The sequence below is a fragment of the Mixophyes fleayi genome, chromosome 4, assembly GCF_038048845.1.
Source record: "Mixophyes fleayi isolate aMixFle1 chromosome 4, aMixFle1.hap1, whole genome shotgun sequence".
Lineage (NCBI taxonomy): Eukaryota > Metazoa > Chordata > Amphibia > Anura > Limnodynastidae > Mixophyes > Mixophyes fleayi.
The window spans coordinates 40,316,990-40,389,078 of NC_134405.1; the positions used below are offsets into that span (position 1 = coordinate 40,316,990).

General features: G+C 43.0%; 1 protein-coding gene across 2 annotated transcripts; it reads left to right on the plus strand.

Moving 5' to 3' along the window:
• Positions 1 to 27,789: 27,789 nt before the first annotated feature.
• Positions 27,790 to 53,511, plus strand: LOC142151261 (TLC domain-containing protein 4-like). Of its 2 annotated transcripts, none has more exons than XM_075206708.1 (7): positions 27,790 to 27,936; positions 31,719 to 32,347; positions 33,185 to 33,274; positions 41,326 to 41,384; positions 44,667 to 44,761; positions 47,166 to 47,239; positions 48,058 to 53,511. In XM_075206708.1, exons 2-7 carry the CDS (start codon positions 32,175 to 32,177, stop codon positions 48,341 to 48,343), a joined length of 777 nt encoding a protein of 258 aa, XP_075062809.1. In that variant the 5' UTR covers positions 27,790 to 27,936; positions 31,719 to 32,174; the 3' UTR covers positions 48,344 to 53,511. The 2 variants fall into 2 exon arrangements, with proteins under 2 accessions (XP_075062809.1, XP_075062810.1); XM_075206709.1 differs by lacking the exon at positions 27,790 to 27,936 and adding an exon at positions 30,767 to 31,155.
• Positions 53,512 to 72,089: the final 18,578 nt, after the last annotated feature.

Here is a 72,089-nt window from a genome sequence, read left to right on the forward strand (position 1 = left end):
GTGACTGTTTAGCTGATTCCTATCCGCCGCCTCTGTGCGCTTCAGTCTTCAGCCCTTGTCTACTCTCCCGTGTTTCCTTGAGTCTGCCTCCACTATTGCTACCCGCTATTCTCCGTGATCAACAGTGCCTGTTCAACTCTGCTCTCCCGTGTCCCATCGTTACTGCACCTGCTGGTTGCTATTGGCTACCTCCGTGTTCCCGCAGAGACCCGCTGCTGCTACTCCTCAGCACTACTCATCCATCTACTGCTGATCCGCTCTCCACGCTTTCCTGTGTTCCCTGCTGGTCTACCTACCCGTGCGCTGCACCTACTAGACCACCGCTTCACCCATCCAGGGACTTCGCATCCTGCCGGCCTCCTGCCGTTCAGGGATCTCTGCACTTCTGTCTGACTGCCTTCTCCTGAACCACGGTATGCATACTTCCCATTGACTGTGCTGTGTATTGCATACCTTGCTGGACTGTGTTGGTTCTCCTCTGGAGTGTACTATCCGCTGAGTCTATTGCCATCATTGACTGTGTTATCTCATGCTGGATTACTTCAAGAGACTTTCTATATTGGCAGTGTTGTTCAGTCATTTATACATTTATATTGTGCATATTACTGTGGATCAAAGTCAAGGTGCCCGTGTATATATTGTGTTGCAGTCTCTCCCCGTGCACCTCCTCACATATATATTCAGTGGTACAACTTGCTAGTGGCAGACCACTGACCCCTGTTTCCAGTTTCACCTGCTCCAGTATCCTCTCACATAGCAGTGGTACAACTTGCTAACGCAGACCACTGACTCCCCGGATACCTCCACTTGGATTCCATTCCTTCACTCGGACAGCGGTACAACTTGCTATCCGCAGACCGCTGACTCTCATCACCTCCTCGTTTCTGTTGGACATTCCTCCTCACTATAGCAGTGGTACAACTTGCTACCGCAGACCACTGACTACCTTCACGTGTCCTTTGTCCATACAGTTCCTCGTGTATTACTACCTCCATATTGCCAGTGCTGCTAGTCATAGACTTTCCTGAGCATCTCATCATCTGCTATTTCCTGTTCCGTGATCACCCTGCTACCAGAGTACCATATTACCACCTATACTGCTCTGGTAAGCCTATCACCTGGTGATCCCTGGGTAAAGACTCCTAGTGCCCGTGACATCGGCGCTGCGTCTCTCCTTCCTCTCTTCTCCATTCACACCGACTGCCGGGCGTGACGTCATCAAGTCACGCCCGTCAGTCAGTGAGGAGCGCCAGACATCACTAGAAGAAAGAAGAGAAGACAGAAGAGAAGAGAAGAAAAGAAAGAAGGTAAGTAAAGAAGTGGAGAGGCAAGGGGAGGGAAACAGAAATGGACAGTGCTATAAAGAAGAGGTAGTAAAAAAACAGGGGGGAGAGGCAGAGAGTAAAAAAAAAAAAAAAAAAGGGAGAGAAGCACTAATTAAAAAAAAGGAAGAGAAACACGAATTAAAATAAAAAGGGGAGAGAAACACCAATTAAAATAAAAAGGGGAGAGAAACACTAATTAAAATAAAAAGGGGAGAGAAGCACTAATTAAAAAAAAGAAAGAAACACTAAAAAAAAGGGGAGAGAAACACTAATTAAAATAAAAAGGTGAGAGAAACACTAATTAAAATAAAAAGGGGAGAGAAGCACTAATTAAAAAAAAGGGGAGAGAAGCACTAATTTTTTTTAAAAAAGGGGAGAGAAGCACTAATTAATTGGTGCTATTTTGTTTGTAGGGTGATGGTGGGGCAATTTAATAGTGGGGATTATTAATTTAAGATGGGGTGGTTTGGGGGCTATTGAATATGGGGGTGAGTTTGGGGAGAATGAGGTCTATTTATTAAATGTGACTATGAGTTATTTAATGGCAGTAATGATTGCGGGAAATAGGTATTGCTGTTTGCAGGAAGGGAATAGGTTTATTTATTAAATGTGAATACTATTATTTTAATGTTGGGGCTGGAGGAAGGCTTAATTATTAATCGTGGGTGCTATTGATTTAACACCGGGGCTGGCTGTAATTTTCTAAATGTAGCCATTTTTTTTCCCCCAAATAGGTCCTTCAACATTCCAGGATCCGGACAAGCCGCAACTAAAGAAAGCAGCAGTCACAGGTGGTGAAAGTGAGAAGAACAGGTAGGAGAGAGCAGCAGAGTGTGTGAAATGTTGTGATTCTAGTAGGGACAATGTCAATTTTTGGTGAGTGTTGTGCCCAATTTAAGGTGCAGGCCAAGACTAAACTGTTTGTGTACACACTACATTCTTTGTATACTACACTGTGGTGCTAGATGTCTTAAAAGTCAGGAGTGCAGGGACATATGTGACGCTCTGTTGAATTCAGGACCTAGTGATTTTGATGCTAGCCACGCCCCAACGGTGCATTGCCACGCCCCCAAATGTGTGACCACACCCTGAAAATTTTTGCACCGCTGCTAGCCTAGCCACACCCCAACAGCGCATTGCCACACCCCTGAATGTATGACCACATGACAGAAAGTTTTGTCGGCGGCTGAAAAAATTTGGGGGCTTACTCGACTATGAGGAGGGGGGCCCCATGAATTTGTTGTACCCGGGCCCTGGATTCCTCTTGGCAGCCCTGAGTTTGTACCTAGCTAAGGCAGTTCTGGCACCTGGTTTGCCCATATACATGTACCTGTAGTGATAGTTTATTTCACTGTTTAATCTGCACGGTATACACGGTATATATGTCTTGCTGGGACATGCCTGACCTACATCTGATTAATGTGGGACGGGATCTACCTGAGAATTCTTGCACCCATGTACATGACTTTGCCTGAGGGGATCACACATTACTGCAGAGCTATCAGGTGTCCCTGCTACTTCAGGAAGATCCTTTACCTCTAGCAGGTTAATGGAACCTAGAATCTGATGCGATCTGCCTGACCCGTGACTGCTGCATGTCTGCCTCATATGAGGGATCTGACTCTTTGAAGTTTCACTCTTCCGTCTCTGAACCATGACCTCAAGTAATCCAAATATTGAACAGTAAACAACACAAGCTCCAGGTGATAGCTCTCAGTGTTGAGTATCCTTACTCAGCAATGTGTTAAAGGGGAAAAACTCACTTTCTCTATACAGGGTAATTACTGCAACAAATACTTTCCTCTGTTACTGATTTTGATATTACTGTTTGCACAGAGCCTTGCAAAGGGATCATGTCTCACCTGGTGATATCTGTTGCTCTGTTTATTCAACTCGCTCGGCTAAGGCTAAATCACTATTTTTTAATTAATGATAACATATAATAGTAATATAAGTTTGGAGCAGCTGGAAAGGCAACAACTAGTACTGAGCCGAGGCGGACCAGGCAACTCTTCTTGTCCGACAATTGACAATCTTAGTGAGATTTGGCCTAATCACACGTGCTGTCAAAACATCTGACTATTTGGCACTTAGGACAGTCCCTCGTTTATCCCCAAATTCATCTATCACTCTTTTTCTGAATTGCCCTTCTGTTGAAACTGATGTTCACATCTGTGTGGAAAAGTTACTTCACAGGCTCCCAAATGCAAAAAAATTATCATCAAGAGTAAAATATTAACTTTTGTATATTTGTGAGTTGCAGGATTCTGTAGCTGTGTACAGTAACATCCCTGCCAACATTCCTAATTTGGACAAAATAGCCAAGAAAATGCCTCGATCACAGACAGGTCTGCTCAAAACATGCCTACTTAGGATAAGGCCATGTCCCTTTTGACAACTGAAAGCCTGAACCAGCCGGGGAACTGCCAGCCGGTATGTAATAAGAGGTGTTTTATTCCACTCTGTGTGCAAAAGTCTAGCCGCACATTGCCCTGACCCTGACATGTGGTTGGCCAATTCAGTGCTCTGTCCATATGGATGAATAACTGCGTAGCTCAAGTGTGGCCAAAATAAGAGTGCATAAAGTGTGCTTGTGTACACTAATCTTTGGTGTCCCTCGTTGGTGATGCACGGAATCCAGGATTCGGTTTGTGATTCAGTCTTCGGCTAAATCCTGTTTAAGCGGTGGAGGGAGAGCATTTACGGGGCGTTTACTGGTTAGACGGGAGCTCCAGAGCCTTTATCTCCCTGCAAAATGACTTGAATTGACATGTTTTTGGAGGTGGCAGAGATTGGGCTTCAGCCTATACTGTCAATAGTGTGTTTATTGCTTCTTCCAGATGTATTTAACATGGGAGAACGCATTTACAGACACAATTCTAGCAATGTAGTAAAATTGGTCAATACAATAGTGAAACAGGGGTATTGCAGTGACACTTCATTCTATTCTCTGCAGCATCACATTTTTTCTGGTTCATTGATAGATAGCCCCAGAGGCTGTGTTCTCTGGCCTGATTCAGCATTGATTGTGATAACAAATTAAGCTATTAATAGAAGCATTGATAAGACACTTTACCTAAACTCCTGCAAGCTGGCGATAGAAGTCCCCCCCCATTTACTTCCCATGTTAGAAGAACATTAAGGGTTCCTTGCATGGGTTCACATTGTTCCAGAAATATATATCTCAAAATTTAATTGTCCAGGCTTCATTGCCTGTAGAATTATGCAGAGTGTATACACTGGATAGACCAATGGCTTTATTTTATTGGACAGTTCCAGCCAATAGGAAGATGTAGATGGTCTCTGACCATTAAGAGATTGGGAACAGCTTGGGAAGAGCTTGACACCACTTTTGTCCTTGTAACCAAGGGGACTGCTTCCCAGAGACTGTCCCCCAAAATATTAGTAGAAGTTACGCAGCCCTGGTTCCTTCATATTTAAATTTATACATATGCCTTAATCTGCCGCTTCTGGGGGTAAATTTATCAACCTGCGGGTTAGAAAAAGTGGAGATGTTGCCTATAGCCACCAATCATTCTAGCTGTCATTTTGAAGAATGTACAAAATAAATGATAACTAGAATCTGATTAGTTGCTATAGGCAACACCTCCACTTTTTCAAACCCACAGCTTGATAAATTGACCCCTTGGTGTCAATCTCCAGTGCCAAGGATGCAGATATCTATGGGCAGTGGTCCAGCTGCATGAAAGTTTTCCGGGAATTCCACACCTGGAATTGTTAATACTGTTATTTTCTGACCTGTATGGAGGCGTATCAGGTCCCATCAGATGGACAACCTGCAAAGCCGTCTTAAAGTAACCCAATGACAACACACAGTAGAGGCAAACGTTTTGTAGGTTGAACCTTTCATGAGAATGGAACCTATCACTTCACTAGAAACTGATGACACCACTGAGGCATGAGGTCACTAGATTCTAGAACATTGATAGGATGAATATTGGATTGGGCCTAATTCTGCTAACTGTATGATATGTCCCAACCCGCCGTCCAGGATATAAGATCCCAAATCTCTAGTCCACAACTGAATACTGCCATGAAGTTCTGGTACTGGGTTATGAATGCTAGATGTATGCCTGTCATATCTGTCTTACAAAGTATGTATAGAGGGCCCAGTATCGTGTTCTTTGGTTCTAGCTCTATTCAACCTAACAGTTCCAGCCGAAAACCAGGGCTCTTTCAGGGTGTGGAGGAGTATGTGTGTATGTTGGGGGGGGGGGGGGGGGGGGGAAATGGCAGGACCAATCAGAAGCTGCAATCATGGACATTGCGGCTTCTGATTGGCTCTCCAGCTCACATCCCTTCTGCAGCTATTTTACAGTACATGAATAATGTTTATTTAATATATGCTAAATAACTTGCTCTGCGTGCTGGATGTAATTAAAGTCTTATTTAGTTGTTTATTTTATTTTTCTTATGTGAAAAGTAACCTCTACTTTCTCAGCCTAAACCACAACTCAAATCCTTTCTGCTGCAGAACTCCTGGGGTTAAAACTGGCCTCAATAATGTGGTTTTGGACATAATCCAAGGACACTTAAGCATTTGAACATGTCGGGCCAGGTAATGTGTAATACAAGGTACACAGGATAGAGTCCAGGCTGAAGGACGCCACTTGAAGGCCAGAGTCCTTTCTTGCTTCATTATCAGACTAATACCGAGGGGTGAAATGTGATACTGAGATAGCGCATTATCACCGAGATATTTCTGAGTAAGAATGTTAATGTTGTATATTCACAGGTCAGATAAGATGATATTAATGAAGCGGAAATGTATCAAGTATTAAATTCTACTCATTTGCTAAATGTAACACAAATCTGTGGGCATAATGCTGCATTCTCCAACGTAATCTGAACACTAGTCATTATACTCTATACAGACATAGGACACTACACCCCAACATGACCTGATCAATGGGCATGATCATAATACAATTCTATTACATTCTATACAGATATAGGACACTGCATCCCCAACATGACCTGACCAATGGGCATGATCATAATACAATTCTATTACATTCTATACAGACATAGGACACTACATCCCCAACATGACCTGACCAATGGGCATGATCATAATACAATTCTATTACATTCTACACAGATATAGGACACTACATCCCCAACATGACCTGACCACTGGACATGATCATACTACAATTCTATTACACTGTATACAGACATAGGACACTACACCTCCAACATGACCTGACCACTGGACATGATCATAATACACTTCTATTACACTCTATACAGACATAGGACACTGCATCCCCAACATGACCTGACCAATGGGCATGATCATAATACAATTCTATTACATTCTATACAGATATAGGACACTACATCCCCAACATGACCTGACCACTGGACATGATCATACTACAATTCTATTACACTGTATACAGACATAGGACACTACACCTCCAACATGACCTGACCACTGGACATGATCATAATACACTTCTATTAAACTCTATACAGACATAGGACACTACATCCCCCAACATGACATGACCACTGAATATGATCATACTACATGTCACGGGCACTAGGAGTCTTTACCCAGGAATCACCAGATGGTAGGCTTACCAGAGCAATGTAGATGGTAATAGGGTACTCTGGTAGCTGGGTGATCACGGAACATGAAATGATGGCCGATGAGATGCTCAGGAAAGTCTATGACTAGCAACACTGGTAATAATGAGGTAATGATACACAAGGAACTGTATGGACAAGGACACGTGAAGGTAGTCAGTGGTCTGCGATAGCAAGTTGTACCACTGCTATAGTGAGGAGGAATGTCCAACAGAAACAAGGAGGTGATGAGAGTCAGCGGTCTGCGGGTAGCAAGTTGTACCGCTGTCTGAGTGAAGGAATGGAATCCAAGTGGAGGTATCCAGGTAGTCAGTGGTCTGCGGTAGCAAGTTGTACCACTGCTATGTGAGAGGATAATGGAACAGGTGATACCGGAAACAGGGATCAGTGGTCTGACATCAGCAAGTTGTACCACTGCATATATATGTGAGGAGGTGCACGGGGGAAGGCTGCAACACAGGATATACACAGGCACCTTATACACGATCCACAGTAATATGCACAATATAGGTATATATATATGTAAATGACTGATCAGGTCTGCAATCTAGAAAGTCTCTTGAAGTAGTCCAGCACAATGATAACACAGTCAATGATGGCAATAGACTCAGCGGATAGCAGACTCCAGAGAGAACCAAACACAGTCCAGCAAGATATGCAATACACAGCACAGTCAATGAGAAGTATGCATACCGTGGTTCAGCAGTAGCAGTCAGATGGGATTGCAGCGGTACCTGAGCGGCTGGAGGCCGACTGGATAGGAAGTCCCTGGATAGGAGAAGCAGCGGTCTAGCAGGTGCAGCGCACAGGTGAGTAGACCGACAGGGACACGAATCCACAGGAGTCAGCAACACGTGGAACTGGACTCATAGGAAACCCAGGAGAATGGAGATGATCCAGCAGAGGGTAGTAGAAGAGATACAAATCCAATGCTGACAGGAGGGTAGAGGCCAGTGGAACACGTGAAGGCGTGGAGAGTGGATCAGCAGGAGATGGACGATAGCGCTGACCACAGCGGCAGGACTCAGCGGCACACGGAGGTAACCAGTAGCAACCACAGGAACCAACAGCGATGGGAAACAGGAGTGCAGCGCAGGGCAGGAGCTGTAGATCACGAAGTGTAGCAGATGGTAATGAAAAGCGGCAGTCTCGAGGAAGTCACAGCAAAGATGAGATGAGAGTGTAGTGCACGGAGGCAGCGGATAGTAATCAGCTGGCAGTCACGATGTTGAACACAGGCGAGTTGCAAGCAGGAGACTGTAGTGCACAGAGGCAGCGGATAGTAGTCAGCTGGCAGTCACGATGTTGAACACAGGCGAGTTGCAAGCAGGAGACTGTAGTGCACAGAGGCAGCGGATAGTAGTCAGCTGGCAGTCACGATGTTGAACACAGGCGAGTTGCAAGCAGGAGACTGTAGTGCACAGAGGCAGCGGATAGTAGTCAGCTGGCAGTCACGATGTTGAACACAGGCGAGTTGCAAGCAGGAGACTGTAGTGCACGGAGGCAGCGGATAGAAATCAGCAAACAGACTTGATGAGAAGCAGGTGAGTGAGGTAAAAGCTGGAGTGCACGGAGGCAGCGGATAGCAATGAGCAAACAGTCACATTGATATAAAATAACGTTGAAGTGGTGTAGAAGACTGTAGTGCACGGAGGCAGCGGATAGGAATCAGCAAACAGTCATGATGATACAGTTGATGGTAGAAGTGGTATGGAACCACAGTAGTAGAAGTGGTTTGGAAACCACAGGAATCAGCAGCACTGAATACACAAGTAATACAGGAACACCTTCAGAGACTCATGAGGAATGAGACTCCAAGATCAGGCAACGTGGTGGTGACCACAGGTGCTTAATATAGGGAGGTTGCCTGATCTGCCAATTAAGTTAAAGGGGTATACACTGAAGTATAGAAAAGGGCTGCGCATGCGCAGACCCTCAGGATGGTGGACGGCCACGGTTCCTAAATGTCCGGGAAGAGGCACTCACGGTCCGGTGAGTGACAGTACCCCCCCTTTTAAAGGTGGGCACAGAACGCCTGGAACCGGGCTTGTCCGGATTTTTGGAGTAAAACTTCTTCAAAAGGGCAGGAGCATTAAGATCTTCAGCTTTGATCCAAGAGCGCTCCTCAGGACCAAAGCCCTTCCAATGAACGAGGAAGTGGAGGACTCCTCGCGAAATTTTTGCATCTAGTACCTCGGTAATCTCAAAATCCTCCTCCTGATGGACTTGAACTGGCTGCGGAGCTGAGGGAGGAGTTGAAAAACGGTTGATAATAAGAGGTTTGAGCAAAGATACATGGAAGGCATTAGAAATCCGAAGACTCTTAGGAAGAAGGAGTTTCACACATACTGGATTGATAACTTGAATGATCCTATATGGACCAATAAAACGAGGGGCGAATTTCATGGATGGAACCTTCAAACGAATATTTTTTGTGGATAACCAGACACGATCTCCAATTTTTAGTGGTGGAATAGCCCGCCTCTTCTTATCAGCGAAAGATTTATATTTGACAGATGTCTTCTTTAAACAGGTTCTAACCTGAGACCAGATATTTTTAAAGGTCTGACAAACAGTCTCCACCGCAGGAACTTGGGTGGGCGGGAGGGCAGGAAATTCCGGAAAAGACGGATGGTGACCGTAGACCACAAAGAATGGAGTTTTGGATGATGACTCATGGTACATGTTGTTATGGGCGAACTCAGCCCAAGGGAGTAACTCTACCCAGTTGTCTTGATTGGCTGATGAAAATATCCTTATAAAAGTCTCAAGATCTTGATTGACACGTTCGGTTTGTCCATTGGATTGTGGATGGTAAGAAGATGAGAGTGCTAATCGTATGCCCAAGGTTTTACAAAGGGCTCGCCAGAATCTGGACACGAATTGTACTCCTCTATCAGACACAATCTCAGATGGACATCCATGGATACGGAAGATCTCTTTAATGAAATGTTCAGCCAGGATAGACGAGGAAGGCAAACCAGACAGAGGGATGAAATGAGCCATCTTCGAAAATCTGTCCACTACCACCCAAATAGTGTTATGGTTCTTACTAGGTGGTAAGTCAGTAACGAAATCCATACTAATATGGGTCCATGGTTTGGACGGAATGGGTAGTGGTCGCAGCAACCCTGCTGGGGTTCTGCGGGAGGATTTGAATTGCGAACATAATTCACAGGAAGCAATGAACTCTTTGACGTCTCTCCTCATTGAAGGCCACCAGTAACTTCGAGAGAGGATCTCAAAAGTCTTGTGTTCACCGGCGTGTCCAGAAAAACGAGAGGCATGGAACCACGAAAGGATTTTCCTCCTTAGAGTAGGAGGCACGAGGGTCTTCCCAAATGGTAGCGTTTTGGTGGATGAAGCAGCCAGTGAGATACATTTGGGGTCTAGAATGGTATGGTTGGAAACCTCTTCTATATCAGAGGACGTAGCAAAGGCTCTAGATAAGGCATCAGCTTTTTTGTTCTTGGCAGCTGGTTTGAAGGTAATTATTAATTCAAAACGGGAAAAGAAAAGAGACCATCTTGCTTGACGAGGGTTCAAGCATTGGGCAGACTGGAGATATGACAAGTTCTTATGATCCGTGAAGATCGTCACCGGATGGCGAGCTCCCTCCAACAAGTATCTCCATTCCTCTAATGCGGCTTTGATAGCCAGTAATTCCTTGTCTCCGATGGTATAATTCTTCTCTGCGGGTAGGAGACCCCGAGAATAGAAGGCACAAGGGTGGAATTTTTGCTGTTCCGAGCGTTGGGAGAGAATAGCTCCTAAGCCCACATTAGAGGCATCTACTTCTAGGAAAAAAGGGAGTGTCACATCAGGCTGACGAAGGATTGGAGCCGAAGAGAAGGACTCTTTTAATGTTTGAAAGGCTTGAATAGCCTCAGTAGACCATTGCTTAGGATTAGCCCCTTTACGAGTCAGGGCCACAATAGGAGATGCAATGGAAGAAAAGTCTTGAATGAAGCGTCTATAGTAATTGGCAAAACCTAAAAAACGCTGGATGGCACGAAGAGTAGTTGGCTGGGGCCAATGTAGTACAGCATTTACTTTGTCAGGATCCATCTTCAGACCAACTCCGGAAACAATATACCCCAAGAATGGAATCTGGGGTAATTCGAATGAACATTTTTCTAATTTACAGAACAATGAATTTTTCCGTAGCCTGGAGAGGACTTCTGCCACATGTTGGTGGTGAGAAGGCAGGTCCTGTGAAAAAATCAATATGTCGTCCAGGTAGACGACGACACATACATATAATAAGTCCCGAAAAATCTCATTGATGAAGCCCTGAAAAACAGCGGGGGCATTACATAGCCCGAAAGGCATTACCAGATATTCGTAATGCCCGTCTCTGGTGTTAAACGCCGTCTTCCATTCGTCACCGGAACGGATTCTGATTAAATTGTAAGCACCACGAAGATCCAACTTAGTAAAAATACGGGCTCCCTTGATGCGGTCAAATAGCTCAGTGATCAACGGAATGGGATACCGGTTCTTGATAGTAATGGCATTGAGTCCACGAAAATCTATACAAGGGCGTAATGATCCATCCTTCTTTTTGACAAAGAAGAACCCAGCTCCAGCGGGCGAGGTGGAAGGTCGAATGAACCCACGCTGGAGGTTCTCCCGTATATATTCAGATGTAGCTTGAGTTTCAGGTAACGAGAGTGGATAGACCCGGCCTCTGGGAGGAGTCTTGCCAGGAAGAAGATCAATCGGACAATCCCAAGAACGATGAGGAGGAAGACGTTCAGACTGAGCTTTATCAAAAACATCGGTAAATGAAGCATATTGAGGAGGGAGTCCCGGTGAAATAGCTGAGATGGAAGCTTGCTGTACCTTGAGAGGAATGACTTGGGAAAGGCAATGATGGTGACATTCAGGCCCCCAAGACGTGACTTGAGGGGTGCGCCAGTCAATCTGGGGAGAGTGACACTGAAGCCATGGAAGGCCTAGGACAATCGGACTTGTCGTAACAGGAAGAATTAAAAACGATATCTCTTCATGATGCAGAGCACCAATCTGAAGGGTTACTGGAGACGTACTCTGGGTGATGAGACCGTTGATGAGACGTGATCCATCGATAGCCGTCACAGTAATGGGAGTTTTTAAGGTAATCATTGGTAGAGACCATTGATTAACTAACGATTTGGAAATAAAATTTCCTGCTGCTCCGGAATCAATCAATGCCTGTGACTCAAAGGTCTTGGTAGCAAAGGAAATAGTCACATCAAAAGCGCAGACTTTAGATTTCATAGACGATGGAGAGGACTCCAGGGACCCTAACTTCACCTCTCCAGAACTAGTTAGGGCCTGGCATTTCCCGATCTCTTAGGGCAGGAGCTGAGGACATGAGTGGAATCAGCACAATAGATACAGAGTCTATTCTTGACTCTTCGTTTCCTCTCCTCAGAAGATAACTTGGAACGTCCAATCTCCATGGGAATCACAGCGGGTGACACTGGACGAAATTGAGGGTTAGAGCGAAAAGGTGCTTTAGCAGAAGTCGTTTTCTCAGCCTCTCTTTCACGAAATCTCATATCAACACGATGGCATAGAGAGATCAAATCTTCAAGTGACGAAGGAAGCTCTTGGGTAGTCAGTGCATCTTTAATTTTATCGGAAAGCCCCTGCCAGAAGGCGGCAACTAGGGCTTCAGTGTTCCACTGAAGTTCAGAGGCTAAGATCCTAAATTGAATGACGTACTGGCCTACAGTATGAGATCCTTGTCGCAGACGGAGGATGCTGGAAGCAGCGGAGGTCACACGACCTGGTTCATCGAACACACTTCGGAATGTAGAAATGAATTTGGCACTATCTTGTAATATTGGATCGTTCCTCTCCCACAGAGGGGAGGCCCAAGCCAGGGCTTGTCCTGAAAACAAAGAGATAAGATAGGCCACTCTGGAACGATGGGTAGAAAAATTTTGAGGTTGGAGCTCAAAATGGACTGAACATTGGTTAAGGAAACCCCTACAAGTTTTGGGGTCTCCATCGTACTTTGACGGAGTAGGCAGGTGAAGCGTGGAAGCTATAGACACCTGGGATGGCAATGGGGAAACGGAGGAAAGCACAGGAGCTTCAGTAGTAGCTGTCACAGTCTGTCCAGATGTTCCTTGGGAGGTTAATGACTGATAACACTGAAGTAACAGCTGTTGGCGGGCATCCTGTTGCTCCACACGGCTAACCAGATGTTGCAGCATCTCTTTGGCGGTAGGTTCCACATCTGGGTCTGTCATGGCCTGATCTTACTGTCACGGGCACTAGGAGTCTTTACCCAGGAATCACCAGATGGTAGGCTTACCAGAGCAATGTAGATGGTAATAGGGTACTCTGGTAGCTGGGTGATCACGGAACATGAAATGATGGCCGATGAGATGCTCAGGAAAGTCTATGACTAGCAACACTGGTAATAATGAGGTAATGATACACAAGGAACTGTATGGACAAGGACACGTGAAGGTAGTCAGTGGTCTGCGATAGCAAGTTGTACCACTGCTATAGTGAGGAGGAATGTCCAACAGAAACAAGGAGGTGATGAGAGTCAGCGGTCTGCGGGTAGCAAGTTGTACCGCTGTCTGAGTGAAGGAATGGAATCCAAGTGGAGGTATCCAGGTAGTCAGTGGTCTGCGGTAGCAAGTTGTACCACTGCTATGTGAGAGGATAATGGAACAGGTGATACCGGAAACAGGGATCAGTGGTCTGACATCAGCAAGTTGTACCACTGCATATATATGTGAGGAGGTGCACGGGGGAAGGCTGCAACACAGGATATACACAGGCACCTTATACACGATCCACAGTAATATGCACAATATAGGTATATATATATGTAAATGACTGATCAGGTCTGCAATCTAGAAAGTCTCTTGAAGTAGTCCAGCACAATGATAACACAGTCAATGATGGCAATAGACTCAGCGGATAGCAGACTCCAGAGAGAACCAAACACAGTCCAGCAAGATATGCAATACACAGCACAGTCAATGAGAAGTATGCATACCGTGGTTCAGCAGTAGCAGTCAGATGGGATTGCAGCGGTACCTGAGCGGCTGGAGGCCGACTGGATAGGAAGTCCCTGGATAGGAGAAGCAGCGGTCTAGCAGGTGCAGCGCACAGGTGAGTAGACCGACAGGGACACGAATCCACAGGAGTCAGCAACACGTGGAACTGGACTCATAGGAAACCCAGGAGAATGGAGATGATCCAGCAGAGGGTAGTAGAAGAGATACAAATCCAATGCTGACAGGAGGGTAGAGGCCAGTGGAACACGTGAAGGCGTGGAGAGTGGATCAGCAGGAGATGGACGATAGCGCTGACCACAGCGGCAGGACTCAGCGGCACACGGAGGTAACCAGTAGCAACCACAGGAACCAACAGCGATGGGAAACAGGAGTGCAGCGCAGGGCAGGAGCTGTAGATCACGAAGTGTAGCAGATGGTAATGAAAAGCGGCAGTCTCGAGGAAGTCACAGCAAAGATGAGATGAGAGTGTAGTGCACGGAGGCAGCGGATAGTAATCAGCTGGCAGTCACGATGTTGAACACAGGCGAGTTGCAAGCAGGAGACTGTAGTGCACAGAGGCAGCGGATAGTAGTCAGCTGGCAGTCACGATGTTGAACACAGGCGAGTTGCAAGCAGGAGACTGTAGTGCACAGAGGCAGCGGATAGTAGTCAGCTGGCAGTCACGATGTTGAACACAGGCGAGTTGCAAGCAGGAGACTGTAGTGCACAGAGGCAGCGGATAGTAGTCAGCTGGCAGTCACGATGTTGAACACAGGCGAGTTGCAAGCAGGAGACTGTAGTGCACGGAGGCAGTGCCGTAACTAGCCATTTTAGTGCCCTGGGCGAGACAGGGAATCGGCGCCCCCCATCTAAGTGGGAGTGTCAATTGTCGGGTGGGTGTGGTCAACCTACTGTGGGGGCGTGGCTAGCACTTTACAAGTTCTAGACCGCACTGAAACCCCCTCCCTCTCCATTATTCTTGGTCTGGCTTTGTAAGGATCTTTATGTAATAAGCCTCCATAGAATCAAAGTACTTTAAATGCAGCTATCACATGCTAGCTGTATAAAAAAATTAATTGGTTATTGAAATAAAACTCACTGAAACAAATTAAAACATAAATGTAATGGTACCATCTGTATCACACTGCCCCTTCATCCCACTGTGCTCTCCATAACAGTTTCTCCTTTATCACACCGTGCCATGGAGCCATCTCTATCATTGTGCCCCCTTGTCACCATCACACTAAATATAATATATATATATATATATATATATATATATATATATATATATATATATATATATCACAAAACAAATGGGAGGGGGCGCCAAATAGTATAATACTGTATATAAAAATACAGAAAGGTATACCAAAAGTCAGAATCTTAACCCCTAAATAGGTATAGACACTCAGGTAATAATAGTGGATCAACAGGAAGAAGGAAATGAGTAACCACTCTAGAACACCAGCGCCGTGCCAATATAATATGCGTACCAGATAAAAGATCTTTAAAGCTTATCTGTAGGTATAACCGGTATCTTCACCAATCAAGTTGAGCCTTATTACCCCATGGGAATCGCAGATGCTTCATACAATCAGTAGTATTCAGGATAATGGAGAGGAAGAAACTCACATAGTGTAATGCTGTATAGCAATACATTTATTACATAAATAATGTGGATGTGCACGTACATAAAAAATATATATATATATATACACACACATGTACACACACACATACAATATAAAGAGCCTCCTAGTGTCCGCCATACCTTACAGAGAGCATTCCTGTGACCGCCATACCTTACAGAGAGCATTCCTGTGACCTCCATACTATACAGAGAGCATTCCTGTGACCGCCATACTATACAGAGAGCATTCCTGTGACCTCCATACTATACAGAGAGCATTCCTGTGACCTCCATACTATACAGAGAGCATTCCTGTGACCTCCATACTATACAGAGAGCATTCCTGTGACCTCCATACTATACAGAGAGCATTCCTATGACCGTCATACTATACAGAGAGCATTCCTATGACCGTCATACTATACAGAGAGCATTCCTATGACCGCCATACCTTACAGAGAGCATTCCAATGACCACCATACAATACAGAGAGCATTCCTATGACCGCCATACTATACAGAGAGCATTCCTATGACAGCCATACTATACAGAGAGCATTCCTATGACCACCATACTATACAGAGAGCATTCTTGTGACTGCAATACAGATAAATACCTCACCTGAAATTAATAGACCCCACCATTAAATTAAAAAGCCCCATCAATAAATTAAATTGACCCACCAGCACCTCACAAATAAACTAGTACCCATTAAATAATTAGCCCCCACCTAAACGTCACCATTAAATTAATAGCCTAACTCCCACCCATGTACTAAGACACCCAACCTCCCTACCCTCATATCACACATTATATTAATACATACCCCCCTTCCCTCACACATTATGGCAGCATACCACCCCATCCCTCATAAAGCATAGCAGCATCCCCCCCTCCATAATAGCAAGATGCAGCACACATTCCTCCCCTCCCTAATAGCAGCACACATTCCCCCCCTCCCTAATAGCAGCATACATCCCCTCCCCCCTCCATAATTGCAGCTTACATTCCCCCCCTGCCTCCCTCCATAATTTCAGCTTACATTCCCCCCCCCTTGCCTCCATCCATAATTGCAGCTTACTTTCCCCCTCCCCTTGCCTCCATCCATAATTGCAGCTTACATTCCCCCCCCCCTGCCTCCATCCATAATTGCAGCTTACATCCCCCCCTCCCCTCCATAATTGCAGCTTACATCCCCTCCATAATTGAAGCTTACATCCCCCTTCCCCTGCTTTGAAACTTACCTCCTGTCCAGCCGTCGCTGCCTGGCTCCTCTCTGCTTCTCTGCTCCTCTGCTGCCTAGCAACGTCATGACATCAGACGCTGAGGCAGAGGGCAGAGTTCAGAAGGGGGTGGAGCCGGGTGCCGGCCGCCATCTTGGATGCGCCGGGCGGCCGGCAGTCTGAATCTGAGGTCTGTTTAATTTTTTTTTTTTCTTTTCACTCCTCACACAGAAGTCGGTGCGGGCGGCCACTGCGCCCCCTTGGGACTGCGCCCGGGGCGGTGGCACCGCCCGCACCGGCCTCGTTACGGCTCTGCACGGAGGCAGCGGATAGAAATCAGCAAACAGACTTGATGAGAAGCAGGTGAGTGAGGTAAAAGCTGGAGTGCACGGAGGCAGCGGATAGCAATGAGCAAACAGTCACATTGATATAAAATAACGTTGAAGTGGTGTAGAAGACTGTAGTGCACGGAGGCAGCGGATAGGAATCAGCAAACAGTCATGATGATACAGTTGATGGTAGAAGTGGTATGGAACCACAGTAGTAGAAGTGGTTTGGAAACCACAGGAATCAGCAGCACTGAATACACAAGTAATACAGGAACACCTTCAGAGACTCATGAGGAATGAGACTCCAAGATCAGGCAACGTGGTGGTGACCACAGGTGCTTAATATAGGGAGGTTGCCTGATCTGCCAATTAAGTTAAAGGGGTATACACTGAAGTATAGAAAAGGGCTGCGCATGCGCAGACCCTCAGGATGGTGGACGGCCACGGTTCCTAAATGTCCGGGAAGAGGCACTCACGGTCCGGTGAGTGACACTACAATTCTATTACACTGTATACAGACATAGGACACTACACCTCCAACATGACCTGACCACTGGACATGATCATAATACAATTCTATTACACTCTATACAGACATAGGACACTACATCCCCCAACATGACCTGACCACTGGACATGATCATACTACAATTCTATTACACTGTATACAGACATAGGACACTACACCTCCAACATGACCTGACCACTGGACATGATCATAATACACTTCTATTACACTCTATACAGACATAGGACACTACATCCCCAACATGACCTGATCACTGGACATGATCATAATACAATTCTATTACACTGTATACAGACATAGGTCACTACACCTCCAACATGACCTGACCACTGGACATGATCATAATACAATTCTATTACACTGTATACAGACATAGGACACTACACCTCCAACATGACCTGACCACTGGACATGATCATAATACACTTCTATTACACTCTATACAGACATAGGACACTACACCTCCAACATGACCTGACCACTGGACATGACCATAATACACTTCTATTACACTCTATACAGATATCGGACACTACACCCCCAACATGACCTGACCAATGGGCATGATCATAATACAATTCTATTACACTGTATACAGACATAGGAAACTACATCCCCAACATGACCTGACCACTGGACATGATCATAATACAATTTTTTTTTATTGAAAATTTTTCTTTATTTTGTATAAAGATACAAAAACATATGATACATTACATTCAAGTGTACTGCGTTGCAGCGCAGCTGAAAGCACAATACACTGTGAAACATAATCATTCATACATTTTAGTCTGATACATGACTTGTCACAAGATATGACATCCTACACTATACATCATGTACTGCATTAACCATGCAAAACAACATAACAGTTTCAAACAAGCAAACCCACCTCTACAGACAAGCTCTTAATATTCCTCAACCAGCATCTTAATCTCCCTAGGTTACCCTATTACCACCCTCTACGCAGCTAACACGAGAAACAACCCTCTGACCAACATAGCTGTGTGACTGATCACACAGGCCACTCAATACTTTTCAGTTTTGCATTCTAGCTGGTCCAATGTGCAATATGATGTAGCACATGCCCTTGTGTTTCAAACTCCCATTGTTCCATAGATTGTAAGCTTGTGAGCAGGGCCCTCTTACCTCTCTGTCTGTATATATTACCCAATATTGTTTTATTAATGTTTGTTCCCAATTGTAAAGCGCTACGGAATTTGCTGGCGCTATATAAATAAATGTTAAAGATGATGATGATGATGAAGATGTGTATGTGGGGAAAGTGGGGGGGGGGGGGGGGATCACAAGCCTGAAGCTTTTATGAGGACAGACACAAATATCGGGAAGGGTGCATAAATTAAGGCAAGACATTCAAGAAAACTTCAAACAGTGATGGGGGAATGGGTAGGAGGGGGAGGGGAGGGGGAGACACAAGCCCAAAGCTTTATTGAATAAACAGACACATGGGGGAGAAGGAGAAGAGGGAGACAACAGTCAATCATCTTCCTCAGGACTCTCTATGGTGTTATAGTATCTTAGCAGGCTGTGGATCAGCCTGCGACAGTCCTGGATGGTCATCTTCTCCCTTTTCAAGATGAGGCGATTCCTGGCAAGCCTTATAGCGTGCTTAAACAGTTCATATGCGCCAGGACTCCTGGATTGCCCCAATAGTGTGGGTCCTAGGAAATAATCCATAAAATACCGAATGGTATGAAAGGCAAGTCCTGGGCACACTGGGCTTAATTCATTAAGGATCTTAACTTAAAAAACTTCTTATTTCAGTCTCCTGGACAAAACCATGTTACAATGCAAGGGGTGCAAATTAGTATTCTGTTTTGCACATAAGTTAAATACTGGCTGTTTTTTCATGTAGCACACAAATACTTGATAGCTTATTTGTGCACTGAAATTTAAAGTTGATATTTGTGTGCTACATGAAAAAACGGACAGTCGTTAACTTATGTGCAAAACAGAATACTAATTTGCACCCCTTGCATTGTAACATGGTTTTGTGCAGGAGACTGAAATAAGAAGTTTCTTAAGTTAAGATCCTTAATGAATCAGGCACAAAGTCCTTAAGTTAGTGCTCCAAGGCATCCAACAGTCAACATCAAACGGTGCTGTTTCCCTTCTGGAAACAGCACAGGAGGGGCAGTGAACATATCTGCACAGGTTTCGGGAGTGCATGAATGTCCTAAGAGGCAAACCCCACTAGACAGCCATCCATGCAATGACTTTATGTCTATATTAGTCAGCCTCTTAGAGGCCACATTCTCCCACACGTTTTGCTGTAGCAGCAGGGAGCACTGGAACAGACTCCGCAGAAGGGGCAGTGAACATATCTGCACAGGTTCCGGGATTGCATGAATATCCTGAGAGGCAGACCCCCCTGGATAGCCATCCATGCAATATCTTTATGTCTATTAGTCAGCCTCTTACAGGCCACATTCTCCCACACGTTTTACTGTAGCAGCAGGGAGCCCTGGAACAGACTCCATAATGTCTTTAGCTCTGATGAGCTTGTGGATCATAACCTCAAAAAATGTCTTTGCTTGTTCGTGCCTAGCTCAGTGGAATGTATATGTGAGACAGGGTTCTATCGCTTTGTGCAGGATGTTAGCAAAATCAGGGTGTTTTTTCTACAATTTGCCTACTGTCTAAAGATTATTTACATACAGCAAAAGCACGATGGAAGTGCTCTTTTGTGATGTCATATGCTGATTTTTGCTGAAGTGTGTTTAATTTTCAGGCAGCGTGCATGGAATTGTGAGAAATGCCAACAGGCTCTCCAGACGTACACAAATTTAAGCAGATTGCAGGCGTTCCTTGCTAAGAGGAGCTTAGTCACACGAATATCAAGATTGCTTCTGCCGGGACAGGATTATTTAAATGGGTGTAGAGGATACATTTATACGAGCGTTCCCTGCCTGCAAGAGGGCACACAGCTTCATGCCATTCCTGAAGTCCCATAAACTAGGTCTTGAACATAAAATTAACTGTTGAGGTTGAATGGCTGGACCTCAGGGTATGGCCATTGTACTATAATAAGTGTAATAATAGTTTGGTTCAGATCAGTTGATATTGCCCGCATCCGACCTTTCCTCTCTCAGGATGCCACCAAAACTATCATCCATGCACTCATTATCTCCCGCCTGGACTACTGCAACCTCCTCCTCTCCGGCCTCCCCCTCTCCCATCTCGCCCCCCTCCGCTCTATTCTTAACGCGGCTGCTAGACTCATCTTCCTATCTCGCCGCTCCTCCTCCGCATCCCCTCTCTGCCTCGCCCTACACTGCTCCCCATACCCTACAGAATCCTTTTCAAACTCCTCACCACAACGTACAAGGCTCTTTCTCAGTCCACTGCCCCCTATATCACTGACCTCCTCTCCATTCACACTCCTGCCCGCTCTCTGCGCTCGGCCAATGACCGTCGCCTCTCCTCCACTCTGATTACCTCTTCCCACTCCAGAATCCAAGACTTCTCCCGCGCTGCCCCCCTTCACTGGAATGACCTGCCTCGCTCCATCCGTCTCTCTCCCACTCTTAGCTCCTTCAAACGGGCACTAAAAACCCACCTGTTCCTCAAAGCCTACCCACCTTCCACCTAACCCTGCCTCCCCTCCTTTATACGCCAACTCACTCCCTCTGTACTTGTGTTTTGTCCACCCTCCCTTAGGATGTAAGCTCATTGAGCAGGGCCCTCCTCCCTCTTGTGTCCTTACCAGCTCTTCTGCTCCATCTCTACCGCATCAGCCTGCTTAGAGCTCCTGAAGTGTCAGTATTTTTTGTTTACTGTTCAGTAATCTAATACCCTGTACTGTCTACTGTTTGTGCATTGTACGGCGCTACGGAACTCTTGTGGCGCCTAACAAATAAAGGATAATAATAATAATATATCTTTATAGTCCCAAGTTCATATCAGAAGTTTTATTTCTCAATCCCTAGAGATAGTCTACATTATTTATTAAACAGTGGAGCTGATAAATGATTGAACCTTGAATACAACTTGACATTTATAGATGTAATTTGGTTGACGGCCACACGCTGTCACAACCTGAGTCTTACCACACTCCCTCCTTATCATTGAACGCATTGCTGTATTCCATAAAACAGATTACTATTGTGATGTCACCATAATAACTCCCAAGGTTTAGGGGAACCGAGGGGGTGCATTGGGTCCTCACGGCATGTCGGTCAATACGAACCTTATATCTGCTGACTTGCATTGTCTTATAGGTTATTTGTACGCTATTTTCCTGCGCTTTAAAGCACTCTGTCCTCTCTGTTTTCTCTGTTTGACAAAACATTATTAGTGACAATATTGTTTTATAGAATATAATAAAAAAGATATAACGTTTTAAAAAGTGTAAAATAATTCATGTCACCTTTACCTTCCTTCAACCCCTTACCCACCACAATGTCGCACATAAGGGTCGATATTCTACGATTACGGTACACGCTGCTTAAAAGTAACTGGAAACAATTTGGGAACTATATTTTTATTTTTGTCTTATCCGCTATGTAGGTATATTGAGCACTTCTACTTGTTAATTTGAGTGCATTCATCATCATCATCATCATTTATTTATATAGCGCTAGCAGATTCCGTAGCGCTTTACAATTGGGAACAAACAGTAATAAAACAATACTGGGTGATACATACAGAGAGGTAAGAGGGCCCTGCTCGCAAGCTTAAATGGGACAATGGTTTGAAACACAAGGACACGTGCTACATCATATTGTATATTTGTCCAGCTGCAAAGGTTACAAAGTATTTAGTGGGCTGTGTGATCAGTCACACAATTATGTTGGTCAGAGGGTTGTTGTCTTGTGTTAGCTGTGTAGAGGGTGGTAATAGGGAAATCTAGGGAGATTAAGATGGTGATTGAGGAATATTATAAGCTTGTCTGAAGAGGTGGGTTTCAGAGAACGCTTGAAGGTTTGAAGACTAGAGGAACGTCTTGTGGTGCGAGGGAGGGAATTCCACAAAGTGGGTGCAGCCCGAAAAGTCCTGTAACCGAAAATGGGAGGAAGTTGTGAGAGTGGAAGAGAGACGCAGAACGGAGCTTGCGGGGTGGGATTTATGGTCTTGTTGTCAACAGAAATAGAAATGTCAGGCAGGAAGCTTCTACTTGGGTGGGAATATTATTAATTCAGTTTTTGAAAGATTGAGTTTGAGTTGGCGAGAAGACATCCAAGATGAAATGGCAGAAAGACAGTCAGTAACGCGAGACAACACAGATGTCGAGAGATCAGGAGAGGATAGATAGATTTGTGTATCATCCGCATAGAGATGATACTGAAATCCAAAGGAGCTTATTAGTTTTCCAAGAGAAGTGGTGTAGATAGAGAATAACAGAGGACCCAGGACTGAGCCTTGTGGTTCTCCAACTGATAAAGGAAGTGGAGTGGAGGTTGTTCCAGAGAAATTAACACTGAAAGAGCGATTAGATAGGTAGGATGAGATCCAGGATAGGACAGTGTGTTGAAGATCTAGGGATTGTAGCGTCAGTATGAGGAGAGTGTGGTCAACAGTGTCGAATGCAGCAGAGAGATCCAGGAGAATTAGAAGAGAGTAATCACCTTTAGTTTTATCTGTGATCAGATCATTCACAACTTTGGTCAGTGCAGTCTCTGTGGAGTGTTGATAGCGAAAGCCTGACTGAAGAGGATCCAATATGCTGTTTGCAGAAAGGAAATGTGTGAGGCGAGTGTAGGCAATTCACTGGAGAAGTTTGGAGGGGCATGGGAGCTGAGAGATGGGGCAGTAATTTGAGAGAGAGTTTTGGTCAGAATTTTGTTTTTTTAGAATAGGAGAAATCACTGCATGCTTGTATAGTGATGGAAAGAGACCAGTAGAGAGAGATAGTGGCCATCCTGATGAGTAGCGGATTCAATCCACTGGGAGAGGACAAGTAATGATGGTAGAGAGAGTAGTTTGGAAGCAGCATTGGAACGTGGATTAGAAATAGGGATATTAAAATCACCCATGATGATGGTGGGGATGTCAGAGGATAAGAAGTGAGGGAGCCATGCAGAGAAGTGTTCAAGAAATTGTTGGTGTGGACCAGGGGGGCGATAGATCACAGCAACACGCATAGGGAATGGGTTAAAAATCCTAACAGCATGTACTTCAAAAGATGTGAACGTGAGTGATAGGACATTTGGTAGAACTGTGAATGTGCACTGTGGGGAGAGAAGTAGTCCAACCCCCCCTCCTTGTCTGCCTTCAGGTCTGGAGGTGTGGGTGAGATGGAGGACGCCATGTGAAAGGGCTGCAGGTGAGGCAGTGTCTGATTGCGTGAGCCATGTTTCTGTTATTGCTAGAAGGTTGAGGTTGTTTGAGAGGAAGAGATCATGTACGGAGGTAAGTTTGTTACAAACAGAGCATGCATTCCAAAGGGCACATTTAAAGGACTTTGGAAGAGAGGGGAGACAGGTGATGTGTTTGAGGTTTGCTGGATTTCTTTAGCGTTCAGATATATGTGTGTGGGAGAAGTGAGGGGGACCTGGATTAGGTGATATATCACCAGCTAGTAGAAGCAGGGAGGAAGAAAGGTAGGAAAGATGATTGTAAGATGTGTGTCCTTTTAGTTTCTGGTGACAGGGTGAGGCTGTTATAACTATTAAATTTAAATAGGAAAACAGTCCATGAGTGTTAACTAGAGGTGAGTGAAGTAATGAAGGGGCAATGTGGACAGAGGTGTGTGTTGCAGGATGGGTGAGGGATGATATAGTCCTAAAGATAATGCCATGAGGAAAAAGCAAGAAAAATTATTTGGCAAACATTGGTATTTAGTAGGAAAATAGCAACAAATACAGGTATTAAAAATAATTACCTAGTTGTAATGTCCTGTGCAATCAGAAGTGGCAGAGTAAAGATGCAGCAGATGTACATTATTTCTAGATGTCTTCAATTGTTGCCCAATGTGTGTTCAAATGTCTTGTTTAACTGTATTTTCAAAACACTTTGTGAGAGAAACACTTAATAGTGGAGATGTTGCCTAAAGCAACCAATCAGATTCTAGCTGTCATTTTGTAGAATGCACTAAGTAAATGACAGCTAGAATCTGATTGGTTGCTATAGGCAACATCTTCACTTATCCGAACCCGCAGTTTAGTAAATCTAGCCCTTAGTGTAGAAAACACACGTTTGCCCCCACAGACTGGATGGGGGAGACATATGGAGGTTTGAGTTGGAGCTAGGGCCTTTAACAACTGCTGTCAAAAATATGTGCTCCTACCAGTGCTTTTTAAAGCAATTAAAAACATTAAAACAGATGTAGGAATGGAATCCAACAGTTTCAATGACCCCAGACCCACTGGCATTTGCAGTTGGAAGTGTTTGTTTAACAGGAAATGGTTTTGTCCGATGATGTCTGCTTCATTTACTTCTATTCAGAGCAAATGATCACACTGTCCTCCATAGATTTTCCTCCATTGACCCCCCTGGCCCCTGGCCATTAGTGCTCATTAACCACCGCATGTCAATCATGCTGCAGTAGATAATGGTCCTTAAACATGGTAGGGAAAGGGGGACTATTAAGGGAAAAGTGGGACAGAAGCCAGATATACATATGATAACCATGGCATGGACAATCATTTATTGCTATATCCTACTAAAAGCTGTTCCCACGCACACAAGACTCCTAGGGGGAGATTTAATTCAGGGATAATCCATCCTGATGAAGTTCAAACTGAACGAAACGCGTTGAGGCTGTTCACTATCACCCACTCCTGGTACATTTGAGGCTATACTGTCTCCTGATCTTTGAGAGTGATCCCTTTGAGAACTTCTGTGTGGAGCCCATTGGTGTTTACCTCTTGAAATATCCAGAGATCTACACTGTTAAGCAGTATTCCCTTTATCCCAGGATTTCAGATAAGCTTTTAAACTTTATATACATTGAGAATGTGTATTTTTTATATGCTGAATAAATTATTTGTATATAAATACTACACTATATTAGGGATGTGCATCGGCCACTTTTGGTGTCTCGTGTTTTGTGTTTTGGATTCGGATTTGCTTGAGGTTTTGGGTTCGGATTTGTTTCGCAAAACACCTGACGAAAGGTTTTGGTTCGGATTTAAGGTTTTGGATTCGGATTTATTTTGAAAAAAACATAAAAAGTGCTAAAAACCAGTTTTGTGGGTTTTTTGCACTCCTACGCTATTATTAACCTCAATAACATTCAATAACAATCATTTCCACTAATTTCCAGTCTATTCTGAACACCTCACAATATTGTTTTTAGGCCAAAAGGTTGCACCGAGGTAGCTTGAGCACATAATGCCAAAAAAAGAGGTACAAGATGGAATTGTTCTGGGCCCTCCCTCCCACCCCTCGCGAGATTCGACGCGAGACTTGGACGACAGAGCCTCGTTTTCAATTTTTTTGCCCGCCGGAAATATCCGAACAGTGCTCGGATCCCGTTCGGATCCGCACTGTTCGGGTGGGCTCGGATTAGCGGAATCCGAGCCCGCTCATCTCTACACTATATGGCTCTTTCCTCTTATAATACATCGGCTGAGTGGAGTTTGTGAGCTGTGACTGTGCTGTGACTGGTGATCCAGTTATATCCACGCAAGCTATCTATGCATCGGTTCCTGACCTACTAGGCTGATTGGAGGCCACGTTCAGGCATTCCAGATACAGATAAGCTGTTTATTTATACCTGTTTGGTACGCTGCCACCTATTACTTTTTATTATATTTCACGGGTGCCTTTGACATTCTTTCTTTTGCTTTTCTCTGTCTCGGTTTCGGTATATGGTTGGAATCTATTGGAAACTGGACGATATTGATCTTACCAGCTAGACATATATTTAAGTCTGCATTTCCGTTATACTACAGTACTTATTGTCTGTCTGGGTGATTTAAACCAGCTAACACTGCTCTATTTGGTGCCACTATTCCTCTTACCTTTGTATATATTGATGATCTATTGATCGGAGCACCATCCGATATTTGGGAGGAAGGCTGCCTCTTTTATGATACAAGTGTTTATTTCTATTTATTTCTATTGGACTATATTGTTTTAAACTCACTTATTTGGTGTCTGAGCGCCATTATTTATTATATCTGCTGTTACACTATATATATATATATATATATATATATATATATATATATATATATATATATATATATAATATATAAATGTCTAGTGGCGTGTGTTAGTCTGTCTGTGTGTGTGTGGAAAAAATAAAACAAAGCTGCAGCGCCACCTGCTGGGCGGAGTTATACACTGACCTACTAAATTCTTAGTGTGTGTGGAAAAAAAAAATTCAGAAAGGGCTGAAATTTGGTATACTAAGATGTTTTTAATTTGTTAATCTAATTTGTTAATTGTTAAAAGTGTTTATAAAGATTTAAAAAAATATATATATATATTTCTTGAAGGAGAAGTGACAGTTGGGAGTGGTTGGTGGTTGCCGGGGGTGACAGTGGGGAGTGGTTGGTGGTTGCCGGGGGTGACAGTGGGGAGTGGTTGGTGGTTGCCGGGGGTGACAGTGGTTGGTGGTTGAGGCCTGGGCTATGGCCCAAATGCATGACAAGACCCTTTTTAACACCTTAAGTAGCTTGATTTGGCTAGAATGCATGAGTATCATGCACGGGTTAACTTGTATGTATGTATATATATATATATATATATATATATATATATATATATATATATATGTTTTTGGTTTTTTGCAATGTAATTTGTTATGCGCTGATTTAGACTATAATGTTGATGAGGAAGTTGCTCTTTTTATTTGTCTTTCAGTTAGTGGCCTCACGCCTGTTTTTAACCATTGTGTTGTAAATTCTGTAAAATCCATCAACATAAACTTGATGGGGTGAAAAAACCAAACACCCACCCCTCAAAAAAACACACACAAGAATAAAGTAACACAACTTTACCCCCAGATTGTGCTTTGCACAGTCACCCAGAAGAAAAGTCTTCCAGTGATTGCAGAGCAGTGAAGGAGTTAATCTGTTATTATCCAACGTTCGAAAAGATAGAGGAGAGGTTCCAGGGATGGGCGTGGCCGCCTCTCGGTGGGCGTGGCCGCATGAATGGAGCAGATGGGCTCTGGAGATAAGGGCAGAGACTAGTCAATGCTAGGGGGGGCGTGGCCAGGAGCTGTTGACGTGTTTGCTGTTGGAGGGCAGCGTGCAGGGGGTAGACCAGCAGTAATTGCCCCTTGTCCCGGGGAGGCAGGAGGGCATGCATGGGTCATTGTCGTACTTGGCAGCTCAGGGATCACAGCTGTGCCTGGGGTAAGATTACAGCCCTCTACCCCCCTCCTTCCCCCCTCACTTCACTCTACACTTCAATGCAAAGCCTTGCAAAAGTTGCTCTTATGCACAGATTAGCTGTGTACACTCAGATTGTGGTTGTGTTGCCCATACAGGATGTGCCAGAGATGGCCATACTGGGGTTTAAAAGCTGTTTGTGGAACTACAAGTCTCAGCAGGTCTTTATGGCTGTGACTTTTAGTTTCACAGCTGCTAGAGAGCCATAGTTTGCCTTATACACACAAACACTAAGACATATTAGCTGCTGTGTGGTCACTGGCCACTGTGTATTCTATATACTTTTCAACATGCTATACATATGTACATATTACATATATTTATATGTACATTTTGATACTGGATATGCATAAATAATACAATATAATAAATAATACTGTTGATTATATACACTGAATATAAATATTGATGTATATGCACAGATACAAAAAAAGGTGATCTATGTATGTTTTTACTTGAATTGGTGTAAAATTGACCCTTTAAGGTCAATACAGATATTCACAATATGCTGAGAATTTCATTGAGTCATGCAAGTTCAGTCATTTTTAATAATAAACGTATGGACGGGATCTGCTGTGTAGTTTAATTTGTTGTATTGTTGCCTATAAAAAAAAAATTGCACCTCATTCAGGTGTAGGCTTTCCTGGTCAGCAGAGTTGACAATCTACTTTTTGGTGCCTGGGACTTAAGGTGAAAAAAGGACTTGTTAGAGGTTACAGTGCTGACTGTAGAATGCCCACCCCCCCCAAAAAGTAGGGGTAAACTGATTGATTTTTTTTTATTTAGGTAACTGCGTTTAGTTGACAGCCAAGCGCTGTACGATGTACACCTCCACATCTCGGTTTTTGTAAACACCCCTATAAATTCAATCTGCAATTTAATGACCAGCAATGAAAATTGTGGAAACAGACACATCACATATCCAGCCCACTTTAAGACCATAGACTTTGGTGTATTTCAATGGCGCAACTGGAAGGTGCAAAATATGTCTCATTATAAGTACAGGGATGATGAGTTTTCTGCACCTCTGCCCTACCAGAGAAATTAAGTATATCTATTGGGAGTAGAAGCCTATCTCTAAAACAGGGACACCTACCTAAATGTACCAAATAATAAATAGTGTGAGATGGAATTATCAGTTTTCTACTTACACGCACTCGTGTACCTAATCTGTACTTTGAAAACAATGTCCTCCCCATCTGCCCATTTATCTCTTTGGATAGGGCAAACTGTTTGAGCTCCTGCAGATGTTTCCACACCTTCACGGGGGTAATAAGACACTCAGGAGCTGGGTTACTGTAATAAGATGTTACAGGGGTAATAAGACACTCAGGAGCTGGGTTACTGTAATAAGATGTTACAGAGGTAATAAGACACTCAGGAGCTGGGTTACTGTAATAAGATGTTACAGGGGTAATAAGACACTCAGGAGCTGGGTTACCGTAATAAGATGTTACAGAGGTAATAAGACACTCAGGAGCTGGGTTACCGTAATAAGATGTTACAGGGGTAATAAGACACTCAGGAGCTGGGTTACTGTAATAAGATGTTACATGGGGTAATAAGACACTCAGGAGCTGGGTTACTGTAATAAGATGTTACAGGGGTAATAAGACACTCAGGAGCTGGGTTACTGTAATAAGATGTTACAGGGGTAATAAGACACTCAGGAGCTGGGTTACTGTAATAAGATGTTACAGAGGTAATAAGACACTCAGGAGCTGGGTTACTGTAATAAGATGTTACAGAGGTAATAAGACACTCAGGGGCTGGGTTACTGTAATAAGATGTTACAGGGGTAATAAGACACTCAGGAGCTGGGTTACTGTAATAAGATGTTACAGGGGTAATAAGACACTCAGGAGCTGGGTTACTGTAATAAGATGTTACAGGGGTAATAAGACACTCAGGAGCTGGGTTACTGTAATAATATGTTACAGGGGTAATAAGACACTCAGGAGCTGGGTTACTGTAATAAGATGTTACAGAGGTAATAAGACACTCAGGGGCTGGGTTACTGTAATAAGATGTTACAGGGGTAATAAGACACTCAGGAGCTGGGTTACTGTAATAAGATGTTACAGGGGTAATAAGACACTCAGGAGCTGGGTTACTGTAATAAGATGTTAGAGGTAATAAGACACTCAGGAGCTGGGTTACTGTAATAAGATGTTAGAGGTAATAAGACACTCAGGAGCTTGGTTACTGTAATAAGATGTTACAGGGGTAATAAGACACTCAGCAGCTGGGTTACTGTAATATGATATTACAGGGGTAATAAGACACCCAGGAGCTGATAATGAGTTGGATGAACGCTTCGTTGCATAACGTAACTAATACAAAATTTGCTCTGCATCCATATGTACACAATGATGATGGTTGCCAGCACAAACTAGCCACTTCTAATTGGCTGATTATGATTTCAGCTACAAAGTTGATAGATGCTTTCTGCATTGATCATGCCTATATTATAGGATTTTGTGGGCGTATTTTAACAATATTTCTTGCTTAGATCACTACCAATATGTCGGTCGCTGTCAAAACAATTGTTAACAAATATTTATTGTGCTTATGACCTGGCTGTGTGTATGCGGATGTATGTATATATGTATATATGCTTGCCTGGGCCAAGCCTGACCAAAAACAGGCATATACGTTTCATTGCTTCTTGAGATGCCTCCAACTGAGCATTTGGTAAAATACACTGTTTTTAAGGACGTCTTTTTGGGGTATTAATTATGTCTAGTTTTCATCCAAATCAGCATCAGCCCCTCAGAAGCGAGGTCACTCTTATAGGATGTTATAATTGCTGGGTTACAGTATTTAGCAATGTGATAATCTGTGTTTATTTAGTGTCTACAGAGGTTTAGCGAGAGGCGAATCAGATGCCAGCAGAAGGACACGTGTGCATGTGTATGAGGAAAGACTTGGAGGGCTGAACATGCCCAGCAGACGTGGGAGAGGTGATAGGATAGAATAGTGTTGCCAGAGTTCAGGAAGTATTTTTTAAAGTAAGAGGAGCTCTAGAACATAGAGACAGGTTGTGATTGGAAGGAGACTGAAAGGTAACGTAGGAATCTGTTTGCTGAAAGGGTGATAGATCCACATAATCATCTCCCAGCAGTTCTGACTGGGACTCCGGAAAACAATTCCAGGATGCGTGGAACTGACATATGGACAGTGGTAAAACTTAGATCGAAACTACTTAGAAAACAATTCAAAACAGAAAGCAAACAAAATAAGCACTCGCCACCTAACAATAAAACAAAGTTTAAAAAAAAAAAAGGCAGATGGACTTGTATGTTCATTTCTTCCGTCCCTTCCTATGTTCCTGTGAATGTCACATTTCAGCAACAAGTGAAGCTAGGGGGGGTATATTTACTAAACTGCGGTTTTGAAAAACTGGGGATGTTGCCTATAGCAACCAATCGGATTCTAGCTTTCATTTATTTAGTACTTTATACAACATGACAGCTAGAATCTGATTGGTTGCTATAGGCAACATCCCCGCTTTTTCAAACCCGCAGCTTAGTAAATCTAGCCCTTAGGGTAGACGTGTTTCTGTTAACTTATTGCATGTATTGATTTCGGGCTCATCTTTCTTTAGTTGTTGACTCCTAATTTGATTGTAGGCTCTTCTGCCAATGCTAGACTGTGAGCTCTTCAGTATGGCGTACCGTAGACTGGCTGCTAATGTTTAATTTTAGTTTTAATTTTTTTTTGTTATCCTTTGTGTTTTCTTCTAGACTTTCACCACTTCACTGCATGGGGTACTGCAAGTGCCAGCAATTGTGTGCATACTAAGGCTATACAGAATCATCTTTGTAACTTCTGGGGAGCTGCAGAGTATCACTCCCCTGGCATCGCCAATCACAAAGATCTCAACGAAGATGATGATTGGAGAGAATAATCACCTTTACTCCCAGTAGCCACTGATGAGCGGCAGAGTATCTCTCCTCGAACAGAGTGACAATCACAAGATTGCAGAGATTTAATTGCTTTTATACCAAGTACCACTAAAGACCTGCAGAGCATCATTGTCCCGGCATTGACTAGCACAAGATTGCAGGGATTTATCTGCCTTAATCTCATTAATCGCCGGAGACCTCCAGAGTCTTTCTCCTCCGGCATTGACTACCACAAGATTGTACAGACTCATCAGCTTTTCCTCATGTGTAGAAGAAGCCGCCTCCCGACCAGTTATGGTATCTGAATTAAAAATGATGGACAGCGTATTGCTCAGTTACTGTGTGGTCGCCTTTGGTTTTATTGGTTTCCAGTTTCTTTTTTCGGTGATCAGTCCTAGAATCTCGTCGACTTGTTGCTTCACCTACAGCCAGCTGACCAGCGCCAGGCAGTGTGAATGGGACTCCAGGTAACCGCCCTCTTGGGTGCTCGGCGCACCGGCGCTAAATGTCATCACTAGAAGGGTGTTCCACCTTCCTTTTTAAATACTTAATCTTTATAGGAACAGACATTGTTGATTATTTTTGCTGTCCTTGGATACAGCATAATCCTACTGTGCAATGGGTGTACTTTTATCCAGACAGCAGCTTACAGGAAAATTAAATGTAAAGCACAGAAGTAAGATAACAATGAGAAAAAATGTACATAGTAAAAGATTTAGAGGGGCATGTTTAATTCAACGTTGTATTATTACTCCTGCAACATCTTATCCTGGGTAAGCTTTATTACACCTGTAACATCTTATTACAGTAACCCAGCTCCTGAGTGTCTTATTACCCCTGTAACATCTTATTACAGTAACCCAGCTCCTGAGTGTCTTATTACCCCTGTAACATCTTATTACAGTAACCCAGCTCCTGAGTGTCTTATTACCCCTGTAACATCTTATTACAGTAACCCAGCTCCTGAGTGTCTTATTACCCCTGTAACATCTTATTACAGTAACCCAGCTCCTGAATGTCTTATTACCCCTGTAACATCTTATTACAGTAACCCAGCTCCTGAATGTCTTATTACCCCTGTAACATCTTATTACAGTAACCCAGCTCCTGAGTGTCTTATTATTCCTGTAACATCTTATTACAGTAACCCAGCTCCTGAGTGTCTTATTACCCCTGTAACATCTTATTACAGTAACCCAGCTCCTGAGTGTCTTATTACCCCTGTAACATCTTATTACAGTAACCCAGCTCTTGAGTGTCTTATTAATCAGTAATAGCTAGGTAACATGTCTTCTTTCTTATAGGTGTGTCTCTACAATCCATGCATTGATTGTAGGGTCTTTTTGTCTCTACATTTTGGCATTTGATGATGCAGTGAACGATGATCCCATATGGTAAATATCAGATTTGTTTCAATATTTTTAATGTAGTTTGGCGTTTTTCCCCTATATTACCCTTACATTGCACAAGTATGTCTTTTGCTATTTTTAGTGCATTTACCATCTAAGGGTCATTAACTTCCCCTTCTTGTTTGCAGTCTCTTTTCTATATTTATATTTGCAGTATCGGGCATTGAAGAAATAGGAACATGCTCGTACTCCTAAGGACCTTATAATCTATTTAGATTCTTGCTCACACAAAAAGTAGCAGTAGCTGATAATGTAGTACAAGTATCAATCAGCGCAAAAAGTGTTAAAGAACAAGGAAATCCCCTATTTGCTATTAATATGAATGGCTGTGTTTTACAAAGCTTAATAAAATGCGGTAGTTGGAGTATTTGTGGTTAATTAAATATGTCCACCATTCTCTTTCACTCTCTGCTGCAGGCTGCTGCAGTTTAGGAGGGAGGGGCTTCTTTAACTGAACAGGCATAGTTGGGGTGACAAGTTTCGAGACTTGATGTGCACAGATTCATTGTGTGGATTTACTTATGAATACACAGCCTAAGGGCTGGTAGTATCACGGTAACTCAAACCCCTGGAAAATAAGCCTTTTGAACGACTGTAGATACTATCTGAACACTGCCCTAAAGCAGTAGAAGGAGCTTCACCCTTCTGTAAAGTAATAAAAAGGTAATTATTCACTTTTGAACAGAACTGCAGTGAAATACTAGGATAATATTGAACAATGTATTGACCTGAAGCATTGATAGTGAGTAGAATAATTCTAGCTTAAAGATCTCCTTCAATCACCAGAACGGACCAGTTCAAAGGGACACACCCCAGCTGGTGTTCCAAAGGTGGTTCTTTCGTGGTCAGTAATGACAAGAGGGGGTGCAATGCGCGCTGTCATTGTTTGTAACACAAGCGTTAATTGGACAGGGTACACTTTAAATTGAAACTGTCCCTGGGTTATAACTGTGTATTGGGATATGATGGAGCGCCATTGCTAGCGAGTTGTCCTTAAATGCCTGTGTCTCTGGTATGTGGACCCACAGTTCTGCTAGTAGAGGGAAGGGAGGGGGTCTGCTAAAATGATGCTTTAGATCCCAGTTGTAACTGGATGCAATGGTGTGAAGTTGTTTGTATCAGAAAATTGATTGGAAGGCAGCCGACGGAAGCAGAATAAAAGTGCAGCAGATATGGAGGGGGGGGGGAGGAGTTTGGAAGTCTTTCCGCTGAATTAATTGGAGTGAGAAGATTCCAGAACTGAAAAGACCATTAAAAATGAGGTTACAGTAGTCCAGATGGGAAAGTACTAGCTTCTGAATAAACATTCTTGTAGTGGAGTCAAGCAGAACATGCAGGGGCATCTATTATGACTCTGACCTTGTGTGAGGAACAAGTTCAGGGTATAATTAAAAAGTTCATTATGGGACCCTGTATTTTCCAAAGGGCCTCAAGCTTAAAACTCCTCGGCTAGCCACATCCAACCACTGTAATCTGCTCCAACCCCTAAACAAGTTGCAACACTTAGCTCTGCCATTGGCTGAAGGACGTTTGCGTTCTGTCCACCTTCACCAGCTGCTGATTCTGTAACATGACTAAGGGTAGCGTATTCTGTGTTCTAGCCTCTCAACCCTATTATTTCTGGTTTGCTCTGGTTTTATCACCCTTGAGTAGAATCAATATTACGTGAGCGGTATAAAGTCCATAAATACATCAATATTACAATGGTGGAGAGGCAGCAGATATCTGATTGGACTGAGGAGGTTAGGTGTGACTGCATGGAGTTTCTCTAGCAGAGTCAGAAAGAAATACGCATCTTATTTCCACTACAAACTTGAAACATGCAGAGCTTATCCCACCCTTAAGTAATGTCCGCTCCTGACAATGGTCCTATTATCATTGTGTGTAATGTATTATCAGGCATGCCTGTAACTCCATTGGTCTGCATGGGGGTTTAGCTTCTGATCATACTAACAAGCCACAGAGGGATCTGAGCAGTGAACTGTCTGATCTCTTCCCACGTGTGGCCACCTAAGTGTGTGAGCGAGTGTCAGGATCATCACACGTGTGGCCATCTTTAAACATGGCTGCCAGCATAATCGCAAAACAGTACAGATTGTGTCCTGAGCCCTATATGTAGGAACCAGTTCTATTTCTATCTGCTCAGATGTACATATAGACAAGTGACATTATAGGAAAATGTTAAGGGTAAGCATTGTATCTTCTGACAGCCTGTACTGCATTCTCTCATCTGTTCCTGATCTCCAACTCCTGCACTAGTATCTTGTCCTGCATCCTCTCTGCTATTCCTCTGCCCATACAGAGCTTTATCACTACACTAGTATCCTGTCCTGCATCCTCTCTGCTATTCCTCTACCCATACAGAGCTTTAACACTGCACTAGTATCCTGTCCTGCATCCTCTCTGCTATTCCTCTGCCCATACAGAGCTTTATCACTGCACTAGTATCTTGTCCTGCATCCTCTCTGCTATTCCTCTACCCATACAGAGCTTTATCACTACACTAGTATCCTGTCCTGCATCCTCTCTGCTATTCCTCTACCCATACAGAGCTTTATCACTACACTAGTATCCTGTCCTGCATCCTCTCTGCTATTCCTCTGCCCATACAGAGCTTTATCACTACACTAGTATCCTGTCCTGCATCCTCTCTGCTATTCCTCTGCCCATACAGAGCTTTATCACTGCACTAGTATCCTGTCCTGAATCCTCTCTGCTATTCCTCTACTCATACAGAGCTTTATCACTGCACTAGTATCTTGTCCTGCATCCTCTCTGCTATTCCTCTACCCATACAGCGCTTTATCACTGCACTAGTATCCTATCCTGCATCCTCTCTGCTATTCCTCTGCCCATACAGAGCTTTATCACTGCACTAGTATCCTATTCTACATGCTGCCTACTGTTCCTATACTAGTCATACACAGACACAGGTTGGTCAATGTACTATGCACCTGTTCTGTGTGCTCTGTGCTATTGCAGTGCTAGTCACACGCACACGCACACACACACACACACACACACACACACACACACACACACACAGCTTTGTCACTGCACTTGATTCCGTAGTGCATCCTCTTCAGAGCTCACCCCATACACAGTTCTCTGTCTGATCCCACACAACTGGTCTCTTATGTGGGATATAATAAAACCCTTTGTCATTGGAAGTGGGTAAATCTGCCCCTCCTGCTCTGATCATAGTGCTGCCATTTAACCCCTCGTCTGTCAGGAACCACAATGCATTGAAGGGCAGAAGATCGGCAGCTGAATGCAACACTGGGCAAGTGATGTGTATGTATGTATGTGTGTGTATATGTATGTAATCTTAAAATATATATATATATATATATATATATATATATATATATATATATATATATATATTATTATTATCATTTATTTGTTAGGCGCCACAAGGTATCCGCAGCGCCGCACACAGTACTAACAGTAGACTATACAGGGTGAAACCATACAGAACAATGAACAAAAAGTACCAATACTTCAGAAACTCCGGCTAGTCATATGCAGTAAAGACGGAGCGGAAGAACAGGTATGGAGACAGGAGGGGAGGGGGCCCTGCTCATACGAGCCTACATCCTAAGGGAGGGTAAACAGACCAGGCACAAGAGGAGCCAGTTGAGGCAAGAGGAGACAAGGGAGGACGAGCAAAGGGAGGAGATGGGGGTTAAGTAGATATAAAGTAGAAAATATATATATATATATAATTTTAGTATGTTATGTGCTCCTGCCCTTTTAGTATGTAGGTTGTGCTGTATTACTGGGCTCATGAACCTATGGAGTCGTACAGGCACCTGTGGTATGTGACCCTGCACTGTATTCACTGACCCTGAATGTATTGTGCTGCATTGATCTGTCCAGCACTTGACGTCAGGGCCTCAAGTACTAACCGACATTACTCACAGTGATAAATAGAACAACACAGTGCAACGTATCACAGACGAATGTACAACAACATGCTCTTACACTGGTCACTGACCTCCAGATCTGGTCAGCCAAGACCTGCGTGGTTTACTATAATATGTACGGATTGCTTACAGTGCAACTGATGAAAGTTGGATAATAGTGTCAGGGATTTGGGAGGAACAGGAGGATTTGTTGTCCTATGTGACAAGAGTAGGGGCTGGGCATTATGAAAATAATGTTCAAGCCCACTTGGCATCAGTTTTTGCCCATTCTGTTATTGCATTGCTTTCATTTTACTGACTGGAGGTCAGTCCCATATAATAAGCAGGCCCCAATCTTGGGCAGAAGATTTATTTAGGACCTGACCTGCTTAGGACACACCAAAAAGCAGGGTCTAAAAGACAGCATCACCCAACCAATGCTGTCTCTTTTCTGGACAGTTCTGACTAGAGGTTACAGCTCATGTTGGACTGGTTGGTTGATTGGGCCACTTACGTGACCTTAGGATCCAAGGAGGCTTCCAATCTTTTTGTGGGCCTGCCAAAAGTGGGGTGATATTGGACTGTGTCCCTACCAAGCTGGTAGAGGAGTGGACGATCGTCGCTCTACAGCCAGGACTATAGGTCCTTCTAGGCAGGGTTGTGCGTTAGACTTGTTGCAGTGAACCACTGCTTCATATTCCTGTAAACTACTGTAATCCTGTGTGCTGTGGTTTGACAATAAATGTTCTTTACGTTACCCACTGATTGCCTAGGTGAATTCTTACCTACTTAGGAGGTACCAGGGAGGCCAGGCTGACGAAAACAGCTGCTTTCAGGCAAACCAGCCAGCTGGTATTTTCACAATGGGTGGACTAGGTGGGATCACCTAGGTGGAGTGGCAGGAGAATCCTATATGAGATATATTTTAGAGCTCCAGCATCATAACATACCTCCTGGCTTACGGGAACCACCATGTCCCACAAAGAGAATGCTGAAGTTCTTGATGAAATGTAACCACCGGACAAAGGAATGGAAAAAAAGCACCTGCAGGAGTTGTAACAGCTATGGGGTGGGTTTTGCCCTGGCTCATAGCCAGATTGATGGAATGGGGCCACCCCAGTTAAAAGGGGAAGAACGGCTTTTGACAAGGAAGAAAAAACACCGGCCCCACCGCAAAGAGCTGCAGAGGTGGTGTCTGATCGGACTAGATCTCCAACAACTCTGAGGCCATCCTAGCCGAGTTACTGGTGGCCCTGGGGCTGAATGCTACAGAATAGAAGAGATCCAGTGTCATGGAGTCAGTCCTGAAAGTGCCAGTCCACCTACACCTGAGTGGGATACAAAGATATACCCACATTTAATAAGTCAACCATGGATATCGAAACCCACCTACAGGTATTTGAATCGATGATGGCTGTACATTGGATCGAGAAGGTAGACTGGACCCAATACCTGGGCACAGTCTAATGGCCCTATCATGCATTGAGCCCTGCAGCCTGCGGGATTTACAATGCAGCTCTGCGGGCCCTTGAGACTAATCAAGTGTTCTCCAGAACTCTGGATGAAGGGGGGAGCCAGTTTCCGTTAAGAATTTGCCCGTTCGCTCCAGCTGGCCTACGTCTTCTGGATGGAAGGCTACCAAGGAAACAATGCGGGACCTTGTGATACTGACGTAACTGCTATTAAAGATGGTCCCAGAGATTCAGAGTATAGCAGATGAGTTCATGGCCAGTCGTCCAAGGTGATGAGGATCTGTAGGACGCGAGAATGTATTTGGGGGGCTGAGATACCATCCTCCAGCACTGCTGGTAGATCGTACCAGTAACTACCTCCAGCACCACCAGTTACCATGACCAATGTAACACCCACCCAGACATAGTACCCCAGAGCTGCCAGATCCATGGCGATGCTTCAGATCTAAGCAGACCGATGCAATGGAACTGTCCCGGAAGAAGTGGACCCTTCACGGGTAAAGATCTTCAGGTGAGGTAAGGTGTAGGCAAAAATGAGCAAGGTTTTAATTACCATAATGTGCTCATAAACACAGCGCTGAGGTTGTGATACCGAAAGGTCCTACTAAAGATTGTGTGGTTTTCAAGTCCGCCATTGCTTGTTGGATTCTCTCGATCATTTCCTTTCATAATACAATAGGTAATAGCTGACTTCTTTCCTGGTTTGGGTCTCACGTTCTCTCTATTTTGCTAATTTCTCCCTTACAACTTTGTAAGTGGATCTCACAACCTAAAGTTTATCAATCCTGTCTAAAAATAAACATATATTCTCCTCATCACGCTCTTCCTTCTATGAAGAAATGGATTCTTTCATACTTCACTATGTAGTGGTTCAGTGTAATTTGTCACTGTTTGACGTTATGTGATAGCAGTTCCTGCAATGTGACAAACACGCTACATTTAATGAAGCAGACGTTTAGTTTTACTTGTTAAATTATGAGAGATGACTGAAGTTGCTGTTGCTTTTACTGTCTGTAATATCTGATCTACAAGTGGAGCTTGTGCTACATGATGATGAATATAAAGTGAGCAGAACCTATTTAATCTGTTATGATCAGTGAATGTAGGTGCGGTCCTGCAGCCATTATGTACAGTATTACTGATGAATAAGTATGGAACCTACCGCTGGTAACAGAGGAAGTGGGGAGGTGAGGTGCTGCCTATCTACAAAGGGTGGACTGGGGAGGAATTTGGGGTACATGACTGTTATTTGTAATGGTGTGAAAAGGAACTTGTGCTTTATAAATTTTATTTTGAATATAGTGGGAAATAACTTATGCTGTCTGTTTTTAGGAATGGGAAGGAGATTGTGCTAAGTGTTGCTAGAGAAAGCACGATCTCCTTCCCGCGGTCTCTCTGGCAACACTTAGCGCGATCTCCTTCCCGCGGTCTCTCTGGCAACACTTAGCGCGATCTCCTTCCCGCGGTCTCTCTGGCAACACTTAGCGCGATCTCCTTCCCGCGGTCTCTCTGGCAACACTTAGCGCGATCTCCTTCCCACGCTGTCTGCAGCGACGCGTTACGAGTTGCTAGAGTGCGGGAAGGAGCTCATGATACCTAAGACGTAATCCAGATGACCAGTTTTTCAGGTGTAATTTTGACTAAACTAAACTTTGAGGTAAAATATGGAAATCCTGTTCGGTGTCTGCTTTTGAGATGGATCATCATCACCATTTATTTATATAGCGCCACTGATTCCGCAGCGCTGTACAGAGAACTCACAAACATCAGTCCCTGACTCATTGGAGCTTACAGTCTAAATTCACACACACACACACAGACTAGGGTAAATTTTGATAGGAGGGAATGTTTTCGGAGTGTGGGAGGAAACCGGAGCACCCGGAGGAAACCCACGCAAACACGGGGAGAACATACAAACTCCACACCGATAAGGCCATGGTTGGGATTTGAACTCATGACCCCAGTGCTAAGAGGCAGAAGTGCTAACCACTAAGCCACCGTGCTGCCCATAGCAATGGATAGCAGGGAGATGCACAAATAACAATACTGCAGCCTTATTGATCCATCTGTGCTTCATTTTAATAGTTTACTGGAGCCCTTTTTATCTCTCCTGCCTACCAGTCTACCAGTCTCCTGCTCTCCTCACATTCCCTCCTTTTGTACTAATTTCCCCCTATGTGTGTGATACATCTCTTCCTTTTTCTATTATTGCTTATTTTTATTAAGACTTCTAAAAGTGTGTTAAATTCGAACTGAAATGTGTAACTATACGGACTCGTTCACACTGATGTGCTGGGGAAAAATACATGAAAACTAGCGTGCGCTTTAAATGCCTCCTAATGTTGCATTTGCCATGTAATGTATTGGTTCTGTACGATAACACATGAGCTGTGTCACAATGCAAAATGCTAAGTGGTGCTAAAATTTTAGAACGCAATGGTGGGAACGAGCCTATTAGAAATCATTCATCCTATTTTGAACGTACCTCTCAGGTATTAACAGATGAAAAGCACATTAACATTGGTGAGAACGAGCTCTAAATCTATCCGTAAAATGTGTTCTAGAGCAGATATAAGATTTTGCTTCCTTTGTGTGAATCTTGGTTAAATTCTCAAATATTCAAATATATCCTCTAACTTCCCTGTTCTCATTTTAGGGGCGATCCTTTTAAAGTGAAAATGAATGTTGCAGTCACCTCTGGCTACCTCGTTTATGGTAAGAAAATTCGAAATAATTCTAAGTATATATGTCGGCATTTAACGCGTCCTTGTTGTCTTTGCGTAGCGGAGGGAGCCAGTTTGTAGACCTAGCTGAAAATGATGAAAATGCAACTTGTCCATTCATTCGGCAGGTTGAGCCAACATTATTATTATTATTATTATTATTATTATTATTATTTATATTGCGCCACCATATCACGCAGTGCTGTATGGAGAATGCACCGTACTCTTTCACTAGAGACTATTGTCAGGCTGCATTCTCTTAAATAGTTTTCTAGCTCACAGACTGGCTGCTTCTACCATGTGTAGGCGACAGGCGCTCCTTAAACACATATTGTTCCCCAAAATGGACTACGTGCATAGCTGGGATGCAAGGATTTAGGATTAAAGTTATCTGGAAGGTGGAAGATGTGGATTAGACCTCCATGGCTATGTATCAAGCGGTACTAGTGAGTAGCCAATGAGAGCACATCATATTTGGGCAGCACGGTGGCGAAGTGGTAGGACTTCTGCCTCACAGCGCTGCGGTCATGAGTTCAATTCCCGACCATGGCCTTATCTGTGTGGAGTTTGTATGTTCTCCCTGTGTTTGCGTGGGTTTCCTCCGGGTGCTCCGGTTTCCTCCCACACTCCAAAAACATACTAGTAGGTTAATTGGTTGCTATCAAAATTGACCCTAGTCTCTGTCTGTCTCCCTCTCTGTCTGTATGTGTATGTGTATGTGTATGAGTGTGTGTCTATATTAGGGAATTTAGACTGTAAGCTCCAATGGGGCAGGGATTGATGTGAATGAGTTCTCTGTACAGCGCTGCGGAATCAGTGGCGCTATATAAATAAATGATGATGATGATGATGATGATATTTGTGTTGTGTGTTAAAGAGGAACTGCTCTATATTCCTGTTTCAAACTTCACATTTGCATGAATGAGTGGTTCTCAGAGAAGGGGCATTGCTACACCCTCCGCCTGGCTAACTTGTATGGAGCGAGACCTTTTTATCATCATTTATTTATATAGTACCACTGATTCCGCAGTGCTGTACAGAGAACTTATTCACATCAGTCCCTGCCTCATTGGAGCTTACAGTCTAAATCCCCTAATATACACACAGACACAGACAGAGAGAGACTAGGGTCAATTTTGATAGCAACCAATTAACCTATCAGTATGTTTTTGGAGTGTGGGAGAAAACCGGAGCACCCGGGGGAAACCCACGCAAACACGGGGAGAACATACAAACTCTACACAGATAAGGCCATGGTCGGGAATTGCACTCGTGACCCCAGCGCTGTGAGGTTTTGATGTATATATTTTGTTTTTTTTTTTATTTATTCATTTTTATATTTTTTTAACTTCTATTCACTGAGCGCCACTCTATAAAATGTTTGTTTTGGGTGGAGTTATCCTTTTAATGCTGCACTACCACCGACTATAAGTGTTACTGATGTGCTTTTGCCTCTAGCCCGGAACCCCAGGATATGGTCTATGGAGTCCATTTTTCTTGGGGGTTCTTGTCCCTCGTGACCTGCATCCAATCATTTAAATATAGCCAATAAGATGTAAGCGATACAGCATAAATGTACATATTCTGTCGGTACTGACCCTACATGAACCGTCCGTGAACATAACTTTATTGGTTAGCATAAATATCAATACCACGTGGATAGTGCGGCATCTTTTATTTAATTAGAGGTTTGTGCAGCTTCTTATACTTTGTAATTCTGATTACACTCGGTACAAACTATATAAAACTTCACTCTTTCTGCCGTCCCTCAGACTCCCACGAAAATCTCAGCACTCTATATCTATCCGATCTCGGGGGGCCTATATCAGACACACTCTTATCAGAAGCTGCTATACATAATAATGTCTATTTATATCTGTGTAGATCAGTGTTGGCTAACATGTGACACTCCAGGTGTTGTGAAACTACACGTCCCAGCATGCTTTGCCAATATATAGCAGCTTATTGCTGGGACTTGTAGTTTCACAACACCTGGAGTGTCACAGGTTAGTCAACACTGGTGTAGACCATTCAGGGGCAACTTGCGCCCCACCCCCCTCGAACCATCACCTTTGATCCCCAGCTAGTCCCTGTTTTATTCTCAGGTTTGTTTGTTATAGCTTGTAACACTTGTGTAAAGTACCTGCTGATATGTTATCACAGATTGGTGTCTCTGTCTTTGTTTATATGTATTGTTTTAAGACTTTTGCTGAGATTAAGGGGTTTATTTACTAAACTGCGAGTTTGAAAGAGTGGAGATGTTGCCTATAGCAACCAATCAGATTCTACCTTTCATTTTGTAGAATGTACTAAATAAATGATAACTAGAATCTGATTGGTTGCTATAGGCAACATTTTCACTTTTCCAAACCCGCAGTTTAGTAAATATACCTCTAAAGGTTAATGTGCGGCCCTCATGTAGGTGAGAGGGCCGCACCATGTAACCCTCGAAGTGTATCTGGTTGCCCGTCACTGGTGTACTAAGTCCCAGGTCTCCTATCCAGTCTCCGTGCTATATATCACACACTGACCTTTACCTCACATTAACCACCGAACACAACAACATGGTTTAAGTTAATGTAGAGCTGCTTGAATCCTGTTAACTCCTTCAACGTTGTACAAAGCAATCAGCCCACGGCCTTTTTGCAACAGTGTGTTATCTATCTCTGGTAAATAGTGACTTTTATCGATTTTATTTATTTATTTTAAGCTGATATCCATTCATTGTTTTATGATACATTTATGTTCCCCCAATCAATAATCATCAATCATCATAATGTTTGCAAGCATTTATTGTATAGAGGTCACATCTCATTTAGAAAGTACATTTTAATGTATTTGTTTAAAGGGAAAGTGTGACGATAGTATTTCCAGCTGACTAACATTTACAGTAATTCTAACTGTTGCAGCAGTCATGATGTATTGATAATTAAGTAAGTTAGCATTTGTCTGGAACACTAATGAATCTTTCAGAATTTGCTTGAAGTATGTCGAATACAAAGTTTGTGGCTGAAAAATAGCCGCCGGAGGGGAAATAGGACGTTATACTTAGTTACTTAGTTCTGTTCCTTTTCTGGTCCCTGTTCTATAACTCTCTCCATCACTACTTCTCCGGCTTAGACCATCAGACCGTAATGAACATTCAGTATTATAATATATAAGCATTTCCAGGTGTGGGCGGAATTCTCCTTTTAACACCAGACCGTCCACGTTGATGTTTGACTCCGACATTCAGTAATTTCATTTTTACACCCTGTTCATGTACTTGTTTCAGATTTGCTGTTCTTTGCCCGTTACTGGAAGGAGATGAGAGACCCCTATATGGTCTGTCACCACTTGGCGGTGCTGTACGCCTACGGATACGTGCTGGTATGTAGTGAATGGGATCTCTGGGTTTGCACAGCATTATGGGGGTTTTACAGGACTCAGGTGGTCGGACAGAGAAAGTCGCAGTAAGCTGCGCTAGGCTAGCGCTGTACGGCATTATCGCAGCAGTGTGAGGAAGTGAATGTATTCACCAGTCTTTAGAGAGTTTTACCAAAACTATTACTTTAATTACTATTACTTTCAGAAATATTAGGTGGGATAATGCCAGTGTGATCTCAATAATGAATGAAGGAAAACCTCACATCTAATTCTGATTATGTGATGTAACACATTGTCCCATTGTCGGCTCCCACTGTGATATTTGGGGTTATTTAATGCTGTATCTCCTAGACACCAATCAATATCATCATGATCAGCATCATTAATTTATATAGCGCCACCGATTCCGCAGCGCTGTACAGAGAACTCACTAACATCAGTCCCTGCCCCATTGGAGCTTACAGTCTAAATTCCCTAACACACACACACACACACACACACACACACACACACACACACACAGTGACTAGGGTCAATTTGATAGCAGCCAATTAACCTACTAGTATGTTTTTGGAGTGTGGGAGGAAACCAGAGCACCCAGAGGAAACCCACGCAAACACGGGAAGAACATACAAACTCATGACCCCTGCGCTGTGAGGCAGAAGTGCTAACCACTAAGCCACTGTGCTGCCCCCAACAATCAATAGTTTTATTCCATGATCAAAACTGCACAGAGTTTTCAAAATCTGGTTTCTTGTTGGATGCACAGCTACGTTAGTAACCAGGATTCTGCCAAGGATATTACAAGAGGGATCACTCTATTGAATAAGGGGTTTTGCCATACTAATTCTGGAAGAATAGAGAAACTTTTTATTGGGGGGGAAATGTGTCCTCTTGTCAGGTAGACAACTACCCCGTGACCAACGATACATGTTTCTGATTTAATAAGTATGTGATAACCTTCTTGTTCATTGGGGGGTATTCAATTGTCAGCTAGTTGTTGTTTTTTGAGCATGTTTTTAAGTCATTTTAACGCTATTTTTTTTAATCATTTTTCGAGCGGGTTAACTTTACCCGCGATTCAATTCCATTTTTAACACAGTTTTTTTTCATGAAACGGTCCTCTCGCGCTCCAGTAGAAGGTCTATTGAAAGTATATGGTGTGCGAGAGGCAGCCGCGTTAAAAGCAATTCAATTGTTTTTTTTAACGCGGCGGGTAAAACAGGCCAATATGCTGTTATATCTCGCACCTCCTTGGGGTGTGTTAAAAATAAAAAAACCTCTGAAAAGTATTTGAAATCATGTAAAAATGTTGAAATAAAGTTAAACGTATGTGTATCACTAATGCTTAACTTGTGTAAGTTGATTTTCTTGTGGAAAAAATATTGAAATAAAAATAAATAAAATCACTAATTAGATTTATGTATATTTTTGATACAAATATGAAAGTAGTAATGTGTTTTGACATGGTACAGATGATTGTATGGTAAAAAAAAGAGTTCAATAAAAAAATATGCTAAAAGAAAGTACTGTAATGTAGATATTATCAATGTGTAATGCAATCTAATGTATGGAAATGTATGTAAAACATTTTTGTTTGTGTTATACATGACAGCGTTAAAACTCCCATAAAATCTCGCAAATACAATTTTTAATGCGTGAGGGCAGCGTTCTCTCTTTCTGCGCTAACTCAAAACTGTCGCTATTGCCCGCAAAAACCCGCAGGAGATTTTTTTTTTTTTTTTTCTCCGCGGCGGGGAAAAAATTATCTCACTAACAATTGAATACCCCCCTTTGTGTTACTTTTACTATATAGAAATAATCCATGTATAAAGTTCATAATTTATTTGTTGACAAGGATTAAATAATTATTATTTTGCCAGAGACAAACGCTGTTTCCGCATTCTAGAATTATGTTGCGTCCTCTTGGAGACTTTTTCGTCTCTCCGTTTCTGCATAGAAAACAAATTCTGCAGTGAGTCCCATTAATTAAGGTGTAGACTAATGGGTAATGTGACCTCTCTATTAAGGTGGACCCACGTGCTCTAACGTTGGCACCAACATTAGCCAGTCGGCCTTACATTGGCACGTGTGTGGCACCAACAGAGTGTGATGACCAACAGTGCACCAGTCAGAATCTTTGTTGGCACATGCGGTTGGAGGATACCGTGTGATACGGAAGTGATTTGTATCCCACGCTGCTAGCCCTGGTTGTTGCTGCTATTATTAAGTATACAGAAAACACCAGCTATAGACAATGATAAAATTGAGTTTACTTATAGGGAAACTGTAGGGTTTTAGGAAAAGCCTAGTAGTAATTTGGGTAACACTGTAAATTCATTTGTGCAGGATACCAAGGTGAAGACAGTATTTCCAATGAGTTAATGAATTCTGATTTTCTCCACAGAACCGAGGGGTATTACCATATTTTGCCAATTTTCGGTTGATATCAGAACTTTCCACGCCATTTGTGAATCTAAGGTGAGAGGAACCTCGTTGTCATTAAGCCACTTTGCTCCTAATGAATTGATTTATAACCCAAATGAGTCACTTTATCTACCTCTGGGAGAAATCACTGCAAACAGGACCGCTTAAGTTGGCCACATACCCGCTTTTGCCCTAGATAACGTGGAAATTGTCCAGGCGCATGTGTGGCCCAAGAATAATCTAAATAAAATGACTTAGATTATTTTTCTCTGCATGGTGACCAGTGTCAGCTTGTATATACAGCCATCTGCCGATAACAGGTCTACATATGATCTGTCCGCTTAGCCTGGACTTTGAAAGCCCATATATGTCTGATGTGGCCACACACATGTATGTCCGACTTGCCATCTGATCTGGTCATACATGGCTCAGAGTGAGCAGCAAACCCTCTGAATTAACTTGTATTAATTCAGTATTCGGTCAATTCTCTTCTAGAATTTTGGTCAAGAAGGTCTACTTTGTTAGTCCTTGTTTTTGCTTTGCTTTGCTTTTCATCTACCATTTATCATGTTGGCCACTGGCTTTTTATGCAAATCAGGTGAGGAGATTGGTTCAGTGGGCATTCTAGAACTGCAGAAAGAAACACTACACTAATGTATGTCACACGGAGATAAGGGGAAAACCATACCTATGTCAAGGGATTCGTGACTCTGCAGACATTGTCTAAACCTAATTCCCAGCATGCTCTCATCTGCTGAAGAGCTGCAGACAGTAATCCCAATATTAAACTCTTGTATCGAGTCATCAAATTCCTCATGGCCTGTATGGGAGACCACAGGTAGCTCATAACTCTCTTCCTTATTTTACCACAGGTGGTTTCTCGACGTGGTTGGGATGCCGCGCTCCTCCAAGCCCGTCCTTCTCAACGGCTTAGCTATGGCTCTTGTGTTTTTCATTGTGCGCATTGCTGTGATTCCCAGCTACTACTCCCAAGTCTTTGCTACGTTTGGCACAGAGGGTTACATCAGGCTGGGTATCGGGCCGCAGGTGGCATGGATTGTGTCCTGTGTGATCTTGGACGTCCTCAATGTTTTCTGGATGTATAAAATCGCTCGTGGATTGTACCGGGTGGTAAAAGTTAAACCGAGGAAAGCCTAAGAGACACCTCACCGACTGAGATTCTGTGTCCCGGTCACATCTCGTCATGCTGTGGCTGGACCACAATCGAGGAGAGAGATGCCATATCGCAGCCTTCCTGTGGAAGAGGCCACTTGATGTTCTACCTCAGCAAATCACGTTCTTGGCTTTCCCACATTGTTTCGATGGAAATCTGGGACACAGTTTTGCCATGAAATTTCCTCACTCTTTGATAAGCATACCGTGGTTCTCTTTGGGTGGCAATTCCAGTCATCGGAATGTCTTACTAGCCCAGACAACGAGAGATGGAACTCGAGGAAGTTGCACATTCCGGGGCCTGATTTAGAGTTGGACACAAGTCCATTTGCTGTGCGTAAAAATACGCTTTCCGGCACTGCAGATAAAAATGCGTCTGTGTTTAGGAATTTGCCGTATTTTTTTTTAAATGGCAGCCGCCTTGAATATTTAAGGTCCATTTTAAGCTGCACCTCTCAGAATACACATGTATGATTGACTGCAAAAGTATCGCTAATCACTTCTTGCAGTAATTATGGAAAACTGACAGATAAAAGTTAAATTATATTTTTATGAAGCCATTCCCACTTATGCAAGCCCCTCCTACCAACACCAGCAAATAGCATTATACCTGTTTAACAGTCTTCAGCCTTTTCACTAAATGTGCCTTCTACCGTTCCTGTATATAATGTGGAGACCGTGAGGGTCATTCAGTCCACAACGCAACGGATCTGTCATGTCATGATGACATCATCAAACAGGGTCTCCGCACTCTGCACATAGATTCATGGGACTGCAGATTATTACTATTCTTGTTGTTTGTAAGGCGATACAGTGATCTACAGCACCAGACATTGGGGAAAACAAAACATACATATAACATAGACAGAAACAATGCAGATGTGGAAACAATCGAGTGCAGATTTATTGGCATGTCAAGGTATGAATCACTCAATGTGCAAATCTTTTACCTATTGGATAAAGGACTTGGGTGTTTGGGGATATGGGTTCCTTGCTTCAAATTGTGATGAGCCAGGTAAATGTTATTATTAGTAAATGAATTTCCAGGAAGGTGAGATGGATAAAAAGCAGATAAATACTATATAGAATGAAAACGAGAGGACATTGAATATTATGGTGACAAGAGTCCAGTACTAAATTAGGGTTTCCACCTGTCCCACTTTTACCTGTGCTCTCAGATACTGGGATATCTCTTCCTGATTTTCAGGGCACAAGAGAATGACGGCCGTGCTAGCTGACAGCGAAATCACTAGTGAGGACGTTTCATGTAGACAGTATCTAAGACAGTGTTGGCTAACCTGTGACACTCCAGGTGTTGTGAAACTACAAGTCCCAGCATACCCTTCCAGCAATAAGCTGCTCTATATTGGCAAAGCATGCTGGGACTGTAGTTTCACAAACACCTGGAGTGTCACAGGTTAGCCAACAATGATCTAAACTCTCACTCTGATTTCTGTCCATTGAACTGCATTATCCACATTTGGGAGAGGTAGCAGCTGTGCCAAATGTCTGATCATATACAACCTTTCATTTGATATAGTATATCGGGCTTCCATGCTCTCGGGTCATTGATGCCTGGACAATCTCTCGTGAAGTGAACATGCCACCCCCTTATGTGTAGCCTGATGAAGGATGGGTTGTCCTCTTATCAGAAGACTGTGTAGAATGCTGCTCTGTAAACGTATTACATGTTGTCTACAGCTCTTGGATGGAACTCTGTGAACCATCTTTCATACGGTTCTATTCCAGAGCTCTATGGAAGCCGCAGCTTGAGCCACCTTTCAGTTTGGGATAATGGGGGGAACCAAAGTCCAAGCGGAACAACCTATTTAAGTATATGAAAAGAAAAGATAGCATTGGGAAGGGAGAGATAACCTAAAGATGAGAGGTAGGTAGAGAGATTAGCAGAATAATGTTAAGCATCTAGTAAGGGATAGCCATACTATACGGAGGTACAAAATGCTTGCCAGCAGCTTTATATTCATCATAATCAAATACTGTATTGTCAGCTCAAACATTCTTGTTCTAGAGCAATTAAAGACTGATGGTCACACGGATATCTGTGTAGGTACAGTCTGTTCAAAACCGACCGCACCCAAGGCCGGAAATGGTCAAATTGACAGTATAAAAATTGCTTCTTCAGAAAATCCCTATTTAATGCTGTATAGGGAAAACTCATTTTACGAATTTTGGGCTAGAAAGCTCTTTAATTATAGGTGTAGCGAAAAGTAAAAAAGTACAGTTTTTGTCATCAGTACTGCCCCTAGTGGTGGAACTGCTGCCACTGCAAGGTTTGTAGCTGCTGTGTAGTCCGAGAGGAGCCTGGTACTGGTGGGCAAGGCATTTTAAACCACAAATATACAATTGACCTGAGACACTATTGCTAAATATTAAACAATTACCTCTCCAAATTACGTAGGCAAATATCCAAATTTATATGTTTATGAAATAATATATTTTTTTTTTACATGTATTCAACCCTGAATTTAACATAAAGACTTAATAAACTTCCCATTGTGAATTGTCAATTCAAAATTGTAATGGTGTTAGGAGGGAAAATTTTAAAATACACAGCAAAGTATTGTACAATGTAAGTCGGTGAAGCAGTTTATTGAATTGGACATAAAATGAAACTCTCATACTCACGCAAAGAATATTACGGGGCAGAGTTAGTTGCAAAATGGGGAGTAGAATTACTCTTAAAAAAAAATAAAAAACACAAAATTGCGTATTTCCGTCCATAAACCTCCTAACAGCCAGAGATGTGGTTTTTTTTTGCAGGTCTTTTGCGTAAAAATTCTTTGCTGTACTCGGCCAATGGGAGAATTTCTCTTGCCTCCCCCATCCCACCTCTCCAGGCGCAAATGGGTGTAAGTGTCAGATATGCGGCAGTCTGCATAGCTGCGCATGTGTTCGCTCGCCTTCTGAGCAGGGATTTCCCGCAGTATACGCTGCACAAACTAAGGTGCTGATTCATTAATTGCGCGTAAACGTCGATTTTGTGCATATAATCGCACAATTACTCTGCTCACGCCCAGGACTGGTTCACTCGCCACAGAACGCATCAACGTTCAAAGCATCTTCAAGCGCAAAGGACACTAACTACAGCCTACGATTTTCAGGGAGGGAGCAGGTCGAATGCCCATAGTCAATGTACAGTTATGATGTGCCAAGTTTTTTTTTTTCCTATACAACCCAGTTGCTTTTATTATGGATTCTCTGTAGTTAATATTCTACTGTTGTTTTTATGCTCTCTTTTTGACTGTTTCTGGCCTGGAGTGCTCTTTCCTGACGGGTTATATTTATTTTAGTTGTGTTACATGTACTTTTATATAACTCAGATGTACACATGTGCAAAAAGTGGCAAACATTTACCAAGAGCTGCATTTTAACTATTTTAACACTGTATTTCCTAGAGATATGTGAAATGTACTTATAAAATAAAATAAAACTAATCCATCTAACCCGACCGCTGAGATTGGTCTAGCAAGGAGAAAAACAGCATTTAGACGGATATATTGTTTGTATTAAGAAGAGAGGTATGCAGCAAGATACAGGGCTAGTACAATATGGTGCAAACATGACACTTTGTATCACAGCGTAAAACAACATAGATGTTGACAATGATCTCAAAATAGAACTCACGCTGTGCCCATGTCACACTTACAGGGTTTTTCATGGTAAGTAATAAATCATCCTGACTTTACTTTTCACGTCTAGGCATTTGATGCATTTGGCTTAGATTAACATACACAACTTACTATACTGAGCTAAAAATAGACAAAACGTCAACCTTTACAAAAAAATACCCCAAACATGTATTTTTATTTATTTTTTAATGAAATTTTGAGTTTTTGAAGATTTACAGAAAACATGAGGGTAATAAAAAGGTGGGGGGCAAAAACATATTCAACATGACAGAACAGTATCTTTTATGTGGTACAGAGCATGTCGGATTAACCAGTAAGAAGGAGGAAGTTCAGTCTAATCTGGTATTGGGATGTAAGTTCATGGTGGAACAAAGAGGAGGAGAGGTGAATGACAGGGGAATGTCCATACAGAAGGGTGAGGAAAGGGAGGATTGACGAAGGTGGAATTGGGAGCGGGGAACGTGCCAGGCGTAAAGGGCAGAGTTCTCAAATTTAGTTAGGAGAGGGATTTACACAATCAGAGTTTCCGATTCAAAGTATTCTGTCCATGAGTGCCGTGTAGCAAGAAATTGGTTGGGACAGTGGTGGAGTAGGCTGGTAATATTTTCTAGTTTATGGATTTGCCAAACACTTTTGATTAGGGTTATAACGGGGGGGTCTGAGGTCTTCCAATTTCATGCTTTTAAGTATCTAGCAGCTGTAAGAATGTGGGAAGGGGATCAGTTTAGGGATACCAGGAGGTAGACAAGGGAGGCGATAAAAGGAGGGATGAAAGGGGAAGGTGAGGAGCATGATCCTAAAAATAAGATCAGACGCCTCTCGCCAGAAGGGCTCAATTTCCGGCAACACCACCAAACATGGGACAGGGTTCCTCACTGGCCCCATCTTATGTATCCAGATCCAAACAGATTATTAATGTTATTATGTTGTATTATGCAGCAGACTGACTGACACTTATATAAGCCAAAGGAAACATTGTTTTTTTTTGTTTTTTTTTTACCACAAATTAATTATTTTCTCCCGTTCCCAGTTACAGGCCTTTTTTTCGGGTTGCACCCATTGTGTGAAATTCCCAAAACTTTCCTAAAAATTCCATGAAAATTCTCTTAACCCCTGTACAATATAGTACCTGATTTTCAGCCCTCTACTCACTATACCCAAAACATACATTCATTCTCTTTCTACACTCAAAACAACCCACTGATCCCAAAACCAACTGTATGATTGGATCATATAGTCCACTAAGCACTTTTTTCTCATTACAATCAGGCTGGACTAATGCATTTAGCCTAATGTATCAAACTCCTATTTCCCTATAGATTGTAAGCTTGCGAGCAGGGCCCTCTTATCTCTCTCTCTGTCGGTCAATACCCAGTCCTGATTAATTACTATGTTTGTTTCCAATTGTAAAGTGCTGCAGAGCGCACTAGCACCTTGTAAGTAAATGTTAATAACAATAACTAATTTAATCACGGTGGAGAAATAAAGACATATTGAATGATGCCACATGCTGTATTTTCTCGCAGCCGTCGTCCACCTTACGTCACTCTAGATTGCATTGCAGCAAACGTGTGGGGAAAGGGTGTTCGACTGTCTGCATGTTATATAAAGAGTTTTTCCACCCTAAATTTTTTTTTTTAATGTTCAGGAGTTGAACCCTTTTAAAGAAATCACTACTTTCTAGGCTGTTTTTCATGGAAGATGCTTATTTACATGCCAGCCTCTAGAGGGCGCTAGTCACTATTACCAAAGACAGAGCGAAGGCAAAGGTTTCAATACTTTGTGAATCTAGGACACCACAGTATTGCAGGCATCATTTCACATCTCTACGCGACCGATGATAATTGTCTAATAACCCCTAAAGCTGGCTACACATGCACTGATATTAGCGAATCGTTCAGATATTGGTGTGTGTGGTTCCAAAATGATATGCATGGTCAATAATTAGTAAAGCAATAATTCAGGCATGACTGAAAACCTGTCTGTGTGTACGATCATCCGCTGACTGCACGGACAGGCCCTAATGTGACCTTGTTGCAGAGGTCAACCTCCGAACCTGTGTGACGCAGTTGGAATATTATCCTGCCGGTTGCTGGTTGGGCCGAGCGACAGAATTGGCACCTGCATTGTCACCATAACTCTTAATATAATTTCTACAAACGTGACATTTGGCTCTGTTAATATAAGCACGACCCATCATTGTCGTGACTGTAGAGGAATTGTTTATCATCAAGGGCGAAGCTGTGGTAGAGGTTTGTGGTGACACAAATCTGTCGCGTTCCGTCAGAAGAAAGATGGCGGGGCAGCGGTTAGCAATGCTGCCTGCCAGCGTTGAGATCAGGAATTAGATTCTGGCCTATCTGTGTGGCGTTTGTATGGTCTCCTCATGTTTGCTTTGGATTCCTCTCACAGTCCGAAAACATACTAGTAGGTAATTGGTTTTCTGATAAAATGGACCCTTGTATGCGTGATAGGGAATTTAAAATGTGAGCTCCAGTGAGGCAAGGACTGATGTGAATGTTAAATATTCTTTGTACAGCGCTGCGTGATATGGTAGCGCTTTATAAGTAAGCGATAACTAAACACATGGTGCTGTGTCATGATACTTTGGCATTTCTATACTTTGCCCTTTCCCTGTTTTGTGTCTTACACATTCCAGGTTCGGACCAGATAATCAGTGGGATTTGATTTGAGTGACATGCGCCATCCTGTCACTTTGTTCCTGGTTGCGTGACCTCTTCCACCGACCATCCTGATAATCTCAGGAACGTCTGATACAATCTGTTGACGCTACAGGTGGAACACAGTGTCCGCTCCTATTAATCTGGGGGATCTTGCGTGTGCTGTGTGTTCTCACCGAGGAATGACCCTCTGCTCCTGTCTCTTTCATTCTGTTTCTACAATCCTTCTCCCTTCTCTCATCATCCTCCCTCCATCCCCTCTCCCCCTCCTCCCTCACCGTCACAACAAGCATCAGTGTTTAAATTGTACAGTGATGATGAGCAGAGTCCTCGCATTATACTCACTGCTATGCACTCGACTGTTATGACTATTTTAGGAAAAGCTGCCACCTTATGTAAGACACCCCCCCCTCCTAACACACCCAAAGCTCACTCAAAGGGAATTTCTATACTCTGACGGACAGGATAAGGAATGTGTCACTATGATTATCCTGCGGGATCCCCTCAAAATGACAGTCGATGTTTAACACAGGTGTCGGACCGCACGGACGGGGTCGTGAGGTGCTGGCACGATATAGTGAATAAAAAAAATTGAGTGTCAGCCTATACTATACAAAGTGATGATGGGGGGTACTAAATAGAAGTGTCGGAATCTCATTTCTTTTATATGTCTTTGCATTTTTACAATTTTCTATTAAAACAAATTATTTAGGATGTAAAAATGTCCTTCTCACATTTAAACATATTTTTTTTTTTTTAGAGATGACTCACTGACCCCCGTGAACTGGTTTTGGGTTTGGATCTGGATTAGCTTTGTGTTTTGGTTTTGGTTTTAGTTTTGGCAAAACTGCCCTTGTGTGTTTTGGTTTTGGATTTTTTAGAAAAAATCCTAAAATATTCTAAAATCACATAATTTTGGTCTTTTTTTGTTCCTACATTATTATTAACCCCAATAACACTAATTTCAAGTCATTTGCAGTCAATAACCACCTCACAGGTACAATATTATTTTCATACACTTTCGGACAAATACTGCAGCGACCTGGCGGGATGCTACGCGACAGAGCAATGACACAAACACACGGCAGTTCCTAGCACATCATGGGCACACAGCAGTGGCAGAAAAGAAAAATGGGGGTCAGCCCTCCCTCACACCCACCGTTAGGTTCTTAAAAAGGAATCCAAAAATCCCGAGATCCGACGACGTAACAATGATGTTTTGCTTCGTTTTCAAATCCGAAAAAGCGCGAAAGTACCGAGCCGGCTTGGTACTCGGATCTGCTCAGGTTGGGTATGTTCGGTTCTCGGGGAACTGAGCCTGTGGTTTTTCAAGAAAGGTTTTCATTAATCATTCTTTATTCTCTCAAGATAGTACAATCTGTAAAAAAAAAAAAAAGGGACTCCATTAAGTGTACGCTAGGACATTGACATTTAAGTACGGCTATACTTTTGGCAGTACCGAGATTTATAAGAATGATCTTTGACAAATAAACAAATCACATAATGTCACAGAATTTGTACATCCTAAACACAGCTTGCTGAAAAGGAGAGAGGTTATCTATCACATACAGTTATCGGCAATGGGAGAAGTGATTATGTAATAAACAGGATTTAGGTTATGTAGTAAATACAATATCAAGACAAGGGGAGAGCTGGTTATGAAGTAAATACAATATCAGGACAAGGGGAGAGCTGGTTATGTAGTATATACAACATCAAGACAAGCGGAGAGCTGGTTATGAAGTAAATACAATATCAGGACAAGGGGAGAGCTGGTTATGTAGTAAATAGAACACCAGGACAAGGGGAGAGCCGGTTATGCAGTAAATAGAACACCAGGACAAGGGGAGAGCTGGTTATGTAGTAAATACAACATCAGGACAAGGGGAGAGCTGGTTATGTAGTATATACAACATCAAGACAAGGGGACAGCTGGTTATGAAGTAAATACAACATCGGGACAAGGAGAGAGGTTGTTATGTAGTATATACAGCATCAGGACAAGGGGAGAGCTGGTTATGAAGTAAATAGAACATCAGGGCAAGGGGGAGCCGGTTATGTAGTAAATAGAACATCAGGACAAGGGGAGAGCCGGTTATGTAGTAATTAGAGCATCAGGACAAGGGGAGAGCCGGTTATGTAGTATATACATTATCAGGACAAGGGGAGAGCCGGTTATGTAGTAAATACAGCATCAGGACAAGGGGAGAGACGGTTATGTAGTAAATACAACATCAGGACAAGGGGAGAGCCGGTTCTGTAGTAAATACAACATCAGGACAAGGGGAGAGCCGGTTATGTAGTAAATACAACATCAGGACAAGGGGAGAGCCGGTTATGTAGTAAATAGAACATCAGGGCAAGGGGGAGCCGGTTATGTAGTAAATAGAACATCAGGACAAGGGGAGAGCCGGTTATGTAGTAATTACAGCATCAGGACAAGGGGAGAGCCGGTTATGTAGTATATACAGCATCAGGAAAAGGAGAGAGGTTGTTATGTAGTATATACAGCATCAGGACAAGGGGGAGCCGGTTATGTAGTAAATACAGCATCAGGACAAGGGGGGAGCCGGTTATGTAGTAAATACAACATCAGGACAAGGGGAGAGCCGGTTATGTAGTAAATACAGCATCAGGACAAGGGGGGAGCCGGTTATGTAGTAAATACAACATCAGGACAAGGGGAGAGCCGGTTATGTAGTAAATACAACATCAGGACAAGGGGAGAGCCGGTTATGTAGTAATTACAGCATCAGGACAAGGGGAGAGCCGGTTATGTAGTATATACATTATCAGGACAAGGGGAGAGCTGGTTATGTAGTAAATACAACATCAGGACAAGGGGAGAGCCGGTTATGTAGTAATTACAGCATCAGGACAAGGGGAGAGCCGGTTATGTAGTATATACATTATCAGGACAAGGGGAGAGCCGGTTATGTAATAAATACAGCATCAGGACAAGGGGAGAGCCGGTTATGTAGTAAATACAACATCAGGACAAGGGGAGAGCCGGTTATGTAGTAAATACAACATCAGGACAAGGGGAGAGCCGGTTATGTAGTATATACAGCATCAGGACAAGGATAGAGGTTGTTATGTAGTATATACAGCATCAGGACAAGGGGGAGCCGGTTATGTAGTAAATACAGCATCAGGACAAGGGGGGAGCCGGTTATGTAGTAAATACAACATCAGGACAAGGGGAGAGCCGGTTATGTAGTAATTACAGCATCAGGACAAGGGGAGAGCCGGTTATGTAGTATATACATTATCAGGACAAGGGGAGAGCTGGTTATGTAGTAAATACAACATCAGGACAAGGGGAGAGCTGGTTATGTAGTAAAAAGAACATCAGGGCAAGGGGGAGCCAGTTATGTAGTAAATAGAACATCAGGACAAGGGGAGAGCCGGTTATGTAGTAATTACAGCATCAGGACAAGGGGAGAGCCGGTTATGTAGTATATACATTATCAGGACAAGGGGAGAGCCGGTTATGTAGTAAATACAGCATCAGGACAAGGGGAGAGCCGGTTTTGTAGTAAATACAACATCAGGACAAGGGGAGAGCCGGTTATGTAGTAAATACAACATCAGGACAAGGGGAGAGCCGGTTATGTAGTATATACAGCATCAGGACAAGGAGAGAGGTTGTTATGTAGTATATACAGCATCAGGACAAGGGGGGAGCCGGTTATGTAGTAAATACAGCATCAGGACAAGGGGGGAGCCGGTTATGTAGTAAATACAACATCAGGACAAGGGGAGAGCCGGTTATGTAGTAAATACAACATCAGGACAAGGGGAGAGCCGGTTATGTAGTAAATACAACATCAAGACAAGGGGAGAGCTGGTTATGAAGTAAATACAACATCAGGACAAGGGGAGAGCTGGATATGTAGTATATACAGCATCATGACAAGGAGAGAGGTTGTTATGTAGTATATACAGCATCAGGACAAGGGGAGAGCTGGTTATGAAGTAAATACAACATCAGGACAAGGGGAGAGCTGGTTATGTAGTAAATAGAACATCAGGGCAAGGGGGAGCCGGTTATGTAGTAAATAGAACATCAGGACAAGGGGAGAGCCGGTTATGTAGTAATTACAGCATCAGGACAAGGGGAGAGCCGGTTATGTAGTAAATACAGCATCAGGACAAGGGGAGAGCCGGTTATGTAGTAAATACAGCATCAGGAAAAGGGGGGAGCCGGTTATGTAGTAAATACAACATCAGGACAAGGGGAGAGCCGGTTATGTAGTAAATTCAACATCAGGACAAGGGGAGAGCCAGTTATGTAGTAAATAGAACATCAGGGCAAGGGGAGAGCCGGTTATGTAGTAAATAGAACATCAGGGCAAGGGGGAGCCGGTTATGTAGTAAATAGAACATCAGGATAAGGGGAGAGCCGGTTATGTAGTAATTACAGCATCAGGACAAGGGGAGAGTCGGTTATGTAGTATATACAGCATCAGGACAAGGAGAGAGGTTGTTATGTAGTATATACAGCATCAGGACAATGGGGGAGCCGGTTATGTAGTAAATACAGCATCAGGACAAGGGGAGAGCCGGTTATGTAGTAAATACAACATCAGGACAAGGGGAGAGCTGGATATGTAGTATATACAGCATCATGACAAGGAGAGAGGTTGTTATGTAGTATATACAGCATCAGGACAAGGGGAGAGCCGGTTATGCAGTAAATAGAACACCAGGACAAGGGGAGAGCCGGTTATGTAGTAAATGCAACATCAGGACAAGGGGAGAGCCGGTTATGTAGTAAATACAACATCAAGACAAGGGGAGAGCTGGTTATGAAGTAAATACAACATCAGGACAAGGGGAGAGCTGGATATGTAGTATATACAGCATCATGACAAGGAGAGAGGTTGTTATGTAGTATATACAGCATCAGGACAAGGGGAGAGCTGGTTATGAAGTAAATACAACATCAGGACAAGGGGAGAGCTGGTTATGTAGTAAATAGAACATCAGGGCAAGGGGGAGCCGGTTATGTAGTAAATAGAACATCAGGACAAGGGGAGAGCCGGTTATGTAGTAATTACAGCATCAGGACAAGGGGAGAGCCGGTTATGTAGTAAATACATTATCAGGACAAGGGGAGAGCTGGTTATGTAGTAAATACAACATCAGGACAAGGGGAGAGCCGGTTATGTAGTAAATACAGCATCAGGAAAAGGGGGGAGCCGGTTATGTAGTAAATACAACATCAGGACAAGGGGAGAGCCGGTTATGTAGTATATACAGCATCAGGACAAGGGGAGAGCCGGTTATGTAGTATATACAGCATCAGGACAAGGGGAGAGCCGGTTATGTAGTAAATACAGCATCAGGAAAAGGGGGGAGCCGGTTATGTAGTAAATACAACATCAGGACAAGGGGAGAGCCGGTTATGTAGTAAATACAACATCAGGACAAGGGGAGAGCCGGTTATGTAGTATATAGAACATCAGGGCAAGGGGAGAGCCGGTTATGTAGTAAATAGAACATCAGGGCAAGGGGGAGCCGGTTATGTAGTAAATAGAACATCAGGATAAGGGGAGAGCCGGTTATGTAGTAATTACAGCATCAGGACAAGGGGAGAGTCGGTTATGTAGTATATACAGCATCAGGACAAGGAGAGAGGTTGTTATGTAGTATATACAGCATCAGGACAATGGGGGAGCCGGTTATGTAGTAAATACAGCATCAGGACAAGGGGGGAGCCAGTTATGTAGTAAATACAACATCAGGACAAGGGGAGAGCCGGTTATGTAGTAAATACAACATCAGGACAAGGGGAGAGCCGGTTATGTAGTAAATACAGCATCAGGACAAGGGGAGAGCCGGTTATGTAGTAAATACATCATCAGGACAAGGGGAGAGCCGGTTATATAGTAAATGCAACATCAGGACAAGGGGAGAGCCGATTATGTAGTATATACAGCATCAGGACAAGGGGAGAGCCGGTTATGTAGTAAATGCAACATTAGGACCAGGGGAGAGCCGGTTATGTAGTAATTACAGCATCAGTAGATTGAGAGAGTCTGTTATGTGGTAAATACAGCATCAGGACAAGGAGAGAGGTTGTTATGTAGTATATACAGCATCAGGACAAGGGGAGAGCTGGTTATGTAGTAAATACAACATCAGGACCAGGGGAGAGCCGGTTATGTAGTAATTACAGCATCAGTAGATTAAGAGAGTCTGTTATGTGGTAAATACAGCATCCGTGTAACCCAGTGGCAGCACTGTGACTGCGTAGGTACCGTTGGGCACTGAAGAACTACAACTCGCAACGTGCTTTTGGGGAGGAGGAAGGAGATGACATGAGCCAGGAAAGTTATTGATTATGCAGAGCTCAGTTGTTGTCAGTTGATATGAGGGGAATGGAAGATGAGCAGTTTCAGTGAGGACAGAGAAGCTTTGTACTGTGTATAAGGTTATAGTAATGAACACTGCTTACAAACTATACTGACAGAGGTATAGAAATAACAGTGATAAAGTCAGATTACACGGGTGGTAACGTCACAGTGATATGAAGTGGGTGATGGCACATCAAGAGGATGAGAGGCAATGTATCTACTTATAGTCAAGTTGCCAGTTTTCAATTAAACACTATGGGCTAGATTTACTAAGCTGCGGGTTTGAAAAAGTGGGGATGTTGCCTATAGCAACCAATCAGATTCTAGCTGTCATTTTGTAGAAAGCACTAAATAAATGAAAGCTAGAATCTGATTGGTTGCTATAGGCAACATCCCCACTTTTTCAAACCGGCAGCTTAGTAAATCTAGCCCTATGGCTTGATTCATTAAGGAAAGTGAGGCAAAAAAAAGTAGTACATTTTTTTCCGGGACAAACCATGTTAAAATGCAAGGGGTGCAAATTAGTTTATTATTTTGCACATACACTAAATACTGGCTGTTTTATAATGTAGCACATAAATACTTGATAACTTATTTGTACACTGAAATTTAAAGTTGATCTAGGACATGCCCTACACCAAATATAAATCTGCATCACATTTTAAATTTACCTCCCTCTCCAATGCAACATGACTTTGCCTTACTTACTTTTGCTTAACTTTCCATAATGAATCAGGCCCAATGTCATCACTCGCCTGAAAATCTGTCAAACTGGGAGCTCACAGTCATTATTATTACTGCATTCCATTCAGGAACAGTGGTGTCTACCAGCGTTTAACTGCCAATGGTTTATAAATAATTCATTGTATTCTCATGTGCACCAACGTCCTTCGCCACGTATACATAGGTGTACTATTAGCAAAAGGAGGGCTTTTCATAGTTATAGAGTATGTGATTATATTGCCTTAAATCTTAGTTTTTAATGTATTTAATAGTTGCTAGATATGTATATTTCTTTAATAATTCCTAATGAGTTATAAAATAAAACTCACGCCAAAGAGGCGTTTATTACATTATTATAGTGTTTGAGTGTCCTTTGGAGGGGGACCAGGTCTGGTATGGGCCAGTGGATCTCATGAATTGACCCCTAGGGGTATATTTACTAAACGGCGGGTTGCCTATAGCAACCAATCAGATTCTAGCTGTCATTTTGTAGAATGCTCTAAATAAATGAAAGCTAGAATCTGATTGGTTGCTATAAGCAACATCTCCACTTTTTTCAACCTGCAGTTTAGTAAATATACCCACTAGTGTTCAAATACCAGAAACACAGCCGAGAAAATGAATTCAGGTTCAGGTGGAGGTACTCTCAAGACTTAAAAGTGAGAAACACTCAATTCCTATGTACCCAGCCTTTTGCATTCCAGGGCCCAAAAGGGTATTAAATTTGGAGGCACTACTGAGAGTGCCCTACACTATATAACAGAGAGGAGGGATGGCATTGTTGACGAGTGAGGAAGCTCATTAATGGTGTGAGATACTATAGAAGGACCCCAGAAGATGCCTGGTACTGAGCGGGGAGGTCCTGGGAGTGTCAGACAATGACATAGAACAAGCTGCAAGAACTTTATATGGGGTACAACAGCCGAAAGTAATAGACTGAAGTGGTGATGGGCAGAATATGGCCTATGCTGCTCTGTTAGAAAGTGACAGAGAGATATGATACCTGCTATAACCCTTGAAAAGGAATAACCGCGTCGGAGAATAGTGTAGGACATTCTGGTGAGAAGCTAGGTCCATGCAAAGAAAACCTGACTTGAAAGGTGTTTTGCACAGAGGTCATAAACAACTAATTTACGTTTACACAGACTTTCTAGATCTGACATCACAGTGGAAGGGCTGTCGGTACCTGCAGCATGTTTATAAATATCTTGTAACTCTTAAGAAATTGTCACTTTATTGAGAAGTGTCCTTTTTATTTTGTGCTCTCCCAGCAATGCAGATACCGATCATTTGTAAGTTTATCATTTTACAAGAAACTGTTGTATGTTATATTTGTATGCCATTTTGTTAACTGTTTTTATCTTAAGCATCGTGGATTTATTTTCCATATTAAATTACACTTAATACGTTTAGGCCTCTGTGTTCTAACGAATTCACACGTCAGACTTAGCTGGGTATTAAAACGCTAATTAGTTGAAACAGAGGAGATCATTTGGTTTATGATAATTCAGATGAAAGTAAATTGTGACAGATTAGTTTAAAGAGAGAACTGAAGGCTTTCTGAGTAAGAGTGTCAGCTCTTCAAAAAAAAAACCTTGTTGGTCACATAATTGATAAGGCAAAGTTAGTGTGGGGCATAGACAGGGAGAGTTTTAATCATTTTAAACAGAACATGTGGTTGTTTTTGATTAACCCTTTGTCACACACACATCACGCAGGCTCAGGTGAGTGCTGGATTGTGGCAGGTGGGCAGATCGCTAATTTATGTCCCTATTTTGATTCTCCAGATTTTGGGAGGCATGAGATTTTTTTAACATGCATGCTTCATGTATGAAAACTAACAGCAGTCCACTCTGCGACCTCTGTATTTAATATGTTTCCAGGCTATTATGGCTCATCCTCTTACCTTAAAGACAACTGGTGTCTGAAATGGAATTTGTAAGACAAAATATAAAAAAATGTAAGACTCTCAGTAATTAAGTACAATGACCCCCCTTCCCCAAAAGTCTTGTATATAGTGCATTTTGTAGACAACAAGTTCACTTCAGTTTACATTTTCTTATTGATTTCAAATAAGCAAATGATCTCAAAATCAGTATTTATTTTCCTGTATATCCTGTGCATTGCATGGGAAGAAAAATATTTTGATGCCACCGTGAAAACAGAACTGCTACAGCAACTCTCATTTTTTGGTGGCCAATATAGGCGGGGCTTACCGAATCCAGTAAAATGGGGTGTGACTAGGTTCGGGGGTCATGGCCCATCTTGTCCAAATATCCAGTCTCCCTATCAAGTCACGTGTAAACTAGAACTTCTCTCTTTCTCTTCTCTCTTTACATTCCTCTGCTTCCTTTACACATGTTTTATCTGTCAATGTACCTTCCTTTCTGCTTTATTATTCAGCTAAATATGTTATGCTGGTATGATGCTTATTCACAATAAAAACTCAAGTCCCCACTTGCTAATGTCTGGCCAGCTCAATCAGACAAGCTTTTCATGCCTCACCTTACTAAAAGATGACCTACCTGCCCACTTCCTTGCCTGATTGTTTTCCCTATGTACCTTCTTCTATAAAGATTGTTAGCTCTTTAGGCCAGGAACTGTTTTCCTACTGAAGGATAAGTACCGCATTCAGCTGTATTTACACAACTCCCTATCATTTATCTGCCATAATTTGTTCTTCAGATGATATGATTGGTTTATGTATGCCCTCCTGCAGATTTCCTTAAATACATTACATTGCCTGCAATGCAAATGTTGTCCTCAAACCACACTAATCTTGTATTTTAATTCCCTACCCACCCCTATGAACCAACAACCCTGCTAGCCTAATCCACATCTCCCCACTTCCCTTCCTACCCCTCTCCTGTGCCCTCTAAAAGGCCAGATCTGTCTGCAACAAGTTGGCCTCCATCTGGGGCATCTTCATCCTGAACTTCTTTAACCTCCAAGCCATCACGGGAACCTGCCTCTCCCCGTCTGACACCACCTCACCAGCTGTATAAACACTATGCCAGCAAGATGGTATAGTGGGTATCCTTCTGTCCCCGTGCTGCACTTTCCATGTCATTACCCCTGAGTCTTTCTTTCTCCTTCTTCAAGGTCCACTCTGTTTGTTTCTTCCACCCTGTTCACCTTTGAGTTGCCTCGTCCCGTATCCCAATTCCTAGATAATTATGCCATTTGTCTCCCTTATTTTCTCTCCACTAACCTTCTCTCCATCATCTTAGGTGACTTTATCACCTCAAATTACAATCTCGCTAACAGAGCTGCCAACAAACTTCTCACCCTTTCACCCACTTTCAGTCTCTCTCAATGGACCTCCTCCTCCGTCTACGGTAGTTTCCTTGATCTTGTCTTATCTCACCTTTGTGCTATCTCTGACTTTACCAACCCCCTCTCTCTGACCATTATCTCCTCTCCTTTTGCATCACCCTATCCCTGCCACCTCTTCCACGGTAACTCTGACCAAACTCAAATTTGACGGTGTCGACCTTGCCTCTTTTTCCTTTTCCGTGGACTCTCTTCTCTACTCCATCACCACCCTCTCCTGTCCGACCAGGCAAATTCCTTCAACTGTCATGGACTTAGTTTTGCCCTGGACTCAGCTGCCCTGAGTGTCACTGTCAGCCTCCGATGGTCCTCACTACATTCCTAGCATTCCAAGCAAACTACCTGCAAAAATGCTTTCCAAATGCACTGCCGAACGTCACTGGAGGAAATCACTCACTCACACAGACTTCCGCCATTTCTTATTCATTTTCTCCTTTTACAGTTCAGCCCTATCTCTCCCCAAGAAGACCTATTTCAACTCTCTCATCACCTCCCAGTCATCCAACCAACCCCCCATCGCCTCCTTCTCTGTCCTTGACTTCACTCTTCACGTAACCTCCAAAATCGAGTCCATCATACATGATATCTTACTCCATTAGGTCCCTCTCATCCCACCTCCGTCCTCCCTCTCTAGCCTTCCTACCTCCACCAAGTACAAACCCTTTTCTCATCTTCACCCCCTTCCACCTGCCCTCTTGACACTATCCCACAATACCTTGATCCTTCCTCTATCTCTAAATACTGCCTGATCTGTCTTCTCCCCTTTGCCTCCAAGCTCCTCGAGCAGCTTGTCTACAACCACCTCACCACCTTCCTCATCTCCAACTTCCTACTTGACCCCCTTCAGCCTACCTCTCACTTCCCAGAAAGTGGTCTTACCAAGGCCACCAACAACCTTCTCTCTGCCAAAGCTAGGGGTAATTTCTCCCTACTCATCCTTCTGGACCTCTCTGCAGCATTTGACATAGTGCACCATCCTCTCCTCCTAAAACCCTCCACTCCATGGCACTGTCATCTCCTGGTTTACCTCTTTCCTCTCCAACTGTTCCTTCTCTCGACTCCACACCTGACTCCACCCCCCCTCCTCTTCTTCTACCTGTTGGTACTCCCTAAGGGTCTCTACTCTTCTCCTTAAATATTTCCTCCATTGGTGATCTCATTAGCTCATTTGGCCTCCAATACCATCTATATGCCAATGGCATCCAAATTTACCTCTCATCTGATGATCTCCCCCTACCATCCTCCCTTGTACCACCAACTGTCTTTTTGCCATCTCCTCCTGGATGTCACAATGCTTTCTGAATCTCAAAATGTCCAAATCTGAAATCATTGTCGTCGTCCCCCCTACAGCATCCCCTAACCTCTTTTCCCCTTTTCCACAAGAATGTTGCCTAGGTATTTTCCTTTGACCAATCTCTCCCCACTTCAGTCCATCTTCAATGCTGTCACCTGCCTCCGCTCTCTGCCAGTTGCTAAGCTAGCTCCCTATCCACCTCAAAATCCACTTCAAGCTTCTCACCCTCACCCAAAAAGTTCTCAGCCACTCCTCTACCCTCTATATCTCCAACCTCATTTCCATCCACACTCCTTCCTGCTGTGTCCCTGGCCAACTCGTCTTCAAATCTTCAAAGATGCCCTAAAAACTCATCTTTTCATTAAAGCCTACCAGCCTTGCTCCTAATTCCTCCGCCCCTGCTCCAGCTCACCCACTCCTGTCACCCTCTTTGTGTCTGCCGCTCCCCTCTAGATTGTAAGCTCTCATGAACAGGGCCGTCTTCCTTGTGTTTTCCTACCTTCACTGTCATAGGCGCCTCACTTGATTTCCTCCACCTGGCTGGTCCCCACATTTCCTTCGGCAGCCCTGTATGTGGCGCCCATGTCCCTGGGCTCTCCTCATATATTCCCTGTTCTGTCCCCTTCTATCCTATGTAACTCGTTTTGTCTATGTCCTTGGCAGTTGTTCTGCCCCACTCTCTAATTTCTTATTGTGCTGTTGTGACTTTCTTTATAACTTGTTTGTAGTTCACACATTGTGTAATATGTTGTTCTTTCCTCCTCCTACATTGAACGGTGCTGCGGACCCCTTGTGGTGCCTTTATAAGTAAATAAATAATAAAATAATAATAATACCTCATTGCCAATGCAAAGGTAGTTTATTTGCTGATTAAATGTTGCCATACCTGTGGACCATATGTGGCAAATAAGGAACAATAGGACTCCATCATTTTGAGATCCATGAGGAAAGAGTCTGGCTCAGATCAGCTTGGTTGTTTTAATTCTTTGTGAGTGCATTTTTATTGGATTAATATTAAAGTGATTTAGAACTGTATCGCGCTGCAGCATATATATACTTCTTGGAGGCAACAGCGGCGCCAGATTATCCATTAGGCAACCTAGGCTCCCGCCTAGTGCCCAGTGGGCACTGAGGATCCCGGATTACCCTAATACGTTTTTGGCACAAATGAGGGGGGGACATGGGCCCAATCCAGTATGTTTTCAAGAGCCCCATGGGGTTGAATTCTGTCTCGGGGCAACAGGTACTGTGTGAAGACCCTAAGTTAATCAGGAACTATTGTGGAGCTATGGAAAACATATGGGTGCAGAGCAACCAATAAATGAGTTTATAAAACAGAACAAAGCCCCCATCTCCTGCAGCCATGCCTGGCCGGTTGAGGCACATCCTGAGTCGGTAGGATTGTGTGCCCTGAGGATCATCACAGAATGTTCAGCAGACAAAAGTACATTGTTCTACAAAATAGTTTCATGCAGAATGTGTGAGCCGTTCCAGGGGAAGAGAGAACATTGCTTTCCTAAGTACTCTGAAAGTAAATGATTAATTCCACCTAAATTAATTACACCTAAACTGAGGGCTCGGGAGCACTGTTACTAAGGCAGTCAGTGCCATTTTACTAAAGGGCATTTGCCCTGGCTCCACCATTAAACGCCCAAATGAGAGATGTTCCAAAGGAGCATCTTCCTCTGACCCTGGTGTCATAGGAAGAAGTGACCCCTTGTTACAAAGAAGGGAGTTTCCAATTTCAACACAAGTGACCAATGTGATACTGGATTATCAAATAAAAAAAAAAAACAGAAAAGAAAACAGCAAAATATATATCTTATCTAGGCGTTTTGCTTCCTCGCAACTTAGCCACGCCACATAAACTCAATATAGGTCGAATTATTGAAAACATACGGACAGAGATAAAACGTCTCTTATTTGGGTAGAGAAAACCTGATGATGATGACCCTTCCAAAATTGTTATACCCTTTACAAACATTACCGCTATACCTCACAATATCAGATGAACACTGAATTGCCTCTTTCGTACATTTATCGCCCCTGCATCCCTTTTGTCAAACTTCAACAATCTACATCTAACGGAGGCATCAATTTTTCCTAATAAAGTTCAATATAGCTACGCTGCACACTTATGATATTTGCAAGACTGGATATCGCAAAGCAGTGTTTATACTAACTCAATGCTAGAGAGACAATTTCTCCCCTCCATTCACATCAAGGGCTAGATTTACTAAGCTGCGGGTTTGAAAAAGTGGGGATGTTGCCTATAGCAACCAATCAGATTCTAGCTTTCATTTATTTAGTACCATATACAAAATGACAGCTAGAATCTGATTGGTTGCTATAGGCAACATCCCCACTTTTTCAAACCCGCAGCTTAGTAAATCTAGCCCCAAGTCTTTCCTACCTATCCATGATCAGGAAATCCCGACACAAATACTGGACAATCCTCTAATAGTGTCAGTAAGGAAGATTTGGCACATTCTCCATCATAAATTTCACTTAATCTCATGCAAATCTTACCCTTTATTGGTAATCCTGATTTCCAAAACGGCATGGCGGGTCATCCCTTTAGCATATGGGAACATCGGTGATTGCACTCTGTGGGCCAGTTGTTGGATAAAACTTTTAAGAGACGAACACCCAGCTATATCCAGGATAGCACGGATATTCTCTGCAAACTTTCAGCCCTGGGCCCACTACCAGAAGGCTCAATACTGGCAACTATGGATGTGGAGTCTCAGTACTCTAACATACCCCACAAGGATGGCATAGCCGCATGCCAACACTACCTTCAAAGAAACAGTCTAGCCACGGAGCCGACCCTGCAGCTGATCAGATTCATACTCATTATTACTTTTCTTTTGGGAAAGACATATACCTGCAGTGTATGGGAAGTGCCATGGGTAGTAAGATGTCACCTCAGTATGCTAATCTTTTCATGGCTAAACTAGAGGAGACATTCTTATCAACTTGCACAATGAAACCTCCAGCATACTTCCGTTATATTGATGATTTGCTACTAATGTAGACGAGCTCTGAAGATGAGCTGCTGACTTTCCATAAAAAATTCAACAAATTAAAACCTCCATCTTCGAAGGCTTCTACAAGGCAGATTATAGTGACAAGCTCATAACATTCAAGGCACAGAGACATGGAGAGACCGAGGTTCTGAGAGCAATCATTTCTTGAAAGAAATTAAATTTCCTCTATCAAATGGTGTGTGAGGAAATTCTCAATACTGCCTTATGTTGTTGATTTTGAATCCTGAATATACACATGTCTTTATGGTCATAAATGCTTGTTGATATGTTCATGTTTTAAGTTCTTCAATAAAAAATTTTTTAAAAAGAAAAGAAAACATTGACCTTAGTAATAACCTAACAACGCAAATCACAATGTCCTTATACATTTAGCCCCATTTCCAAACCCCACAACAAACTTTAGACCTATGCCAAACAAAGTCCTAATCCTGGACTGTCCTAACCAAATCTAATATTTTCGTATACTGAGGCCCTTTTTTTTTGTGTTACATGGTCTGGGATATTGTAGAAAGGTATCACAGCAATAATAGGACGCTCAGGAGCTGGGTTACTGTAATAAGATGTTACAGGGGTAATAAGACACTCAGGAGCTGGGTTACTGTTTCTCTTATTTTATGTTTCTAACCAATATGACTGGGCAGTGTTACTACCTTTTGTGGATTATGCTTATAACAATGCCTATCATTCTTCCACAAACATATCTCCAATTGTTTGCAACTTTGGATACCATCCCAGGTCCAATTCTTTGTCTGCCATGTCTTCTGCCAATTTCCCTGAGGTACGCCACACTGCTTCTTGTCTGAAAATGATTTGGAGTAAAGACCACTCTGCCTTACGTCATGCCTCCTTTCGGTCTAAATACTTTTGCTGGTCGACCTCACAGATGCTGAACCTTCAAAGTGGGCAATAAAGTCTGGCTTTCTGTCTGGAATATTAAACTTCGGCAGCCCTGTAGACAATTAGGCCTAGAAGCATCGGACCTTTAGTTATCACTAAACAGGTGAATCCTGTTGCCTTCAGATTGAGGCTTCCTAGGTCGCTAAGAATACCCAACACCTTCCACTTCTCTCTTCTGAATCCCGATTTCCCTTCCAATAAATTCGCATCTCATCATCCGGGTAGACCTCTTCCGATTAAGGTGGACAGTCACGAGGAAAAAATTCATAATCGAGAAAATCCTGGACTCCAAGGTCAAGTAGACTTCTTTGGAAGGGATCTGTCCTAGAGAAAAGATGAATCCCTCAGAAGCATTTGCATGTTGAGAGACTCAAAAATGAATTCTTAAAACAATTCCCGGAGAAGCCAGGATGTAGGGATTCCTTAACCACTTCTCAAGGGGGAGTACTGTCCCGAGCTGCCACGCCAGCTGAGGTGGCTCGAGTACCTTCCAAGCTGCCGTGTCCCGTCTGTTGTCCAGGCAGCCGGCATGTCACGTCTGTCATGCGTCCGTCCATCTGTTTACAGGCAGCCAGGGCAAGCGCCACTGCAATCACATGATTGAAGCCACCTATGCTAGCATGGGGGTGTGTGCTTCTCCACCTTTGATTGGCTCTCATCAGCTTAAAATGCAGGGAGGGCACTGCCTCCCTGCCGGCTATAGCATTCTTGTCCTGCAATTGCTGAACTTACTCCTTGTTCTGAGAACCACTGTCTGTCTACCTGTTTTGACCCTTTGGCTTGAAACCTGGACCTCGCTTGTTTGCTGATTGTCCCTGATCTCTTGGCTTGTACTTCTGGACAACTCTTGTGTGCTGCCAGCCCTGACCCTTTTGGCCTGTTCCTGTGACTCTGCTTGCTTACTTCTAACCTATGACCCCCGGCTTTCGCCCTGGTTATTCTGGGCTTAGAGTTTCTTCTCTCAGGCTCCGATCGCTGCGCTTCCAGATCTGGTTTTAAGCTTTTACAACTATGAGTTTAAGTCCTAAGTACCTGTGAGTGCATCTAGGTCTACTGGAAACGCGGCTGCTATAGGTGAAGACCGCTTCGGCCTATTCTAAAAGTTTATGAAAGTTAATGGAAAGTCGTAATACGGGGTAATAAGACACTCAGGAGCTGGGTTACTGTAATAAGATGTTACAGAGGTAATAAGACACTCAGGAGCTTGGTTACTGTAATAAGATGTTACAGAGGTAATAAGACACTCAGGAGCTGTGTTACTGTAATAAGATGTTACAGGGGTAATAAGACACTCAGGAGCTGGGTTACTGTAATATGATGTTACAGGGGTAATAAGACACTCAGGAGCTGGGTTACTGTAATAAGATGTTACAGAGATAATAAGACACTCAGGAGCTGGGTTACCGTAATAAGATGTTACAGGGGTAATAAGACACTCAGGAGCTGGGTTACTGTAATAAGATGTTACAGGGGTAATAAGACACTCAGGAGCTGGGTTACTGTAATAAGATGTTACAGAGATAATAAGACACTCAGGAGCTGGGTTACTGTAATAAGATGTTACAGGGGTAATAAGACACTAAGGAGCTGGGTTACTGTAATAAGATGTTACAGAGTAATAAGACACTCAGGAGCTGGGTTACTGTAATATGATGTTACATAGGTAATAAGACACTCAGGAGCTGGGTTACTGTAATAATATGTTACAGGGGTAATAAGACACTCAGGAGCTGGGTTACTG

Excerpts from the sequence above, each read along its gene's own strand:
- LOC142151261 (XM_075206708.1), top strand. The coding sequence starts at position 32,175 with ATGGTATCTGAATTAAAAATGATGGACAGCGTATTGCTCAGTTACTGT. Across the intron at positions 44,762-47,165 it reads ACGCCTACGGATACGTGCTG|AACCGAGGGGTATTACCATA; the intron begins GTATGTAGTGAA and ends TTTTCTCCACAG. Across the intron at positions 47,240-48,057 it reads ACGCCATTTGTGAATCTAAG|GTGGTTTCTCGACGTGGTTG; the intron begins GTGAGAGGAACC and ends ATTTTACCACAG.